General features: G+C 38.1%; 3 protein-coding genes across 4 annotated transcripts; 2 read left to right on the plus strand and 1 right to left on the minus strand.

Annotated features, from left to right (window-relative positions):
* The first annotated feature begins 4,700 nt into the window (after positions 1-4,700).
* Positions 4,701-26,035, plus strand: LOC149029290 (uncharacterized). The gene is made up of 4 exons (XM_089141407.1): positions 4,701-5,092; positions 6,478-6,612; positions 8,163-8,249; positions 25,173-26,035. Exons 1-4 carry the CDS (start codon positions 4,964-4,966, stop codon positions 25,398-25,400), a joined length of 579 nt encoding a protein of 192 aa, XP_088997533.1. The 5' UTR covers positions 4,701-4,963; the 3' UTR covers positions 25,401-26,035.
* Positions 26,036-27,007: 972 nt separating this feature from the next.
* Positions 27,008-32,654, minus strand: LOC149029291 (GroES-like zinc-binding alcohol dehydrogenase family protein). 2 transcript variants are annotated; one of them, XM_089141415.1, is made up of 7 exons: positions 32,181-32,650; positions 30,648-30,875; positions 30,202-30,275; positions 29,218-29,374; positions 28,953-29,072; positions 28,743-28,851; positions 27,008-27,462 (listed from the first exon to the last, which is right to left on the minus strand). In XM_089141415.1, the coding sequence occupies exons 1-7, from the start codon at positions 32,409-32,411 to the stop codon at positions 27,281-27,283; spliced, it is 1,101 nt and encodes a 366-aa protein (XP_088997541.1). In that variant the 5' UTR covers positions 32,412-32,650; the 3' UTR covers positions 27,008-27,280. The 2 variants fall into 2 exon arrangements, with proteins under 2 accessions (XP_088997541.1, XP_088997546.1); XM_089141420.1 differs by lacking the exon at positions 27,008-27,462 and adding an exon at positions 27,471-27,905 and having other exon boundaries at positions 32,181-32,654.
* Positions 32,655-47,083: 14,429 nt separating this feature from the next.
* LOC149029292 (uncharacterized) lies at positions 47,084-47,911 on the plus strand. Its single transcript, XM_089142776.1, has one exon. It carries the CDS (start codon positions 47,084-47,086, stop codon positions 47,909-47,911), a length of 828 nt encoding a protein of 275 aa, XP_088998902.1.
* Positions 47,912-72,089: the final 24,178 nt, after the last annotated feature.

The following is a 72,089-nucleotide window of genomic DNA, read 5'->3' on the forward strand; positions in this document are numbered from 1 at the left end:
TATTGGTAGGGTTGCAAATGGATAGACTTGGGCTCACGTGCGCTCAAGACCGGTAACCAACCCGTAAGAGGACGTGAGAGCTTTCCATTTACTATTTGTGGATGACCAATAGGGTTGATGAGTCAGTAATCCGGGATTACGCTGACTCTAGTGTGAAGGATACCGGAAAGGATCGCCCGGGGCGAGGAATGGACGTATCTGGATCTGAGTTGATATGACTGAGTAGATGACTTGCATTGGGCTAGGCTTTGCCGTGACATGCGCCAATACTTAGACCAAATGGTGATGTTAGAGAGTGGTGACCGAATCCCATACCATGGTTTGAGAGGACTCTACCCAAATACCACGGCAGTTCCAAGATACGGAATGGGTTGAGGGCGAGTGACTGACGACCCAAAGAAGTATGGTGCTATGACTTAAAGCATGTCTACCTTAGAGACTAGCATTCATAGAGTTAGAATCATACTTGCATCATGTGTTTCATATCATGTTGCATCATGTTATGGTTTGTATCATATGGCTTATGTTTTATGGAATAATTGCCTTGTTGAGTTCTTTTGAACTCACTCCTTTTTGCAACATCTTTGTTAGACTCTATTGCAGGTATTACTACTGTTGACTTTGACAGTCAACACTCTGAAGACCGAGTTGATGACCCGTACCCCACTGGTCACGATGTACAAGTTGATAAAAACTAGTAGTCCGAGATTGGGACTTATCTGGAGCAGTTCAGTTTTGTACTTATGTGTTAGGGATGGGATATCGCCTCATCCCTTTTTAACCTTTTTATTTGAATTGTCGAGACTGTAGTTTAGTTTGTTCCCTTGTTATTTTGGGAACCAGTTGTAATCCTTACTTTTAGTCGATCTACCTTCCGCTCTTATTATAGGGTGGGTTTTCCTCCCTCCTTTTCACACATGACTGTTTATCCTATTTGAATCATTTCCGTACTCTAATGTTATTTGTGAATCCTTCTGAGATCCTTTATTGACTTTTATTATTAAATTATTTGAATACAAAGAATTGTTCTTGCTTTTGATTATATTATTGTGCCAAGTGACTATGATCGTTCCTAAACTTGATCGGCGGGACCGTAATTCATTCCCCCGGGTAATCCAGATAGGGTACCCCCTTGGTGGATTTAGGGCGGCATGTGACACTGGGTTTTTGGACTTACGATATGGATTTTGGGGTTAGGGTTTTGAGGGATCTCACACAAAGAATCGAGAATCCTTCTCGAGTTTAAGTGTTATGGAATCAGCTCCCTCAGATGCATGAACCAAGAAGACGCGTTCATGAAGTCAATTCTTACATGTAAGGTGAAGGACAAGGCCAGAGTATCCATCCTGGTCAGAAGGAGGCATACACCAAGAAGAGGTAGAAGATCAAATTTCAATCCAAAAAATAGGGAAATTAGTTTAGAGCAGGGGAACACAATTAGCTGCCCCTAGAGGCAAGAGAGATCGAGCAAAGAAGAGTGGTCTTATAGATCATTCATTCTAGTGTCTATCATGGAACATAGATCAACTGAAGATTTAGAATTCTGGATGATGGAATCAAAAGGCTAGTCAAGAAGGAGGATAGTGATGCCAACAGGTCTGTCACATCCACCCGAATACCCAAGGGACTGATCCACAGTCACAAGATCAGGTTCATCATACAATCACAAACCAATCCACAAAATAATATAATCATGAGAAAAAGAACAATAATCCAATAATCAAATAATGTCAAATCCCCAAAAATCTCAAAAGAATCTTAGAAGCATGAATAAAACCGAAAGATAGCATTAGTTCCAAACGTCTTATACATATTTTATCATGGTACAAGTTTCTATTTCATAATCCCAATGGCGAACTAAGTGAGTCTTGTCACTATTGATCGTCATCGTAAGGGTATTCCAAATAGGCACACGAAACATTGCACATATCAAAGTCAATTCCCACAAGCGCCTCATATACACCCTCAGGGGCAAAAGCTCCAACGTCGAGTCTTCTCGATACCGCACAGGCCATCTAAAAGAAATTCCATGAGGGATGAGTTCCACAAAACTCAGTGAGAAACTCAACAACATATATCCACATATTTAAGGCACAAGAAATGAATGAACGATGAAATGATATGTAAGTGCAATGCAATGTAGTGATGCACTTAAACTCTAACCAATATAAGTCTCTAACTAGGTAGACAAATATTAAGGCACGCCACCAGCCTCCTCTGGGTAGTCTCACACAGACACCAAGAGCTCCGACCGAACTAGGAGTCACAACCCAATTATAGGGATATCAGTCATCTGATCGACCATGTCAAGGGATTAGGGCCACACTCTCTCACCACAACCATTGGCATGAGACTAGCATATGTTAATGAAATACCTAGTGCAATGCAAAGTCATCTACTTAATCACATCATTCTAGGTTCAGCTACCTTCCCCCATAGCACCAACCATCTTAGTTCAATATTCTTCCTTATCTAAGGTTAATGTATTCTATGGCATTGACCAACTCATACTACGCCTCCCCTTAACTCTATTTGTCATCTACATATGATGGGGGGATGCTCATTTCCTCTCATGGGTTGCTTACTAGTCTTGAGCGCCCATGAGACCAACCATATTGTTAATGCAACCTAGAGGGGGGGGGGGAGTGAATAGGTTGCAACTAGTGGGTTAGCCTAATTTTTCAGTTTAATTGCAAATACAAGATTAAGCATGCAAAGTTAAATATAATTGAGCAAATTAAATTGAACTTAAGTAAACTTGCAAACACACAAGCCACAACATAAGGATTTTATAGTGGTTCGACTATCCAAAGTCTACATCCACTTCTATCTTGGCCTCAAGAGAGATTTTCACTAGTGATTTTCTTTCAATATAGTGGATAGAGAATCAAATCCTTATAACCTTTGTGAGTGGCCAAGAACACCCTTTTACAATATTTATTCACGAGCAAGAGCGACCTCTACAATCTTTGTTCACGGGAAAGAGCATGCTAAACCAATTCTGATATACTTAGACTTAGAATTGAAAACAATCAAATACAATAGTATGGTTAGAGATTACCTAACAAAGGGTGTAACACTTTACCCCTTGTGTGAGAGTGATGTAAATGGAGTGAATGCACAAAGTAAATGATTTGCTACACCAATGACCTTACAACAACCTTCTATCACCTCACGCTTTGCTCTAATGGGCTTGCTTAAATGCCTTGGTATGTTCTTCTAAGGTGGAGTAAGGGTGAGAAGAAAAACACAATTGTCTTTTGTAATTTGAAAGCTTGAGAGTATATATAATGTGTGTAGTCAATGGACAAGGTTGAAGCTCTCAAATAGGGTGAATAGGGCTTAGCCCAAAACCCGAATAGAAAACAATCAAATTTTAGCCCAGATGGTGCGCTTTCTAGTTAGTGGTGCACCATCACTTGATAAATAGTCGTTGGGCTTTAGTAGTTTAGACGACGCGCCTTCTACGTGGATGGCGTGTAAAATCCACTAGAATTCTACCCCGATAACCCTTTTATTTCATGTCCAAGAGTGCTAGTAGAAAACAGTTGTAGAGAAGCGGATGGAAAAGTTTTTCAGAGAGAAAGTAGTCTTTTGTTTTGGATAGCCAAAAATTCTACTAACAAATAATGGAAGACAGTTTGACAATGATTCAGTCAGAGAATTCTTAGCACATTATTTTATAGAGTTTAGAAATTCCTTTGTAACTTATTCCCATGCTCCAATGCAATGGACAAGTGGAGGTAAGAAATCAAATAATTCTTGATGGGATCAAGAAAAAGCTGGAGGAGGCTAAATCTCAGTGGGTTCAAGAGTTACCTAGTGTATTGTGGTCACACAGAACACTAGGTAATTTATTAGTGAAGTTTAGTCTTAATTTAATACACCTTCGTATAAGTACATAAGTACATATAATATATATTTTTTTGGGTAACCATTATACATAAAATTTTGATGTAATACAATAGAGTAACCCTAATCTTAAAAAATATAAGACTATCTCTAATTCAAGTCATAATATTGACCTCAAGGAGATAACAACCTTTAACCTCATACTATGAGATGCTGGAATCTGTTTGCCAATTTTTTTTTAAAGTAAAATCTTAATTTTATCAACTAAGAATTATAAAGAATCAATTGAGGTTAAAATGAATACTAGGGGCATAAACGGATAATCGAAATTTACTTTTGAATTTGCATCCATATCCATTTAGGGGTATCCAAATCTGTCCGATTACTAATAGGATGCGAATATGACAATAACCTTTACTGACTGATTATTATTCGTCCGATAAAATCATTCAATTAGACTTGTTTTCTTATTTTTATAAATTTTTTACTTGAGATATGTGAATATTTTCTTAAATTTTCTACTAAAGTAAATGACAAAATTGCTAAATTCTTAAATTTCAAGCCTAACTCTCATAAATAATATAATAAAGATGCCAGTAGTTGGTTACTTATATTCAATATGTTTTCGCATTCATTTAGAAGAATCTATTTAGAAAAATGACCATTCGAATGTTATCTAAATCTGATTGAAAACATATATGATATTACTACTATTTGATCTGAATCTGATCCGTTTTGCATAAAGCAATTGTGGCCCACCAAACTAGGAATAGTTTTTTTTGCCACGTGTTAATCGTTGATATGTAAAAGAAGCAATACGGGGAACCATCCACGCCTCCACACGGAGTGACAGACTAAGACCCTTTCTCAACTCTAGTTGTAATCGTGGTCAATGATAGTTACCCCAAAGCAGCCTCAGCAGATGTGATGCCGTGATCCTCTCTTCTATACTTTTCTAGTTTTCTTCTGTATCAAGAAATTCAGCTTTCAAATGGGGCGCATAACGGTTGCTTATTCTATTCTCTTCTCAGTTTAATGCTGTTGTTTCTTTGAGCCCGACGATCGTACAGTTGGTGTGCCTTTGGTTCTACAGCGCGCAAACACAACAGGTATGGTGCTTCCTCTAGTGAAGCTCGGAACCCTTACCCTGAGGACAGTCTGCAAACCAATCGCCAATAGGCTTAAAAAAGAGGCCGGATTGCATCCCAGGTTCCGCCAATTGATTATCAACTTCGCTCAGGTCCTTTCCCCCCCTCATTTTCAGTTCTTAGCGTACCAATTTTTTTTGTGTCATTTTCAAATTATTAAGGCGATTTTTATTAATATACTATCTGGGTAGAGGTTGATTTTAAGCCTTCGGTAATGATTATGCAGCTATATACGATCGCAGATTTTTTTTTGGTATTCACCTTACCCTCTTATTTGTTAACTTTAATTGGAATGGATCAGATGTTGCTAGTTCTAGTGGTTCATCGATCAAGTTCTTATATACAATATATTTTTTGAGTTTCGTGTACTACAGTGAATGTCGGGACTCTAAATGACAACCCGTCTATGACTTTCCGGCTGTAGATTTTACCATGTGAACGGTTGTTCATCTGCGAAACCTCTTGTCCCTCTCTCTTAATTTGCTTCCAACATTTCCTCAATATCAAACTCAAGCACGACTTCTTTATGCCATTGCCCTACATGCTTCCCTGGAAATTTTGGTTGTAATTAGCAAATGTGTAAAATCACAGATGAAGATTTGTTTAACTTAGAAAAGAATGCAGGCATCAAATGTTGGAAAACTCAAATATGTGATAAGAATTGGGTTTTGAAAAGATGCGAGTTCCCCCTCATTCTGCTGTGCTCAGTGAGGGAACTGCTTAGGCATACTTTTTCCGATCCAAACATTTTCTAAGCCTTTTTCTTGCATTGAAGAATGCAACTGGTGCGGAAACTGGGATTTCAGTCGATATGTAGATATTTATGATGATCTCTTTCTTAATATTTTTTTTGGGGGGGGGGGGTTGTTAGGGGCATGGAAGAGGCATATCTGAAACAAGCAAGCAACAATTTGGGTCCTCTGCACCAAATCAACTTGGTTCAACAAAATCTTATTCGAATTACTTTCGTTGCAACAAGATTTTTTCGCCAAGTAGATGGACGTGATTCATGTGAATAATTCAAAAATTTTTCTTCCTTTTTCCCCCCCCCCCTGTTGGGTACCGGTAATTGAGTAATAGTAGAACACGTGATATGACCATTGGTCCTAGATTGGGTGAAACAGAGAACAGCATTCATTTTCAATCCCATATAATTGGAACAAGGTGTCTTCAGCATTTATTACCGTAATATGAAAACAAGAAACATATTCTTGCAAGTTTTGACTAGGGGTAAGCATTTGTCTTGTCCTAAAACTGATTAAACACCAGAGTGTGTAATCCATCAGATTTCAGAAAAGGGTTTTCTCTTGTTATGGTTGTCCTTTCTTCTCTACTTGTGTCTTTTACTAATTTTGATAAAAAATCACCGACACCTCTAACACATGCTCTGGCTACTCCTATGAAATTTATTCATTATTATAATAAGTATAAATATTGTAGTTATAATATTTTTCCTTCCTACATCTGCTGGGATCAGGCAAACCATCGATTCCAAACAAATGTCCAGAGGCGCATCTATGGTCATGCGACTGATGTTGCTATCCGCCCTTTGAATGAGGAGAAAGCTGTTCAAGCTGCTGCTGATCTTCTTGGGGAGCTATTTGTGTTTTCGGTAGGCTTCCTTCTCCATATTCTTTGTAGGTTACCTGTAAAAGAAACTAATTATGTAAACTAAAATATGTTTATTGTTATTTTGATTCCTAATTGTTAGTGCCTTAATGCCTTTACTTTTGTGTATAAAATTGTGTTAGTTCATAAGTGCATTTGATTTTGTGTATAAAATGGTGTAGCTTTGATTATCCTAAGTATCTGACCACCACCAATGATGCACTTGATGGAGGATACGGGGCATATATGGATTACAAATAAACACATATACAATGAGTATCCTTGGAAAATATTTTAGAACGCTGGACCCGTAGTGCCTAACTGCGGCAGGTCAAAATAACTACACCAAGATGAGTTCCAAGGCCCAAAGAAGGTCCTAGGCTTGCTGCCTAGCAGCATAAGAAGCAGAGTTTGACATTAGGGTATTTTGGTAATTTTGACAGTGTTACTTGATCCCAGATGGGAATAATTATAATTAGGAGTTTGTTAGGAGTCCAAATCTGTTTTTAAATTATTATTTGAGTCACTTTAGGTTGAGATAGGTAAGAGTCCTATTTGAAGTAAGAAACATATCCAAGATAGAAGTCCTAATTAAATTCTGTTTTAATGAACTGTTAGGAGTCTCTAATAAAGGCTTTAAATATGCCTGATGCTTGTAACAAAATACAGTTTGTTGAATAAAGTTATTTCAGAGGAGTTACAGCAGAGATCAAGGTTCGATTGAGGTTTCTAGGGTTTCGAATTTAGGAGATTTCCTGTGGCAGCACTGTTGGACTGTTTTCTTTCAAATAAACTTCACTTTCTAAAGTGGCTAGCAAACATCCATGGCCTTCTCTCACCTTCCCCTCCATTGCACCTAGGTGTTTTCCTCCCCTACCCCATTTGCTCCTTCTTCTCTAAACCCTACTTTCTCTTGTCTCCTAATTCCCTCCATAGAATCCCCTCCCCTTAAAAAATCACAACACTTCCACTCCCTCTAGCACTCAACCGCCTCAGCCTCAGTTACCATCAAGAAACCCTAAAATTTGTAACCCTGAACTCCCAAAACCCTAAAACCCTAGGAACTTGAATCTGAAACTGACAATAAGGTTTAGATTTAAGTTTCAAGCACCTTAACCAGATACCCTCTAGCCAAACCCTGTGTACCCACCCTATAAACCCTAAAAATCCCTAAAACCCTAGAATTCCTTAATTGCAGTGTAGACAAACCCTAATTTGACTGCTCTATTTTGATCTTGGATTTTAGCCTTCAACCTGTTGAGGTTACATCACTAACCCACTTGTGCATGCCTGCCATAGGTGAAAAATACCTAGGGGTGATTATTGAGAAGTCTAGCCAGGTGTAGGGTGGAGGATACATGTATGGTAGACCCAATTGTATGTTCTTAATAAACATCTAATCTCCTTTTGATTAATGAAGAATATCATATGTATCTTGCTTTCCCACAGTGATGACTTCTTATTGTCCATAGGTCAATTTTCACTTTTATCTCTGTTTCTTAAACAGCATGATTCTAATTTCCATTACTCACGTTTGAGTGGTTATTTCATTAGGTTGCAGGAGCCGCTGTGATCTTTGAGGTGCAAAGAAGTTCAAGATCAGAAGCTAGAAAGGAGGAACTACGCAAGCAGGAACTAGAGGTATACAGGATATTTTTTTTATTCTTATCATTTTATGTGAAACATCTTACAGATATTCTCTTTTAAGCTTACCTGCATGAAACTGAAGTTTGGCTCTTGCAATCTCATGTATCTACAGGAAAAATAATCTTTAACTTCCTAAATTGTGTAGTCAACAGATAAATGAATAAAAGCACAATCTGAAGAATTTCAACTTTGGAAGTTGTTGAGTAAATTCTTGAGTTTACAGCACTGTGTTGCCCTGAAGTGGTTACTTTTTGCATCGTTGCTTTTTAGGAGGCTTTTCTTGTAGTCACACCTAGTATATCTTTTACACGAAAGGGTAGTGTTACTAGTAGGGACTAGAACTCTTTTTTCCTATTGGGAAGCTATTCTTTTCTCACTTTTCCATCTTCTTCTCCTATCAGATACTGCCTGTTCTATCTTTTCTTTTCATGTCTTCTCTTTTCCCCCTTTGTCTTGCTTACTGTGCAATCATTTTAAAGCAGTGTGGTTGACATATTCCTTAAAGCTTCAAGGAAAGTAACGTAGAACTATTCCACAACCTGCCATAATGTATGGTGCAGAATGTTGGACTCTTGGGAAGTGTCATATTGAAAAGCTATGTGGATAAGGGATGGAGATTTTAAGATGGATGTGCAGAAAATTAGGAAGGATAAGTGAGGTGTAATAGTATTAAATCTTAACCACTGACAAGACCCTGCAAATACCAAAATTGATCGAACACCAACCCAGCTCTTGCAGCACCCTAATTAAGTCAAACACACAGATGCACACACAGCATTTGAATGGTATAAACGAGATTTGTAAAAGAAATCCAAATGGCTAGGACACTAAACTCATTAACAGAACTTCATTATCTGAATTCACCCTTCAAAATGCCCCACCTAAGGGTCTTTCCCTTCTCGCCAGGAAGCTTGCACCTAAAACATTAATTCGATCCCCCTCTCCCCTCCCACACAAAAAAAAAAAAAAAAAAAAAAAAAATCCCTCCTACCTCTTAATATAACGTCAAGAATTCTAACAAACCTACTTTCCATATAGGCCAACCAAGAGAATGGCTCCTCCCCAATGGGATGCTGCCACTTGTCTTTGTTTTTGTCCCCCCGCCCCATATGGATATTTTGATAACCTACAACTACCCTGCCCCTGCACCCTCAACATGTTGTCTTAACAATACTCCCTTCCTTTAGTGTCACCTAGCCCTCAAGGTGAACTCGATCCTCCATCTACGACCATCGTCTCCACACTACTCCCATCTCCTATAGCTACTGTTGAGCTGTCTTCCTCTTCATGTAACAGCAGAACTTTAAGTTGCTTGTAGGGACCTTGGAACAGGTTGTGTCACAGCAGAAACACAATCCTTTGTCCATTCTTGCCTTCATTTCCTTCAGTGTCAGCGAACGTGAACGCTTGTTCCTTCCAGTGGTGGTGGTCATAGCCAGAGATGATGAGGGAGTGACTGGTGGGTTAGATGTCGTTAGGTTCAAAATGGTCTGGCCCAAATTGGTCGGATCTGCAGAGCGAAACCTAATTCCATTCATTTGAGAACCTGTCGTTGGGCTGGGCTTTCGGATTGGAAGTGGAAATACTCAGCTGTCGCTAGACCTCGCCTAATGCAAGTGGGTTAGATGTCATTAGGTTCAAAAGGGTCTGGCCCAAATTGGTCGGACCCAAAGAGCTAGACCCGGTTCCATTCATTTGGGAACCTGTCGCTGGATAGGCTTCAGCCAATTCGGATTAGAAGGGGAAATACTCAGTTGTTGCTAGACCCCACCTAAAGCAAGTGGGCTGGACTGGCAGTTAGGGAGACTTTACGAGCCTGATTTCTTGCTTCTATAGTTTCGGCTGGGTCCATCACTTGGGCCAAACCAGTTGGGTCGAAAACCTGAACCTCAGCCCTGATCTTGGCGACTAAACCTGCCATAAAAGTCCCCTGTAATCATGCTTTGTCTTTCTCTTTGGGGATTACGACCTAGGCTTCGAACTCTCCCCTATACTCTGCAACTATACTGCCTCGCCAGAGTGCGATCAAAGCCTCCTGCGGTGTTTCTTGCTTGCGGCAATCAAAATCAATGTCGCATCGCCTCCTTCAATTCATCCCAAGTGCCAATCGGTTGCTGCAACTCTCAGGATTGAAGCCTTCCCTAATGCTGCTCCTTTAAAATTGATCATTGCCGCCTTTATGTTCTCCTCTCAAGTGAGGCTATGCAATTCAAAGAATCGCTTAGCCCTTGCTGTCCACCCAATAGGATCTTTGCCTAAGAACAGGGGAATTTCCAGGTACTTAGGGAAGAGCCCCTTCAATAATCTGTTGCATCCACTCGCATCGGTTCATTTCCTCTTCCTTCTTGCAAATTTTCAGTGCATGAAACCTGCAGTAGTCTCACTGGCCTCTCCTCTGTCACCTCTGGAGCTGGCGAATCAAGCTTGATGGCTTTTCCGCGTTGCTGGGAAACCCTTATTTCTTTTCTTAATGCTCGACTGCTTTGTTCTTGTCTCTCCATTTGTTGGTCCATTGATCCCAGTTTGGAATCAAGGGCGGACATCGGCCCTTACATTTTTTTGTTCATGGGGGTCTCCAGCTTGTCGATTCTACCCTCAATTCTACCCCTTACCATTCCTTGGGATTAGAGCTGTTCTGATACCACATTGATAAGGCCCTGCAAATACCAATTGATTGAACACCAACCCAGATCTTGGCAGCACCCTATGATGTGCAATCCAATTTTATGGTTAGGGTTTTTTAATGATTTTCCTAAAATTAAGGGCTTCCTTCAATCTTCCAGCAAATAAGGCTAATCTTAGGGGATGTTTGGGAATGGTTTTAGGGTTCACAAGGGTTAGGTAAGGCCTCAAAGAATTTTGCTAGGCCTAGGGTTAAGGGGCTGACGGTTTTAAACTTGAAACCTTGCTGTAATGACAATTTCAGATAAGGATTTAACAGATAGGGTTCAGAAACTAGGGCTCAGGGTTTTGGTTAGGTTAGGAATGGGACTGTTGTTATTTTGTAATTATGGTTTAATCCTACTGATTGTTGGAGGTTTTGTATTTGGAGGGGGACTCTTAGGGAAGTGAACTAGGGTTAGGATTTGGAAGGGGAAGTAGAGTAGATATAGGAGATGCTAATCCCAAGTGGATTTGGAGTGTGATTGAGCTAGGGTTTAGGCCTAGAGGTTGAAGATGAATTTCAGAATTTTGTTGAGGAAGATGTAAGTGCAGGAATTCTACAAGTGTTAGGGTTTTAGGATTTAGACGGAACTAAGGGTGGGGATTGGATGAGGGGTGATATGTGGTCCAAGCTCGGAGGGAAAGGGAAGATAAGGAGGTGGGGATTAGGGAACAGTCCTGCTGCTGCCATGGGGAAGAAGAGATAGATAGAAAGCTGAAAGTGTTGGAGGGGGGCATCATAGGGTCGGGGAGGGGGAGGGGAGGGCCTAGGGAAGATCTTAGGGGGTGGGGGAAGGGGTTGGGGTGTTGTGCGGCTTGGGGAATGATGTTGCCAGAGTATGGCAGCAAGGGGAGTGTGAAATTAGGGGTGCACAAGGATGGGGAATGGGCTGGGGGTGGCTGCAATTGAAGGGCAAGGGGTGGGAGTGCTTCACTTGGAGAATTGTTGAACACTTGATGGAATTTTCTGAAGAAGAGTGCTAGACGGAGTTGCTGATCTTTGAAAAAAACTTGACTCAAAATCCGCCGTGGCCCCTCAAATAAGAACTATGGTTCTCAAACCCAATATTCTTATTCAAATAATCAGGCTTAAGATTATAGGGAAAGAATGGGCTTATTTATAGCCTAGTAAAAGACTCTAAATGTAAATGGGACTTCTTTATAGATTAGGATCTCATTACGTTGAATCACAACTGACCAAATAAATAATAAAAGATCTAATTGACTCTAATTGACACATGCTGAAATAAAATCCTAATTAGCTGAAGACTCTAATTGACTCATGCAGAATTCTGTTTGAAGACTTACATCTTGAAACTAAAACTTAGTTGACTGAAAACACATGCTGAAATTCGAGGATTAATTAGTCCAAGTGGGAAAAGGGCAAAATTTCCCCCATATGGTTTGGCCAGCCTAGGGAGGCTTCCCCCTATATGTGGGTTTTGGCCAAGGGGTTCAACCCTGTTCACATCACCTTGATTAACTCAAACACAGACACACACATCATTCGAATGTTATAAGCGAGATCTTTAGAAGAATGGCCAATACAGTAAATTCACTAAAAAACTCTATTATTGGACTCTCCCAGATCTGAATTCACCCTTCAAAATGCCCCACCTAAGGGTCTTCTCCTTCTTGGAAGCAACCTTGCACTGAAGACACTAATTTAATAACCCCCTGCCTCCCCAATCTATTCCCTCCCTTTTAATATAACGCCAAGAATCTTAACAAACCTACTTTCCACGTAGGCCAACCAAGAGAGTGGCTGCTCCCCAATATGGATGTTGCCACTTGTCTTTGTCGTCTTTGTCTCCCTCCCCCCCCCCCCCCAAAAAAAAAAAAAAGAAGGGGGGGGGGATGATAGTGTTAAAGCTAACTTTGTAGTCGCCCCAAGTTAAATGATGAGCTCTGACAGAGTGGTTTAAGGCAGTATGGGAATGTTCAACGAAGGCCCGGGGATGCCTTAGTAAGGAGAATTGATGTGATCCTGATTGAAGGAGATAAAAATTGGGGGAACACTAGGGGCGGCAGGCCTGACCATCATGGTTATCAAAGCGTCCGCCTAGGCGTGCCTAAGCGGCAAAGCGGTTTTTGAACCGCTTAAATTGTTGCCGCTTAACTAACGGGCTGATTTCTTGCCGCTTTTTTGCTTAGGAACTACTGCTTTGCCGCCTTTTGCCTCATATTATCGCCTAGATGCTAAAGTAACCGTTTTTTTTTTTTACATTTTGTAATTTGTGCATATTATTATTATTTTTAATCATAATTTATTCTACAATGCCGTATATAAATTTAAATATGTGAGCCATTTTGAAATCGAGGCCCAATTTGCAAATGAACTCTGAGGCCCAAAGTGCCTGTCGGCAACAGAATATGAAGCATGAGCCATATTCAACATTGATAATCAATGAATCATTAAATAGACAATGACTTGGAAATCGGAATAATGAGATCTGTTAATTTATTATGTCGGCACTGTTTGGTTAAAAAAAGGGAAAAATGAATACATCAATTTTGATTACTGATCTATGCACAAGAGTACAAGACACTTATTTAGCGTCACACTATCATAGAGGTAAGTAAGAATGTAAATTACTACTTTCATTTTCATTTTTCACATTGATTAATGATGTAGTACATACTACATAATTATTGTTATGAATCTTATGATGCTTGATGAGATGAAGTTATGTTTTTAATCTTTTTTTGGATGATTTTTCATAATTGTGATTCTTGAATGTTTTTTTATTTTATTTTTATGAATGTGATTGTTGAATGTTTGTTTAGTACTTTAGTTTATTATAAAAAGTATTTGTATTAAAAAGTAGTTATATTAAAAATATTGTCTAAACCGCTTTGGTCGCTTTATTGCCGCCTAAGCGCCGCTTAGTTGCTTAATCGCCAAGACGGAGCCCCAATCACTTTGGACGCTTTGCCGCTTTAATAACCTTGCTGACCATGACACAAGTTGCAAGAAAGGAAATGCATAATCTAGATCTTGTAACAGTTATGACCTCAAAAGGGCCAATTGGAGGGTAAGATCCAGATAGCAGACCCTATTTAGCTGAGTTTCTCCTGATTTGCTGGGCTGGGCTCCTTTCCTCTTAACTTGCTTCATTAATTATATTTCTTCCCCATCATTATTTCTTGTCATTCTCCTTTCTTTTAGTTCTCATCTCACTCCCCATTTCCCTACTTTGGTTTTGCTGGATCCATGGAACGAACCCCATTAAATTGGGATAGGGCTAATACTGTTGCTGTATGCAAGGCATTTTGAGTGTTGTGCCCCTTGGTTCCGTGTAATACTGTTATGGTGCAGGGCTGCTCCCCCGCCCCTTTCTTTTTTGGGGTGGGGAGAAGGGGGCTGAAGTGTGGGCCTGTACATGCAGGGGGCTTTGTTGTTTTTGTAACAAAAGATTATATATGCCAAGATCTGAAGGAGAAGAGAAAAGATGAGTCAATGGAGAATGGGAGAAGTGTGCAATAGACACTATGATCTATCACAGCTCTCTTATTTATATTAATCAAACTGAGGTGTACCTAAAATAGGAATAGAATTCCTAGTGTCCCTGTTTAACTCTAATTGTAATACGGGAATAGCTAAGGATAGGAGCCAACTATATCATGTTGGGATGAACCCCAACCATGACACTTATGTTAAAGAGTTCTGATATTCATTGTGTACTTCTCTTTTCCACAAACCTTTTCATGTCACCTTCTACCAAAGTTTTTCTGTTTTATTATTAAAACATCATGTTAACCGCTTGAAGCATGTTTTAATGCTTATATTGTTTAAGATGTATCTTCTGGGAGGAGGATATTGGAAGTAGAGGCCATCAGTAAAACATAAGGTGAATGATGATTGATGAACAACACTGGCAAAGCAACCTGCAATACATTGCAGTTTCAACATGGCTTGTTTGCTGGAGAGTGCTAAGTTTTTCCATAACAATATGTTACCTAGTGTCTTTCCCAATGCTGGTCCTGGTCTCAGGGCACATATTCAGAACAGTTATTGGCACCACAGAAACCAATGTGGTATCGTATTTGGTATTGGCGGTGTCAGATGAATTTTGCCTTAATATTCCCTAAAAATTTGATTTTCGGACTTCATCACCCCCTTGTTCATACTGGGAAAATGATATGATTGGTATCAGTATAGGTATCAGTCTTGGGAAGGTGTAAAACTGATACGTGCTACCCATAAAATACCGATACCTTGAACCATGCTTTGGGTATGCCCTTCTCTTTAAGTTTCATTTTCAAGATCGATTATCAAGACATAATGTGCAGGATTTAGAATTCCCTGGCACCCTGAATGCTAACAAGAATTGGGCATCCTGATTTAATGAGTCAATTTTCTATTTTAATTATTTTGCAGTTCTCTTAAGAAATTCAAGATCCCATAAATGTCTTGGACTAAAAGAAGCAAACAAAGATTGTTATATTTTATAACAAAGGCATCAGTTTGTCCATCATGTACTTCTAAATGTTGATTATATCCTGTGAGAAAACAAGCTTTAAACAATCAAAACAGTAGCTGAACTTGAAAAGAGAAAAGAGAGAAGAAGAAGAAAGAGAGGAGAAATGAAGAACCAGCAGAGAAGCCTGTGATTCTAGCTTAAGAGCCTAGAATCGCAGAGACCTTATATTTATAGTTTCCAATAGATCTAATACAACTTGAGAGACAAGTAATTGTCCTTTAGAAAAATAAATAAAATATTACAGCTTATACACAAAACTTGCTAATTTTCTAGCACCTAAAAACTGTCCTAAATAGAAAGCTCTAAATATAGAAACTACCATCAAAATAGAAACTACCACCAAAACAGAAACAAGTCAAAAATAGAAAGTAGAGTGAAGGAAGGCTGCTGGCAAGGCTTGCACACCAAGGCAGCAGCCCTTGGATTCTACACAGCTCTCAACACTCCCCCTCAAGCTAAAGCATACAAGTCTTTCATGCCTAGCTTGCAACAAATAGGCTGAAAATTAGGTCTAAACAGAGCTTTGGTGAACAAATCAGCTAGCTGGTTAGTAAAGCTTACAAAATGAGTTGCTGATAAGCCCCTAATAACCCACGTATACCAAAGGAAGAATAAGAAGAGAAGCAGGGGATTAGCAGCAGCAAGGAACAGAGTCAGACCTATCAGCAGGGGACAAGTGTCTTGATTCTATTGGGCAGCACCCATAACCGAAAGCAGGCAAAGGAGCTGCCAGGTGGCAGTGACAGATTGGGGGGGACAGTGGAAGTTTGTTAGAGGAGGAGGATTAATGGAAGGATGGGGGGCTGCTAATGTCACATCCCCCCAGCCGGTACCCTAATTGGCATACCCGGGAGTGTGATCCACAGCCCCGAAGATCAAGTATCGAGGAAATCATCCTCCCACATATACAATAACATAATCATAAACAGGAAATAATCAAGGTTTAAATATTATAAACAAAGATTCAAATCAAGAAATGAATAAACAATATAATCAGAGTGCGGAAAACGATACCAGATATCCGAAGATATCAAAAGAAGTAGAGTGAGGCGGAAACTCACTCCACAAATACAGCGGAACGCAGTATGTAAGTCTAAAAGGAATTACAACTGAAACAAAAGAAATAAGCAAGATAAACTAAACTTAAGAGTCTTCTATCCTATAGATGACATCTTCAAAATATTGGACTTCGTCATCCAACGGAGATGCTCCAACACCACGTTGCCTCTAATCGTAGTACGCAACTTGATCACCTAAGGGATCATCAGAGTAATCTTGATTTTCGCCAACACCTTGCGTGTAGTACGCTTCATCGGCTTGCACTTCATCATACTGTCCGTTATAGTAGTCAGTACCTGTAGAATAGTCTAACACAAGATTGTACAAAAAGGAATGAGTTTCTTTCGAAACTCAGTAAGGCAAGTTAACTTATAACAACATAAATACATACGGCAAATCATAATAAGATGCAATGCAGTATGAAACAAATAATGAATGTATGCATCTAAACTCTATGTATGCTGGTCTCTATTGGCAGACATGCTTTAAGTCATAGCACCGTACTTCTTTGGGTAGGTCACACACACGGCTCCGGTTGGTAATGGGTCCTTCATCCCTCTCGGACAATCCATGGCTGGGGTTTAAGTCACCGCTCTCTCACATCACCATTTGGTCTAAGTACTGGCGTATGTCAGGGTAAAGCCTAGCCCAATGTAAGTCATCTACTCAGTTACATCAAGTCAGTTCCAGATACTTCCATTCCTCCCCTCTCGGGATCCTTTTTGGTATCCTTCACACTAGAGTTAGCGTATCCGACTCTCTCAAATACGGACTCATCAACCCTATTGGTTATCCACATATGGTAAACGGGAAGCTCTCATGTCCTCTCACGGATATAACTCACCGGTCTTGAGCGCCCATGAGCTCAAGTCTAGTCATATGCAACCCTCCAATAAATGGCCCCCACAATATGATTCCTGTCCTCTCACGGATATAACTCACCGGTCTTAAGCGCCCGTGAATCACATTGCTACCACGGGTTGTTCGGTCTCAATACCCTTCCGATTCGGGTCTGACATAACGGGGACATCCTAGCCAAACACTGCTAGACAACCCTAGGTATGACAATCAATGATTCGGGAAAGCGTCGATGGGCATCTTCGGAGAACATCCTATACTATTCCCTCCGATGTCCAAGGACAGAAGCGTCAAAAGGACACTTCCCAATCCCAAACCATACTTAATCAAACACATTCTCAGATCAGTCATGTCATACAAAATCAATTCATCGTATAAAAGAGAATATACAATCATGATCTAATCATTAAACAATATAGTAATAAGCAATTCATATAAGCTTGAATAATGAAAAAGAAAACATAAGTGAAGTGCTACTGTACTTACAGTAGTACATCAGAAGTATAAAGTATAAGAACAGTACATAAACTTAAAGTTTCATAAAGTAGAAACCAGAGAATATACGATCTATGCTATTATGAAATAACTGTCCTTACCTTGATTATCGCCGAAGATAATCCAAAGATCAAAGAGAGCAACTCTAAACTTAGCAAATAAACTCCTAACAATCATAGATACAACATTAGGAAAGATGCCTAAAAGATCAGAGAGCAAACGAATCAAATCGGGCAAAAAACGAAGCTACTGACTCCTTTGGTTGAGTGCTTGGTAGACTGGCCCAGTCGACCAAGCAGTCGACCAAGCAAGTCAGTACGGAATTGTACAGACTACTTTGGCCATAACTTCTTCGTTTGAAGTCGGATTGATCCGAAATTCGAAGGGGAACTTCCTAGGATGTATTAGAATCATATAGGAAGATAAAAACATCAAATCATGGTCAAAATATGGGTTCTTGATTTGACCCAAGAAACTAGGGTTTTAACCTTATGGTTCCCATAAAAAGGTTATGATCACAGAATGAAAGGGGAATAAATTGTTTAGTCAAAAACAACAAGAAAATCATTGAAATATTAAATTTAGATTAACATAAATATTACCCATGAGGTTTCCCTCGCATGGGAGGTTACCAAGAGTTTCCAGAAAGATCACACAAGGGTTAGGGTTTCACGAAATTTATTTGGCTAGGGTTAAGATCATGATGATGATCATAGATCTTAAAGAAACGAAGGAGAGGTGTTCTCACGTTCAAATCAGAGAAGAGAGGCTTCAGATCTGCAGAGGAATCTTCGAAATTACCAGAGAGTTTCGGAGAGGTGTTCTCACATTCAAAAAGTGTTTAGGAGGCAGCCGTAACAAAGAAACACGAAGTAGGGTTTACATAAAAGTGAAAAACCCTAAAATTACAATTTCTCGAATTTCACACTCCTTTGGTCGAGTGCTTGGTCGAGTGGCCCACTCGACCAAGGAGTTGACCAAGGCAGACAGTAAGGCCAAAATAGGGAAATGGAGGATCAAATGGGCTCTAAATCTTATGGGCTTTTGCACACACATCAAGTGACATGTTTAGTGTATAGAAATACCTTCAAACCAAGTCAGATAATACTCCAAGTCCTTTAACTAATCTCATCTTCAGACTGGTGCAGCTTCCTTTCCAAATCTGCACAGACATCCAAGTATGGAACTCCATCACCAACATCCATGGGTTCAGAGTCAAACACAATGTCTTCTACTGAGATGGCCCATAGTTGGCTTCTTCCTTTACTCTGGGTCTTCGGACCTAAAAACAACCGGGTTTCCTAGTCAAGGTCAGGGTCAGGTTAGGGCTGGGTTTCACAGCTAAGGGGGAGGGAGAATAGAGCAGCAAAGGAGAGGGAAGCCTCTAGGGTATGGTTTTGATTATGTAGGGAGTCTGGGATTATGTAATGGGGAGTGAACTCTTTAGTTAAGCTATTTTTATTCCCAGAATTGAATCTCATTGATAGATAACTGAGTTGTATTTTGTTGATGGAGATTTTTCAGAATTCTTGAATGAATTGAGTTTCATCTGTTCTGTCTTCAGTTGTTCTGTTGTGTTGGATGATTTTAATTCTTGTCGTCAATAAGCTTTCAGTAGAATTCCAGGGTATTGATAAGAGGGTCTTATCAGTCGCTATAAGCTTTTTCTTGACTGCATCATGCACAAAGTGATAGTCTACCTCTATATGCTTCGTCCTCTCATGGAACATTTGATTACTAGCAATGTAACTGGCAGCATGATTATCACAAAACATTTTTATAGGGGCAGAAATTGGAAATCCCATTTCCTCTAACAAAGAATAAAGCCACATCAATTCAACAGTGGTGTGGGCCATGGCCCTATACTCAGCTTCAACACTAGATCGGGCAATGGTGGACTGCTTTTTACTCCTCCAAGTCACAAGATTTCCACCAAGAAAAGTACAATAACTTGTAGTAGACTGGTGTTCAGCGACGAATCTAGCCCAATCTGCATCAGAAAAGGCAACCAAGTCCATACTTCGATTTGGTCGATAGATGATCCCTCTTTCGGGTGCACTCTTGAGGTAATTGAAGTACTCTCATTGCCACATCCCAGTGGGCTTTCTTAGGAGATTGCATAAACTGACTCAACACACCAATAAAATAAGAAATATCAGGATGAGTAATAGTAATGTAAAAAAGATTCTTAATAAGACTCCTGTAATGATGAATATCATCAAACAAGTCACCATCATCCCGTCCTAACTTCAATTGATGATCTATGGGAATGTTGCTATGATTAGAAGCAAGCATGCTGGTCTTAGTCAAAAGATTTAACACATACTTCCTTTGTGACGAACTAACTCCTTGTTTACTGCAGATTACCTCAATCCCTAAGAAATACTGTAGATCATCTAAGTCTTTGGTTTGGAAAGATTCTGTAAGTGTGCCTTGACCATGTGGATTGCTCCAACATCACTGCTTGAAAGAATAATATGATTAACATAAACTGCCATAATGACAACATAATCACCCTGCCATCTAACAAAGATAGAGTGATCAAAATAACACTGTACAAGTCCAAAAGACTCCATAGTCTTGCTAGATTTCTCAAACCAAGCCCGTGGAGATTGTTTAAGTCCATAAATCACCTTCTGAAGCCTGCAAACACGGACACTGTCCTCCCTTTGAGTGACACATCTTGGAGGTTGCTTCATGTAAACTTCTCTATAAAGTTCATCGTATTAGAATGTAGTTTTGATGTCAAGTTGAAAAAGAGGCTAATCATAATTCACAACTAAAAAGATCAAAACACAGACAAAATTAAGTCTAGGCACAGGTGAAAAAGTCTCAAAATAGTCCACACCATATGTTTATGTATAGCCCTTAGCCACCAACCGGGCCTTGAGCCTTTCAACTGTACCATCATAATGGTACTTAATGGTAAACACCCACTGACAGCGGACCACATCTTTCTTAGGAGGTAAGTCTACCAAAGACCATGTATGAGAAGACTGTAAAGCATCCATTTTCACATCCATGGTGGCTTTCCTGCCAGGGTTTTTAGGGGCCTCGGTATGATGGGTTGGAATATGAATGACAGACAGAGAAAGCGCAAGGCAACGAAAGTTAGGAGCTAGATTAGAAACATAAACAAAATTTGAAATAGGATAAACAATGTTAGAGCATCAAGTAAAAGTACGAGAAGAATTTGCCGGTGGAGAGGATGAATAGGGAACATCTGTAGGACTAGCTTCAAGCTCCACTAAAGGAGAGCCGCTAATATCTTCAGGAGGAACTCTACGATCCACAATACGTTCTGCCAACTTATGTCTCCATTGATGAACCTATAAAGGGACACTGCTGGTGGAAGGAACTAAAGAGGGAATAGGAGGTGCATTATCCAAAGCACGATTTTCAATAGACACTGATGGACTAGGGTAATAAGAAGTGTCTTCCAAAAAGGTCACATTTGCACTTACAAATTGTTTGCGATGAATATGATCATAATAGAGAAAACCTTTTTGAGTATGTGAGTACCTAAGAAAAATACATTCAACAGAACGGGGGGGGGGGGGGGGAGTTTATCCAAAGGATGTAGTATGTGAACAAAACAAATACAACCAAAAATTTTGGGTGGAACTAAAACGGTGCTCCATTAGGAAAAACAACTGAAAAAGGAGATTTTTCAAAAAGCAAAGTCAAAAGCATTCAGTTAAGTAAATGATCAATAGTCGAAACTGCATTACACCAGTAACTTTTGGGAACATTCATTTGAATCAAAAGAGCTCGTGCAACCTCTAAGAGGTGGCGAATTTTGCGTTCAACCACTCCAATATGTTGGGGAGTGATTGAACAACTGGTTTGATGAATCATTCTAAGAGAGTCACAAATGTTAGATATATTATGTTGCACCTATTCTAAAGCATTATTAGATCAAAAAATTTTAACTAGAAGAGAAAATAAAGTCTGAATTTCATGAATAAAACTTTTGAAATGTAGTTAACAATTATGTCTGATCCTTTAAAAGATACAACCATGTAAGATGAGAGAAATCACCCACAAAAGTGACAAAATATTGAAAACCATGCCTATTACTAATTTTGCAAGGACCCTAAATATCGGAATAAACAAGAGAAAACAAAGACTCACTATGAGGGACATAGCATAGAGGGTAGGTGGCACGATGATGCTTCCCTAATTAACACACTTTACACTTTAATCTAGACACTGGCTTAAAAGAAGGAAATAAAATCTTTAATCTAGCTAAAGACAGATGGAAAAACCGACGGTGCCACTGGAGAACATCTACACCATCATCAAAGAGAGCCGTAATAGAAGCAACATAGTCCAGATAGTAGAGTTATTCCTTTCACACCCTCCACCAACCGTCTTCCTCATGTGAAGGTCCTGGAAAACACAAGAAGTGAGAGTAAATGTCACAGAGTAGTTTAATGCTTTAGTTAACTGACTAAAAGATAATAAATTAAAAGGAAAGTGAGCAACATGAAGTACGGATGATAAAGTAAAAGAAGGCATAGGAGAAACACTTCCAGAGCCTAGAATAGGTGTCGAAGTCCCATTAGCAATGACAATAGAATTATTAACGGTAGATTAAAAAAAAGAGCTAAAAAATGATGACTTACCGATCACGTGGGAGGAGGCCCCGAATCGATGATCCAAGGGGTGGGAAGAGAAGTGAAAAGTGTCGTGTTACCTGCATGAGAAAGTGTGGCAACGAAATACTAGTGGATGTGGAAGCGTCAGTCTCAATATTTTGCAATCGGGGAAGGATTTGGCTTATATTATCTTTTAAAGTCTTAGACAAGTCCCTTGAAGAAGAAACGACATGATTGGCAAGTTGCTTGGCCCACTCTGGCTTTCCATGTTTGGCCCAACAAGCTTCCACTAAGTGCCTTGTTTTTACCACAACGAGTACAAAGTCGAGATATCTTATTAGATAGCTGAACATCCAGAAGATCTACTGACTCCCCTTGAACCACGACCACCTCCCTTCGGCGAGAGGTAGTGAAGGCTAAATTTTCTCCTTTATATTTTTTTCCTGGAGAACTCCCTTCAAGTAAGGCAATACGTTGAAGTCTAGAATATGCTTCACTAAGGTTGGGGACATGCTCATGGGCAAGATGTCCTTTGACATATTTCAGCTTAGGTTTCAATCCTACAAGAAACTTGGATACAAAGAATTCATTCCTTTGTCCCTTAAGCTTCTTTATATCTATGGTTAGAGGTTGAAAGACATTCAACTCCTCCATCATGCCTTTAAAGGAGTTGTAATAATCCTGTATAGACTTGTCAAATTGCTAAAATTGAAATTGCTTTTCATAAATACTAAAAATTCGAGTCATATTTTTAGCTTGAGAATAGGTCTCTTGCAAGTCATTCCATATTCCCTTTGTAGTCTTATGAAACATAACATTGGCTGCAATATGAGGTTCTATACTATTCTACATCCAAATTTGATGATTATATCATCTTGGGTCCAACTAAAATAGGATTTATCAGTCTCAGCAGGAGGTTCACCCTCAATGAACTTAAGCTTACCTTTTGCAAGTATGTAAACTCGAACCGCTTGTGACCAAAGCGAGTAATTAGAACTACCTTTGAGTTTGATGGACGTAATTTGAACGTTTACATGATCTCCTTGAGATCCTTTAGATTCAACCATACTCATGGTTGAGTCACTTGTAATTGAAGATATTAAAAAACTGAGGTAGATATCACTTGAATAAGTTTTCTAGAACTTGAAGTAGAATTAGCAACAAAAATTCTGCAGACTTCAGGACCAAATAGGAGAAAAAGGATTTGCCAAGTGCAGAAACAAGGGCTAACGAAGGTAGGTAAGAAAATAGGATTTAATCCAAGTTCTGGAACTTGTAAAAGGAAGGTGATAAGTAGAAAAGATCAGTTCACATGAATACCTGATCTAATAGTACATTAGATACAACATAGGTGGCTGCACACCAAGGAAACTGAAAACAAAAGAGAACTTCAGAAGAGAATAGTGAGAGCAACACTGTTTTGATTCGAAAAATGCTCTGATACCATGTTAGTAAACAAGCCTTAAACAATCAAAACAGTAGCTGAACTTGAAAAGAGAAAAGAGAGAAGAAGAAGAAAGAGAAGAGAGATGAAGAACCAGCAGAGAAGCATACAATTCTAGCTTAAGATCCTAGAGTCGCAGAGACCATATATTTATAGTTTTCAATAGATCTAATACAACTTGAGAGACAAATAATGTCCTCTAGAAAAAGAAATAAAATATTACAGCTTAAACACAACCTAAATAGAAAGTTATAAAAATAGAAACTACCATCAAAATAGAAACTATCACCAAAATAGAAAGTAGAGTGAAGGAAGGCTGCTGCCAAGGCTTGCGTACCAAGGCAGCAGCCCTTGGATTCTGTGCAACTCTCAACATATCCTTTGCATCCCACTTCAGCCTATGCACCATATCTGATGGATACGCACCATATCTGATGGATGGGGATAACATGTGAAGATTCTGGGACTCTTCAAAGGCCAGACTGAGGTTGCTGTGTTGTCTATGTTGGAAGGCCATTGATGCTTTATATCTGATGCAAGTATTGCATTACACCAAGATTGTAGGTTTAACAGGAGAATCTGCACAGCCATGTTTAACTGAAACATTGCATATCTCATGAAGATATTTTGACCTTTAGATCAGCTCTGAAATTTAAATACAGTGTCCTGATTGACAGTTGGCAAAGTTCCTTAAAAAGAGCAGTGCCAAAGGCTTATGCACAAGCAAAGTCTAGGGGCAGTTTTCCTATGCAAGTCTTACCCTCAACAAACTTTGTTGGTAGGCTGTTTCGATGCCTTGACCTTGGCTGTTCCTTGTGAAAGTTAAATCTAGAGTTTTACTGACATGGCATTTGGTACAACAAAGCATCAGATATCTTGGATGACAGTGGTTTTAGCATACATCAGACATGACATTGGAATAAATCCTGTCACTAGTGGTGCCAAAATTGGTCGTTTTATTGCTTTATTTTGCAACTCATAATTGTAGTTGGTGGACTGGTTCACCACTTCAGCTTTTCCCTTTTTGCCTTCTTTCTTAGTAATTATTTTATTCCTGGGTTTCCATAGCTAACATAAGCCGTATTGATTTTCAGGGGACCAGTATTTGTTATGTTTTCTCCTTAAGAGTAACTTGCATTTCCTTTATATAAAGCACATGCAAACAGAGATCCTTTCACCTGTAACTCTTAGGGTTTGACGTTAAGCACACTGTATCCATTCATCTGAACACTCATAGGTTGAGGACAATTGTCTTTTCTTAAGATAGCAATCCATACGTCTTCTTTAGAGATGCTATTTAATTCTCTTTCAGGCATTGAGGCAGAAGGATGAAGAATTGGCTAGAGAAGTTGAACTTCTGAAGCATAGACTTGAAGAGCTTGAGCATCTTGCAAGAGGACGAGGATTGAGTAGTCTTTTCAACTTCAAGCATTCTCAGGCTTCTGAAGATGTAAAGTCTGCAACACCTCAGGCTTCTAAAGATGTAAAGTCTGCAACACCTCAGGCTTCTGAAGATATAAAGTCTGCAACACCTCACTAAGTATGCAGGTTACGAAATCTATTACATCTAGCCTGTTACAGGGAAGCCTGTAATTTTTTGCATCAGGTTCATGTGAGTAATTTGGGATATATTTCACTGTTCTCATTTGTATATGAAATTAATTGATGCTTAGAGGAGGCTCCGCCCTTTCCTCTTTACCACTTCATTCTTTGTCGACAGTCAACTAGCAAGTTTGAGAAACATTATGACCCAAAATCATCAATAGAAGATTGCCGTTGATGATTAACTAGCGTGTTCCTTACCCTGGTTTTTGGGATAATTTTCTTTCACTTATTCCATATTGAACACCATAGCAGAAGGGACAGATCAAATTTGCGAAACCTGAACAGTGGCATGTAGTACCTTAGAATCCTTAAACATATTTTGTTGTTCTATACTAAAATTAAAGAATGATTTAAGCTTCTTTTTCGTATTAGTTGATACCTAGTAATGCCAGTGGTATTTTGCTATATGTAGGGTACTCTTCCTGGTATCTCTCAGTTGAGTTCTAATTTCCTTGTGAACTTACAACTCTCCCTCAGGAAATGACAACTAAGTTTCTCCCTGTTAGCTTCTTTAGCTTCTTTGTCCACATGGCTATACCTTTAATCTACCTAAATTCAAGACCCTTTCTTGCTGCGATGATGATTCCCTAAATGTTCATTTTATTTGCCAGATAAACAAGTGAAACCTGAAATAGGAAATGAAAGAAACAGATTTTATAGAAAAGTTGAAAATGTGAGTTTCATTTTTGTAATTTCGTTATCTACATTTTAAAAGAGTCGTAGTGGGACTTTATAAAGAAGAGAAGTGATAAAAGTGGGACTTATATTGTTAACTATTTTTTATAAAACCCTTTTTTTTTCTTGTTCCCCAACCCCTCACTATCAGTGAGTATCACGTGTTTTATTTATTTTTATCTTGCAAACAAATGAAGCGTAAGTGTTTTAGAAGGAATGTTATCTTGCGTTATTTGAGAGACAGTCCAAGTCCTCAGTGCAGCTGGATTGTTATAGGTGCCCAGATGGGAAATAGAACTTGCACCAACAGGCGTGCAATTGAGAATTGCATATATTCTATCAACACCACTTCTTGATTGTTTGCATTGTCAATGTCAATTCTTGAGAAGAGACCACAAAAAAGCAATTGACCGAGTGGTCTCTTGAAAAGACGATCACTCCAGACTGTAAGATCTACCAAGGTTAGATTAAGTTGGCGTGTCCCTCCCTCCCTCCTCCCTATCCTTCTCTAAAAGGGATTATCTTGTTGAGGGCCCCTCTAATTTGGATTCAGATGGGTTCACTGCCGAGATTGCCGTGGCCGAATGGACGAGAATAGTGTCTGTAATATCTCCATCAAATGAAGATACAGAGGCCATGACTTAGGATCACAGAAAATGCGATCGGCACTTAGAAATGTCCTGCTTAGACCCAAAACCAAGAGAAAGATGTTAAAGCCCGCCAAGAAAACCAAACGACTGGGCAAAACCTGCCAGAAAATCAGCAGCGGTTCGCTTCATTACCTAGACGTTTGACCTCTGCACTTATAATCTGATCCGAAACCTCCTAAACTTCTTTTCTGTTGCAATGTTTGACAGAAATCGCCAGTAAAAGAAATTTCTAATGAAGTACTATTCAATGATATCCTCATGACACTATAAATTTGGGAGTTTTAGTGGAACCTAACCGAGATACATGGGTGGTATTTCTTGCCTTCAGACCCACAAAATATCGTATTTCTCTGTTAACTTTTATTGGGACAGAATTGTGTGTGCATGTGATGATTTCATTAATGATGAAACAGTTACTGTACAACAGCTGAAGATGACTCTGATTCAGACAATTGATTGCCGGTATCGCCAGAGCTTCTGAAGTTCATTTTCAGTCAACTTCAAGCACTACTTTACCAAGAATGAGCTTCTTGTCTTTTGCCTCATGAGCCTCTCTAACTTCAGTGATTGGAAATGTTTTGTCCACTGGTATCTTTAGTTTCCCAGCTTCTAATAACTTTCGAATCTCATGTAGTCCTTCAAAGTCGGCCCTCATATATGTCCACCAATACCCTGCAACACCAAAACAACAATATAATGATATTAATTGATAAACATAAGCATAAACTTAGAACCAGAATGAAGTGTAGTATGAGTAAGATGAATCTTGTTTTTCACTCTCCAACTTGCAATTCTGTATTGTGTCTATTCAAGGATCTTCAACAATGATCCTTCAATCAAGATAGAATGCAAAGGAAGTCCTCCATTGCAAAACTAATGGGTGAATAGGTGGCCAGGATAGCATATTTTATGATGCACCACATTATCAATATGCAACTCCAATCAGTGATCAGAGAACTAACGCAATTTACCAAGTAGAAATGGTGACAATCACTAAAAAAAGAAAAAAGAAAATAGGTATGTTGTTCCTTCTGAAAGGTACCAATGACTCACTTGGTCAAAACTCAGTATGTTTTGACAGGTTCTGTAGTAGGGCCAAACAGGTGACCTGGTACCTAATCACGAGCGAAAAGGATATTGCAACAACAATTAATACATACAATTTTTTATGTTAAAGAAACCATGGTGCAAAGACATAGTGCTTCAACGCATTATTATCCAAGAATAGGACAGTACCTGTAACATCTACAGTCATGTGGAAATCAGCCATAAAAAAGAATTAAATGAGCAGTCCATATCAGTAATTGAATAGGACACCTGGTGGATCAGCCATGTTTTATTGCTCCTTACCACCACATTAAGTTTCTAAAAGGGTAAGAGCATCATACTGGACATGCACCAAAATCATGACACCCATGGATTCCTAATTTTCTGATTCATGCTCCAGGTACACTAAATTCTCTTCGGCCTCTTCCAACAGTAGGATATACTACCGAAGTACCGCCTTTAATTTTTTCCCTACCAGGCAATGCAGGCACTTGAGCCAGTAAAAGGCTCACGAGGGGAGAAAGAGAACTAGATAACTTGAAACTTAGGTTTCTAAATCCCAGAATTAGAGTTATCCCTTTGGAATTCCAAAAACATGAAGTGCACTATAAATCAGGTTGTCTCCCAATATGGTAGAAGGATAGAAAGAAGACAGTCTAGATAGCCTCTCAGGGCAAAATCAAAACTCATCTATGAAAGTCTATGCTGGTGATTGCTAATTGAGTCCAGTCCTAGTCTCACAAAGAAAAACAAGTTGAATCATTGAGATAATTCTACCAGTTGATTATGACAGTGAGGCAAGTCACATGCAGCTAAAAAAACATTGTCATATTGAACATTTTAAAAAGAAGTTATAGGAGGAAAATTCTGGTTAATCAAATTTTATCTATTGCTTAGTTCTTTACCTATTCCATGGGAATAACGGTACTGAATTTGTTTTTTCAATAAAAAGGCAGTGGACGTAGGAATCCCCACAAATATTCCGTATCTATCAGCCATAGATCCTGCCTCTCCCTACAACCAAAACAAATATAGTTTTGAATATTTCACCATTCAGAGAGAACTATAAGATAATTCATCTGAAAAGAATCTAATAGAACACCTCCATCCCCTACCTGCAGTGTCATGTAGTTCCCACCTCGCTTTAGAAAGTTGATGCCTAATGTTTCAGTTACTGGTACACCAATAGTGTCCAGAACAGCATCGAACTGTCCTTTAATTGCCAGTTCAAAATTCTGCAAATCAGCCAAGACATTAGTAATTGCACTCCCAACTCCCCCACCCCACCCCACACCTTCAAGGCAATAGCATAACAAGAGTTAATATCCAAAGGAAACTAAAAGAATAATACATCCAATCCATAGCACATTAGTTCTTTACCTCTGTTGTATAGTCAACAGCCTGTTCAGCACCAGCTGCCAGAACTCCTTCTAAGCTTTGGCTTCCACATGTAACTGAAACATGGCACCCTGAAGCTACAGCAAGCTGAGTTGCAGCTAAACCTACTGCTCCTCCACCCAACACCAACAGCCTCTGTCTAGAGATATAAGATTGTGGTAATAATTAGGGGCTGTACACATTATTCAAAGTCCAAAAGCCACTTAGACATTAAGAGAAAACTCTACTAGTCCATCCTCTATATGAAAAAACTAGCTGCAAAAGATGAGCACAAAGGAAAAGCATGATTAAGGCTCTAATGAACTAATCAAAGACATTGTGATTTCAGCAGCTTATTTTATTGAAACACCAATAAGGAAACAGGTTTGAAGTCTGCTACTTTAAAGCTCATCTAGGAAAATGACATACTCTATAATTAGGAAACTTGAAGAAGGACAAGACAAAAAACAAACTGAGTTTAAATCAAGAGCATCCGGAGCACAAAACATGATTAAAATTTCAGCCCTTCCATTTTCTCTTCTAATGACTGGGAAAAATGTGTTTTCCTAGTGGGAGGTATAAGTTATGTAAGTAGCACAAAAGATTCTCACCAACCATAGATTGACTTCATAATTAGTACAAAAAATAGAGTAAACCTTGTTACCAGTTGCCAACAAGAATTCCAGAACTTGTTTAAGATCCCAGACAAAGAAGTCAATGGTCTAGTTGTACAACACCCCGCAAAAGATCATAATCATCCCAGCTAGAAAAACTTTTTAAGCAATTTCTTACCAGCTGCATAACTGTAACTGCAACCACTAACTAGTGTTTTGGCATGTTTTTCTACCCCCAAAAAGAAGAAAAAAAAAAAAAAGAGAGAGAGAAATAAAGAAAGAAAGAAAAGGTGATATGTTACAAATCTGGGCATATAAATGTTTCCATCAATCCTATATATAGATAACAGTCTGATTTGCCATGCACACTTACCCGCTCTCAATCCTTGCAGTACTTTTTATAGCACGCCATGCAGTCAGTGCAGCAAAAGGAATTGCGCTTGCCTCCTAGAAGATCAGACAAAAATTGGGCCACTATAAGTTTGCAAGATTAGCATACAAATGCAATTTAAAAAGAAAAGCTAGACATCTTGAAACAACATCCAGTGATATGCAGAAAAGTAAAGCTAAAAAACACAGGGAGGAATCCAAGTTAGAAAGCAAATTACTGATAGAAAGAAAAAAAAAAAAAATGGAAGTTATGGAGTATGTATCTAGCAATACTGATGGCAAACACAAACTAAATAAAGCCATGGCATTTAAAAGGAATTAACCTTGAAAAATAAACTTATTAAGAATGGAAGATGCAATGCAAAAAACAATGCCATTGTTGTATATGACAGGCATTTAAATAACTTCAAAAGATGATCAACAACTTACCACGTGTGTAACAGAAGGCGGTTTCATGGTAAGTTCCTCTTCTGAAAGAATGGCATAGTCAGCATAAGTGCCTCTCGCAGCAGTTGGATGGAGTGCACCAAAGACTTCTTGGCCAATGCGTAAGGATCTCACTGAACCTCCAACTGCTGCCACTTCACCACTGATATCTCGACCCAAGATTAGGGGAAGAAGTGGTTCAAATATTGAACGTCCATAGCCAGATCGCATCTGAAAATGAAATTGGAAAAGAGAAAAAAAAGGGTTCAAAGCGGATCACAAGACACAGGAAGGCAGAATGTATGTCTAGGTAAGTTTCTTGAAGAAATTAATATACTTCAAAAAGCAAATTTCAGAAGCCAAAAAGTTGCCCCCGTCCAAAATCATATCCAAGCAACTTAGACATATAAAGATAGTTACATGCTTCGAGTTTCTTTTCCTTCATTTTATTTCCATAATATTGGGTAGCAGCGATAGTTTGGAATTTTAAGCTTACAATTTTGTTAGTAGAGTTAAATCATTTTTGCCCCTTTTCAGCTGGGACAACTGATTCTAGTTATATTCTAAGTCATTCCACTGTCGTTCAAGTTAAACACCTGTTCTGATAACTTGAATCAGCAACATACCTCGAAAGATCAAATACTCAAGTCCTTAGTGACCCACTTTCAGAAAGGCAGGGAAAAATAGCCTTGTTCATCACCAAAGGATACGTACACTGGAACATCATTCTCCTGATTGGGAGAAAGCTCTGATAACCAACGATGCTTCTCAAGATTATTTCTCACTAGGTTTGTTTAATAGTTCTTTGGTCCATCATTGTTCTAAATTCTACACTCCTGAAAAATACTTCAGAAAAGTGCAAGAAGATCAAAAGCAACTAGCTCTGATGCCTCTGTCTAATGGTAATATGAACTCCTTAACTTCCCACATAGATGTAGGAAAGTGGAAGCTTACTACAGGTTTCTCAATTTTATGCAATCTCCAAGGTTCTTCCAAGAAAATGATTGAATCAAAACAAACCTTAAATCCAATACTACCTTTCAAAGACAATGTGAACTTTACTAACTCCCCTTCCAGGTATAAAACAGAGTATCAATTCATGCCTCATTAGAAAACAGAAACTAACTTCATCGATCACAAATATTCCAACTAAAGAGTTATTTATTGGCAAAACAAACATAATATATAATTTCTTTTCCGGAATGATAAACAATACAATTGAAAGATCTCATTCAAAAAAACAAGATGTGGTTCTGAAAAGCAAGAAAAACATTTTTCCAGTTCAGAAAAAAAAAGGGGGGAGGGGAGGGGGGGGGGGGGAAACAAAAGCTTATAAACTTATTCGGTTCTCCTCTCAACTCTTGGCTAGCTCCATATAAATTTCCCAAGAATAAAACGATAAATTTAAATTTGTGCCCATATATTCAAAGCTAAGGTTCTTGAAATGCAAGAACCAAGAGTTCTTCCAGAACATACAACTTTTTTTTATGAACATCAAAGTAGGACTCACATTAGAAACAGACATGCAAGACTTACGCGTGTATCGAGAGGATTGATCGAGACAGCGCGAGTACGAACAAGTACTTCGTGAGGCTTTAGATTCGGAACTTCCACATTGGGACGTACTTCAAGAACTTCAGGGCCGCCAAATCGCGGAACAACCACCGCTCTGCAACTGGTGACAATAAACCTAATATACCCCAGAGAGCGCTGCAATTCAGCATCCACAATCGATCTTCTGAAGCCAGAGAGATTCCACAGAGGCATTGTCCACGATTTCTAACTGATAAAAGATCTTCACTGTAGAGAACTCTATACCAAAACGTGCTGGGAGAAAAGGAAAAAATGGATCAAGGAAATGAAATGAAGAAGAAGACGAATATAAAGGTCGAAAGGAAGGAAAAATTTGAGCTCGAGCCTTGAAGAACGTGTATGTGTTTTCATCCACGGAGCTTCAGCCAAATTTAGCCTGCACTGGCGGCTGTTGGCAATAAAAAGGTCGTTATGCTTTGGTTTTCTCATAAATCTATGTTTTTTTTTTGGTAAGAATAAATCTATGTTTTCGATTAAGCTTAAGGAATGCTCTATAGACTACTCTATAGTTTATACCTTCACACATTCCACAAGGGTGTTACCCCCCCCCCCCCCCCCCAAAACAAAAAAAAAAAAAAAAAAAAAACAAAAAAAACAAAAAAATGGAAAATTGGTATTTATAGAACCTCAGTATAGGAAAATTTCCTTCATCCACTGTATTTAAAAAAATTTAAATATAAAATTTACGCATGAGTCCTCTTAGTGAAGCCAAAACTCTTATTGTTCAGGTGCCCCCATTCTGCTATTACTTAGGAGTTATCTCCAGTAAGATTAAATATTATGCTTTTTCATAGCAACGGTTTCAGGGATTGGCCTCATTTTATCAAGGATCAATTTAGAGGGAGGTAGGCTTGCAGGATATTGATCGTTTGTGGACTTCTATTATCGGGCAAATGTGGAAAACAAGGAATGGTTCCATCTTTAGGCATGAGATACCAAATCCCATGCGATTATAGTTGCTGCGAATCATATACAGGCAGAGAGTATTTTCTGTAACTCAAGTTTGGTGAGGGATCCTAAACCTCCACCTCAGTTTCTAGATGTCATGCACCCGCCACAGCCACACCATTTTGTTGTTCATATTGACAGGATGTGTAAAGAGTCCACAAGGTAGGGGGGGGGGTCAAGTGGTGGCTTTGAGGCTATCAGGTGCAAATTTGGGTCTTCTTTTTCAGCTTCATCCATGGAAGCCGAAGGTCGTCGTGATGCACCCCACTTTGTGTTGGCTATAAGGCTTAACTGAATTACAATACTTTGACTGCCTACCACTTGTCTCTTGGGTGAATGGATCGCAAGTGCAAATACATTGGGTGACTTCCTTGATTTTTGGAACATGGTTTTGAGTCCGTTCAGTTTCGCCACTTTGCTCATGGATTTCCTTGCATCTAGTTGTTCTAGGTTGAAGTTATCAAAGGTTTGGGGGGGGGGGGGTACTACACCACCTTTTATTCTTGATTGTGCTATTTGTAATACTTGGCTATTTAGGTCTGCTAGGTCTCCTGTAAAAAATTGCATCTAGGTTTCAAGTCATCGAACACCAATTTGAGACTTGTTAAGTTTGTCCGTGAAATGACAAAATATTCATAATTTTAGAGTTTTTTCGTACTAAAGTTTAATTACTATTCTTCATTTTTTTTTCAACTTCTTTAAAATTAATGAGTTTTTATTTATTTATTTATTTATTTATAGGTTGCACATTATAACAAATGTTAAACTCTAAGTACCTCACTATAGTGGCTTAAATTACAATTGCATACTTGCAAAATTTCAAGTTGCTCACAGTTAGACTTTCATCCAAGATTCTATTAAGTCACATGATAAATAACCATACTACCCTTGCCTCTCTTTGAATTGTAAGGTCACATTTCCCCCCTCCTACTGTGTGTCTTTCAAGAATGTAACGGGGAAGGAGATTAGACGTGGTAAACTAGACAATGGACTCTACTTGTTGGAATTGAATGGAGCCTCTTCTTCTGCTATGCTCGCTACTCCTCATCAGGTCAATTTGTCAGCTCTCCACCAGTGGCATTGTAGGCTAGGCCATCCCCCTATAGGAACTCTAAGAAAAAAATTTCCCAATTTAGTCTCATCTTGTCATAGGGAATTTTTTTGTGAACCTTGTGTTTTTGCTAAACAGACTCATCCAAGTTATTTGCCTTATAATAATAATATAAGTTCTATTCCTTTTATGTTAATTCATAGTGATGTGTGGGGGCCTTGTCGTCACATATCTATTACCGACCATCATTTTTTTGTTACTTCTATTGATTGTTATTCACGCTTTGCATGGATTTATCTTATAAAACAAAAAAAATGAAGTTTTCCGATGTTTTCAAGATTTTCATAATATGATTAAAACTCAATTCAATGCTATTGTGAAGGTCCTTCACAGTGACAATGGAACCGATTATAGTGAAAAAGAATTTTAGAGATACCTCTTTGATTGTGGCATAAAACATTAGACTAGTTGTGTTGATACTGTGGCCCAAAATGGAGTGGCCGAACGGAAGAACATGCATCTTTTAGAGATTGCTTGTTCTCTTCTAATGGCCATGAATGTTCCTGACCAATATTGGAGTGACGCAGTTCTCACTGCATCATACCTCATGAATAGGATGCCTAGTAGAATCCTTGCCTTCAAATGCCCCAATGAGGTCCTTCAAGGGACATCTTCCTTTATAGTTCCGCCAAGGATATTTGGTTTTGTGTGTTATGCCAGAACTTTGACCCACAAGAGTAAGTTAGAACCTCGTGGCCTCCACTGCATTTTTCTGGGGTATTTTGCTACTCAAAAGGGTTACAAATGTTACCATCCTCCTTCAAGGAAGACACTAGTGTCCATGGATGCCATCTCTAATGAGTGTACTCCTTATTATACACCTCTCCAGGGGGAGACTCCAAGAGTAGAGGTGTTTTTTTCCCACTTTGGATGTTCCTGTCACATATAGAGACCTACCAACCCTAATTCAACCTCAGTTAGAGGTTCAGGAAGAGATTCCTGAACAAGGGGAGCATTTAGCCAGCATACATGTAGACACCCAGTCTTCCCTTTTCCCATGTGAACCTTGTGAGGATCCTATCCAGGGGGAGACCACTCCTGTAAGGCACACTATTGAGGTCTTTCAAAGGCAAATTGACCAAAGCAAGGATGTGCAAACCTATAAGAGGAAGAAAACCAATTGGCAATAGCAGGTAGAGAAAGTTGACATGTTACCACTTCAATCTCCTAATCCAGATTTAGGTCCTATAAGTATCCTAGAGGTATCTTCTTCTGACCTCCCTATTGTTGTTAGAAAAGGAATCATATAACGTACTTAGCATCCTATAGCTAAATACATTTCCTATGATTCTTTGTCTAACTCCTACCAAGCTTTCATATCTATTGCATTTGTTCCAAAGACTTGACAGGAAACCTATGCTAATAAAAATTGGAAGGCAACAATGGTAGAGGAAATGTAGGTTATGAAGAAAAATGGTACTTGGGAGTTGGTTACTCTTCCTTTAGGGAAACAACCGGTAGGTTGTAAGTGGGTGTTCGTGGTAAAACTAAACATGGATGGTTCAGTCAACCGATTGAAGGCTAGATTGGTTGCAAAAGGGTTCACTCAGACTTATGGAATTGATTATCAAGAGACCTTTGCTCTTGTTGCAAAATTGAATATAGTCAGGGTCTTGTTATCGTAGGCTACGAATCAAGATAGGGATTTACATCAATTAGATGTAAAGAATGCATTTTTGCATGGAGAATTGAAAGAAGAGGTCTACATGGAAATCCCATATGGATTCTCTAACAGCAAAACAAAAGGGAAGGTTGGTCGGTTGAAGCGGTCAATTTATGGGTTGAAGCAATCTCCCCAGTGTTGGTTTGGATGCCTCCAAAAAGCTGTGACATCGATAGGTTACAAGAAAAGTAATGCTGATCATACTCTCTTTGTGAAAAGGTCAGGAACTCACATCACGCTTCTTATAGTCTATGTAGATGACATTGTCATCACTGGGAATGATGGGGGAGAAATACAAAAGCTGAAGAGCTTCCTCAGCAAGGAATTTGAGGTTAAAGATCTAGGGAAACTCAAGTATTTTTTGGGAATTGAGGTCGCTAGATTAGAAAAAGGCATCTATTTGTCCCAACGCAAGTATATCCTAGACTTACTTTCGGAAGTGTGAATGTTGGGATGTAAAACCATGGATACCCCCATTGAAGTAGGCATTAAGCTTAAAGAGAAAGAGGGAGTACCAGTAGATAAAGGGAGATATCAGAGGTTGGTTGGAAAACTAATTTATTTATCTCACACCAGACCTAACATTGCTTTCTCAATAAGTATAGTGAGCCACTTTATGCATGACCCATACTCGATTCATATGAATGTTGTTATTAGAATACTTCAGTATTTGAAATCCACACCAAGAAAGGGAATACTTTTGCCACCCTTAGATTTTTGAAAGTGGAAGCTTATACAGATGCTGATTGGGCTAGTTCACCTGACAGAAAATCAATATTAGGATACTGTACATTTGTTGGGGGCAATCTAGTAACCTGGAGAAGCAAGAAGCAAAATGTGGTGTCATTGTCTAGTACAGAGGCCGAGTATAGATCCATGGTTTGAGGAGTATGTGAACTTTTATGGCTGAAGGGTTTATTAGAAGATATTGGGTTTCGTGTTACAAGTCCCATGATGTTATATTGTGACAACAAGGCTGCCATCAGTATAGGCAATCATCCAGTGCAACATGATCGTACAAAACATATTGAGATAGATAGATTTTTTGTCATAGGAAAGTTGGAACAATGGCTAATATGCATGCCTTTTGTGAGATCTAGAGATCAAGTAGCTGACATCTTTACTAAAGGATTGAAGGAAGGAGATTTCTACCCTATTTTGAGCAAGTTGGGCATGATTAACATCTATGCCTCAACTTGAGGGGGAGTGTTGGTTGGTTCGGTTTATTTGTGGGTTGGTTTAATTATAAGTTGTGGTTCAAGTTATTATTATTCAGTTGGTTAGTGAGGGTAATTATGTAACTTTGTATATTTCACATTATTATAAATAGAAAGCTTAGGGGTCACATTGATTACCTAAGGATTCAATTATTTCCATAGTTATTATAGTAGTACCATCAAGATTCACATGTTGGAGGGGGATTTGATCAATGGCTTCTTCAAGGAGAGGGTCCAAATTGACCTCTGGATGAGGAATCTTGGGATCTAGAGTTGTAGGCGAAGTAGGATGAGGAACTTGATGTGAAAGAGATTGGGCTTCATCCTTTGGAGAAAGGGTAGGGGCTTCCTATGAAGACTGCATCTAGCTAAATACTGGGATGTTCAGCCTCTCACAGACATCTTCAGGCCTTCAGACATCTAGAGTTTAGCATTGAAAACAGAGCCCTTGTAGGCCTTCTCCAAGGCATCTTCAGGTAGCCTCTCAACCACGAGCTTGAAGGCTTCATCCAAGCCCATTCCGAAGCTTGGAAGAGCTGCCTCTAGCACTTCTTTCTTAAACTCATCAGATCTCCTGAAGTCTGTCATGGCCTCTTCCCAATAGCCACAGGCTTTGTCAGTCAACTTCTGCACTTCCTCTTGCATATGAGTCAGCTCGTTTTGCAAGGCCTGCTTCTCATAACCTAACTTTAAGCATGAAGCTGTTTGAGCATCCTTCTCTTGTTGGAGTGTGGCCAAGGTGCTCTCCAATTCTTTTACTTGGATGTAAAGTCTGAATTTCTCAGCATCCACTTCCAATTTCTCTCTCAAAGATCTTCTCTGGCCTTTGTTGCTGCCTTTCTCTCTCTCTCTCTCTCTCTCACAATCTCATCCCTACAATCCCTATAATGGGTGTAGTTCTTACTAAGCTTTTCATTTCTCTCCTCCAGAGAGTCCACCTCTTTATTAAACTTATTCATCTCTGGCAATGGCCTGTCAAGCTATGCCGGCAAGACCTCATTTTGATTATGGTGCTCCCCCAAGCTCTTGGTAAGCTTTGAGATTTCCGGAGGCTAGGTATCTACTCCTTCTAATCAATCCTTCAGTTAGATTAAAAGAATAGTACATATTCCTGAGGGACAGAAATAATTAGTCTTCAATGGATAGAGGAAGGAAAATACTCAAAACCATGCAAAGATGAAGATCTAGGGTACTTACTGGGCAACTTGAGAAGTCAAAGAGGCCAAGGCGAACCAGTCACATTGCTTTTTGTCCTTTAAAGGCATATAGTGCTCCATCCATTCTCTGGTCTTTGATGGTTTCCAATGAGTCCATCCCCCTCAGAGATTTTCCATTGGGGCACCCAGTAAGATGGAGGGGGCACTACTGGACTGTCAAAGGAATCCTCTCCCCCAGGCATGGTAGCTAAAGGAGACACTGGTGCCTCTAGTGCTTTTGGTACCTTTGTTGCTATTGTTGCTACAATTGTTGTTGTTGGTACTACTGTTGCTATTGCTGTTGTTTTTGCTGCTAATGGAGAGAAACTTCAGCAGCTGGAACTTTCATAGGGATCTTTGAAACCTTAGAAGTGGGGATCCTGGTTGATGAGCTTGCCCCAAGTGTTTTGGAAGCAGTGTCCTTTGGGGCCTTTTCCCCAATGGTGATCCCAGGAAGAGATTGCCTTGATACCATTAGAGGAACACCTTTTGGGCCTTTCCTTGATTCACTTGCCATAATCATTTTTTCCTTTCCTCTAGTAAGGGGAGGGGACGCAGGATGCTTACAGCTCTCCCTAACTGCCACATCACTACTCCGAGGAGTCTCCTGGAAAGTGAATCAACAGGGCTAATTTCAAGAGAAGTATCAACAGGGGTCTTGTCCTCTTCAACTACTAACCTGTCTGTTTCTTCTCTTACTTCCTTGGTAATCTCCTCAAGAGTCTTCAACTCAGAGTCTGGTGGAATCTTGGTAATAGGGCTAGGAAGTCCAGTAGGTGGGGCCAATGATCCGGCTCCAGTGCCTTTGATTTTCTCACACTCCACCCTAGCTGTGGTCTGTGCCTCCCTGTAGCACTGAAGAAGAGCTTCCCTATCCAGAGGCATGTTGGGAACTACAAAAGATAGAAAAAACTTTTTAGTTCAAGAAAACACAAAATGTACTGATTCCCTGATAAAGTTTAGGGAGTGGAAGAGGGTCAGGGGGCTCACCAGTCATGATTTCCTAGAGCAACAAAGAAGCTTCAAAGTCCATCTCTCGGCCATGAACTGTGACCCCCCTTCCCTTAGTTAAATTTCATAAGAGCACATTTCTTCTTCATTCAACGAAGGCTTGACATTCAACTTCTGGATGGAGCTTCTGGATAGGTATGGCCAGGCAGAAAGGGCACATTCCTAAGGAGCTTTGAAGGCAATATACTTGTCCCTCCACCTCTTGTAACTATTGGGGAGGGTTTTATCCTCTAGGACCTTGAGCTTAAGAGTGGAAGTACCTCTATTGCTGAAGCTGTACCATCCCACTCTCTCCAGGGCCCTAAGAGAAGAGACCCATCTAAAGAAGTTCATGTTATACTCTATGCCTAAACGCTTACAACATCCCATAAAGCCCACGAGATACCTCCAACCATTGGGAGCCAACATCCCTGGATTTAGACCATAATATTCAAGGGCTTGCATAACAAAAGCGCAAAGAGGAAGTCTCAGGTCCCCTTAGCATAGAATCCAAATAGAGAGGGATTTCTCCCTCTCCCAACAGATTAGCCCTCTCACTAGGACCAGGGAGTCTTACAGGAAAATTCACGGGGATCCTAACGGCTGCCTTCATTAATTGAACATGATGAGGATGAAGAAGACCGGGGTATCAAAGGGGCCCTGACTTGGGACCAAAGGTATAATGTTTGATGGTTGAAGTGCTTTGGGACAATACCTCATAGGCCATTTCCACTTCAGCAGAACTACCAGATGTAGCGTCTTCGCGCCGTGACACTTGTGGCTCACCAGCAGAACTAGTGGCCATGCCAAGTGAAGGAGAGGGGGCAGAGAACCTACCTTCCCTGTCTGAAGGGTCTCGTCTAACTCCTACCTCTTTCTGGGGGTTCGGAGAGTTTTTGGTGCTAGGCTTTGTAAGTGAAGTGGTCTTCTTTGCAAGTTTTCTACCCATTGTACTGTTTGAAAGTTAGACATACGAAAAGGAGAAGGATTGCGAGCTCTTGAGATGCATTGGTTTGAATAGGAAGTTGCAGAGTTTGCAAAAGCAGGAAGTACAGTGAGAAGAAAAAGTTAAGAATATGAAGTTCAATTTATAATGGTTTTGGGGCCAAATCAATGTCTCAGATTCTTTTCAATCAAAGGTCCTCAAGCTTTGACGCTTCAGTTTCACAAAGACGTTATGATGAATAGGACACATGGAGATAAAGTAAACACATTGAGCATCATGTGTCCCATTATGAGTAACGTGGTTAAATGACATAACCAGCAGATAATGTCAGGTAGGCACGAACTTATCCAGATCTTGAAACTCTCCAATAAGATATTTTGCCACCTTTTAAGAAGTTGCTTCGACTTCTTGGATAACCCTTGTCTTCGAAAACTTTGGAGCTTTGGCAGAGTACTCTTCATAGCAAGACTTGCTATAAAGACTAAGGGGCTAGTGTTATGGTCATTACGGTCCAAATCTCTGTACCAGGTTAGGCCACTTGAACAGAACCAAGGGCTCAAGCTTGGTCCAAGATAGTTCAATTAATGCTTCTCAGTTATGGGACTTCTCGGAGGAGATGTCAGCTGAGAACTCAAGAATCATACATCACAGTGACACATAGCTGTCATCATGTGACTTCTCGGTAAAAACAGTGCTGACAACAGGTTTGGCGTGTCTTCTATCCAGACATCAGTCACAACATTTAATTCAACATTGAATGCAGTGAGAGACATTAAATGCTCATTGTTGACAAGGAAGCTTCTCACTCAACCCAAGCTTACCTCGAGCCTTGCACCTGCACCTTTTTGTCTCCCCAACTGCTGGCTAGTGTCACATCAGTATCAATCTGAGACTGACTGCTTGACTCACCAACAAGATTTTCCATTGACGTAAAGATCACACGGTTTGACTTGTTGCACAAGCTTCTCTAAGAAGTCATCTCCACCCTCCATTCAAACATGTGAGGATCGAAGGGTTGTTAAGCATCCTTATCCTCCAAAGGTATGGACCAACTGCATATATAACCTCACTACACACGAGTAACGGATAGAGGACTTGAATACTCCAGCCATTATTCTCCTGCATTAACTCCTGAAGAACATTCTCTTCTTCAATCCCTTAGGCAGTTATGCCTCAAGGGGAGTCTCTAGTTTTCTTACTTGAATTGACCTTGTCACATCCACCCAGCCGGTACCCTTACCTGACATACCCTAGTGTGTGATCCATAGCCCCGAAGAACAAGTATCAAGGAAATCATCCTCCCACATACACAATAACATAATCATGAACAAGATATAATCAATGTAACATTATATAAGTAAAGAGATCAATATAAGAAGAGAGAATGACAATATAATCAGAATGCGGAAAGAATGATACCAATATAATAATCAAAATGTAGAGTGTGCGGAAAATAATTTCACATATCACAGTGGAAATGTAGCTCGAAAATTAAAAAGGAAAGATTACAACTGATTCCCAAAAAGAGAAAAAGAAAAGAAATAATCAAACTAAACTAAGGTCTCTTCTGACTTATAAAGTGTATCTTCATAAACATAAACTAGAGAAACTAAACAAGGCCACTTCCACTCCAAGGTAGGGATCTTGGTACGTAACATGATCACATAAGGGATCTTCACCATAATATTCATAACTGCTAGCACCTTGAGAGTAGTTTGCATCATCGGCTTGCGCTTCATAATACTGGCCATCATACTCGTCAGTATCTGTAGAATAATCTAATAAAGATATTTGTACAAAAAGGAGTGAGTTCAAAAGAACTCAGCAAGGCAAGTTATATCCATAGAAACATAAATAACATGATAGCAAAACATAGCAGATGCAATATGATATGAAACAAACAATGCATGTATAAGTCTAACTCTATGTATGCTGGTCTCTATAGGTAGACATGCTTTAAATCATAGCACCATACTTCTTTGGGTAGGTCTTAAATCACTCCCCCTCAACCATCTTGGTATCTTGGGTTTGCCGGTGGTAGTTGGGTCATGCATCCCTCGGGATATTCCATGGTTGGGTTTAGGTCACCGTTCTCTCACATCACCATTGGTCTAAGTATTGGCGATGTCAAGATAAAGCCTAGCCCAATGCGAGTCATCTACTTGGTTATATCAAGTCAGAGTTAGATACGTCCATTCCTCGCCCCGGGCGATCCTTTCCGGTATCCTTCTCACTAGAGTCAGCGTATCCTATGGCTACAACCAACTCAGACTACAGATTGGTCATCCATAAATAATAGATGGGAAGCTCTCATGTCCTCTCACAGGTTGGCTACCGGTCTTGAGCGCCCAGGAACCCAAGTCTACTATTTGCAACCCCTACCAATAAATGGCCCCCACAATGTGATTCATGTCCTTTCATGGGTTGGCTACCGATCTTGAGCGCCCACAAATCCCCATTGCTACCACGGGTTACCTAGTCTCAATACCCTTCCAAATCGGGTCTGATATAACGGGGACATCCTAGCCAAACACCGCTAGACAAGCCCTAGGTATGACAACCAATAATCCGGGAAAGCGTTAAAGGGTACCATCATAAATATCCCATACTATTCCCATTGATGTCTAAGGATAGAAATGTCAAAAGGACACTACCCAATCCCAAATCATACCTAATCAGTCACATTCCCAATTCAGTAATAACATACACAACTGATATCTCATCATATAGAAGAATACATATAAACATGATCAATCGAATATGTAAATGACAAGAATAAGTGTTCATAAATAATAAAGAAGTACTTGAACAAAGTACTATTGTACTTGAAGTACTTACAGCAGTGATATCATGCTAAGAAAATATAAGAATGGTAGTGAATCTAAGAAAATTCCCAAAATAGAAACTAAGATTCATGCAATCTATGTTAATATGGAAACAGCTGTCCTTACCTTCGATGAATATCCGAAGATCAAAGAGAATGGTTCCAAAGTTAGCAAATAAACCCTAAACAAGCATATATACATCATTAGGAAAGAGGCCTAGAAGATTATAGGTCAAATGGATCAAATCGAACGAAAAACACAGCTACTGTCAGCCTTGGTCTATTGGGTGGTAGCTTGGTCCAATCGACCAAGTAATCGACCACATGAACAATATGCAGTAGAAATCAGAATTTTGATCCGAAACTCATCTTCTTGAACTTGAAACACTCTGAAATTTCAGAGGAAATTAGGAACAGTAATCTAAGACTAACTAACATAGATTAAACACCAACAATGGTAAAAAACAATACTTACTAATTTGGAAACATGACTTTCTAATTTGGTAAAAATCATAGTTTTCAATGAAAAAAAGCTATGAACTCAAGAGAGGAACTAGAGATGATAAGATCTCATTCTAGTAGAACATAAACAGTAGATCATACATGAATCTAATATGAAAACAGATCTAACATGCTAGATAAATCAAATCGAAAGAATGATCATGGCTTTATGAAGAAATCAAAAGAATCATGGCTATGATCAAGTACGAAGATCATTGGAATGAATGGAGATTCATTCCCAACCTTGAATACTGTAAAAGAGGTGTTTGCAGGGATGCAATACCTTCTTCATAATCATAGTACAAAGATTAGATCATGCAAAAGTAAATCAGTAACAAGTATGAGAGATTACTAACCTTGGTTGAGGAGCAATCGATGAAAAACTTGAAAACTTGCGAGTAGATCTTCTTCAATCACAAGAGAGGTTTTGAGAGGGGTTCTCCACGTTCTCTAAGGGTTTTAGAAACAAAAGAGAATAAGAAACACGTACTTCTATTATATAGAGCACCAAAAGACCTAAACTGGAAATCTTGGCAGATTCTGTCCCTGTTGGTCGATTGGCTGGTCGACTGGCCCAGTCAACCAAGCATGTCAGCAAGGCCAAACTAGGGACATCAAGGCCCAAATCTCATCCAAATCCAATGGGCTTCTGCCAACACATCATATGACTTACCTGGTATAGAGAAATGCCTTCAAACCATGTCCAATAAGGCTTCAAGTTCGATCAACTAATCTCATCTTCATCAAGGTGCAGTTTCATCTCCAAATCTATCAAAGCTTCCAAGTATGGAATACCATCATCAAATTCCATGGGTTCTGGGTCAAACATCATGTCTTCCATTGAGATGGCCCATAATTGACTTCTTGCTTTCCTTCGGGTCTTCGGACCTACAAACAACAAGGTTTTTGGGTCAAGCTTAGGGCTGGATTTCATAGACCTAATCATTGGAGTGGCTTCCTGTTCCTAGAAGTGGCCCACTCTCACCATTTTTTTGGTCTCAGGAACCAGACTCGGACCAAGAGCGAACCAAGTAGTCCCAAGCACATTTTCACAACAATACTTCCTCAGTATAAAGACTTTTTCTAGATATTACTTAATGCAAGTCTACCTATGAAAAACATTCCTCTACTAAGTGGAATATGTTGGATGTTAAGTGCTCTTTCAGCCAACAAGAAGTTGAGACTTCATTTTCTTTTGCTTTGTTTTAAACATGTCAACAAATGTCATTGTTGTCTTGTTCAGTTGTTCCTAAAAATTGCTTAAAATAACGGTATAGAAAGGTTAAAAAAGCACATATATATGGAATTACCATATAATTGTGTCACCATCAAATGATGTTCTTGTCAAAATGACTACCAATAGAGCTAGCTTGAGGCCAATGCCAAAAAGCTAGCTTTCTTGTTTGGTTTAGGATTCTTTCACATCGCCCACCTCACCAAAAAAAAAAAAAAAAAAGAGGAAGGAGAAGAAGAAGAAGAAGAAGAAGAAGAAGAAGAAGAAGAAGAAGATATGTGATGCACAAAATCGAGTAAATACTAGAAATTAACAACCTTCTAAACTAACATAGGAGTTGGGCTTCTTTTTTTTTTTTTTTTTTTTTGGGGGGGGGGGGGGTGGTCATGTCTAATGCCAGCACAATGGCTGGGGGGCCCATAGGCCCAAGGGTAGGGGCAGAACCACAATGGGGCTGGGCCATGCCCCCCCCCCCCCGGATTTAAAAAAATTATATTATTATTTTTTAATTTTCTATTTTTTTATTTATTCCTTTAATTTTTCCAGTTTTTTCTCTTCTCACATGTGAAATGTCACTATTTGGCCCCCCAATATTGAGAATAATTTTTAAAAGTAAAATAATTGGCATATATGTCATTCTTAATTAAAACTAACTTCTCAATCCCTTTTTATTCTCCCTTCTCTTCTCTTCTCTTCTCTCTCATCTTTTCTTATTATTTATTCTCTTCTCTTTCTATAAACGTGGGTTAAAAGGAAACTTTTGAAAAAAAAATCTTATTGGATATTCAAAATGTAATTCCTAATTAGAAAGTATCTCCTCTCACCTCTTTTCTTCCTATTTATTCTTGATACAGGAGGTTTTGTACCCGACCAACGTTAGACCCGAGTGGGGCTAAACCCGATACCCAGTCGGGACCTTCACCGACTAACTTAGGAAGAGTGTCACTTACGCTTGACCTATATGGCAACAATGCCCCAGATAGAAGGTCAACTACAAGGATGATAAGCGGGATAGACAACAAGGGAGGGAAGTCAAGGGAGATATAACAGCTTTTGTCAGGGGAACCTGTCCAACCCTGAAAAGGTAGCACATACACTATTTAAACAAGGACTCACCCCTCCGATAAGCATCCAATACACTCTGAACATAATATTGTGTAGCTCTTGCACAGGATCTTAAGCTGTTCACTATCTAACTTAGCCATTGGAGGCGGCTGCCCAGCATACAAGCCAGCCCGCGTCTAACCTTTCTTGCAGGACTCATCGTCTTTGGAACCCAAGGGGGCTTAGTCGGCATCTGAATAATAACTGAGACTCATCAGTTTGTCGCCGTCTATGGGAACGACAATCTTTAGTCATGGCAAGGTAAGGAGCAAATAACGGGCATACTTGGCAAGAGACCGTCGGAGGTAGCCTGAATCTGGACGATCAAACACATTAGGACAATGTGGCCGAACACTCAACTCGAGTGGAAGAGGATCCTCCCGAGGAAAATCAAATACCTCAAAGTCCCCATGGAGAAGGCACGTCAGTAAGGCCCCAAGGGCATGCCACTGTTGCCGCTGTAGATGAAATCCAAAAAGGAATGCTCGAGATTCAGGGGGTCTTGAGGGGATTGGTCCATCAGATTGGAGTCCAACAAGGACCAAGGCCCAACACCCAAACGGGAAGGTTATTCAGAGCTTTCCAAAATGCAAGGAGAACCTGACCATAAGGTGGAATCCCAAGGGGAGGGCGAACCGAAGGCCAAAGATCAATGCAAATAGGTCCTGAGTGCGATCAGAGACAGCCAAATAATGCAAGGATCAGTGCCCTTGACCGCATCTCAGTACCTTCCCGAACTGGAACCCTTCCTCAAAGGAGCCGCCGAGTCAAGAATGAACAAGAAGGGGAGAGTCAACCTCGAGGAGCCCGATCAAGGGTTTCAGTCTCTCAAACATAGTCTAGAAGAGCAAGCACCATGGAGTAGGGTGGAAATGGAACGAGGCAGAATCGCCTCCGGAGAAGGATGGCCAAGGTAGAGCGAATATTAGAGGATTGGGACCATGACGAAGACTTGGATGTTGTGGATCGGGAGCCATTTTCTGATGAAATCATGAACATGCCCCTCCCTTAGAATTTCATCATGCCGACCTTCACTCCATTTGAAGGAAAAACAAATCCGAAGGAGCATATTAGCTACTTCAAGTCAGTAATGACTATGCTTGGTCGAGAGGATGAGTTGCCCTGTCGTACCTTCCCGGCTTCTGAAAGGCCCGACCATTAAGTGGTTCAGTAGCTTACAACCAAGATCAATTTATATTTTCAAGGAACTTGCCCGAAAGTTCATAGCTCGATTTAGGAGTGTGATCGGGAGCAAGAAAACGTTCGATAGCCTATTTGCTATCAGGCAGGGGCGAAGTGAATCAATTCGAGATTTTTTAAAGCATTTTGATGAGGTAGCCATCGAAATCGAGGAGCTAGACAACCAAGTTGCATACAACGCACTCTGGAGCAGCATAACCCATCAAAAACTTCTAGAAGTCTTATTAACGGACACGCCCAAAACTTATAGGACACTACTGCGTAAGTGTCAGAAGCAAGCAAGTGTGTACGAGGTGATAAATGCCCGGGTAAAAGCCGATCGGGAAAGAAGGCCCGAGAACGAAAAGAACCATTCCAGTGATCGGGATAGAGGATCAAAGAGCAAGTGGAAACGAGAGCAGGGACGAGTAAGTTTCACTCCACTCAATGCAAAGCCGTCAGAAATCCTAATGCATATCCATGACAAGAAATCTTTAAAATGGCGCGGGAAATTACATTCTCGACTTGAAGACCAGGATATGAGCAAATACTGCCGCTTTCACAAGGATTATGGCCACCACATTGACAACTGTCGAATTCTCAAGTCAAAGATTGAGAAACTAATCCAAGACAGAAAGCTTGGACAATATGTCAGGGGGATAGGTAAACCTCGGGACAAATCACCAGAACCTAAGAAAAGATCCCAATCCAAAAGCCTAGGAGGAGCCACCAAAAAGGCTGACATAGGAAAAGAAAAATAGGGTTGAGAGGAATCGCCCGTATACGTAATATTGGGCGGCTCGACTGTCGAGTCGATCAAAAAGGCAAAGCGAAAGGATCGATTTGTAGGAGCAGTACATTTTCCAAAAAAGAGAAAAAATCCCGCATGTCTTGGGCCTATAACATTCAAAGATGATGACTTGAGTGGGATAGTGGCACCTCAGAATGATGCTATCATCATCAAGGTATGGATAGCCAATTGGGAAGTCCACCGAGTCTAGGTTGACATGGGATCCTCAGTTGATTTGCTGTCATATGAGGATTTCAGAAGGTTAAAATTAGTGGATGATCTACTGACCCCCTGTGCAACACCACTCTACGGTTTTGCGGGATCTTCAGCAATTGCAGAAGGAACAATCCACCTAGATCTAAAGATCGGGACAGCACCTCAGATAGTCCCAAGTACTATCCCTCATGAAGCAATCATCGCAAGGGATAGGGGGCTAGTGATACGGGAGGTTTTGTACCTAACTAAGGTTTTGTACCCGACCAACATTAGACCCGAGTGGGGCTAAACCCGATACCCAGTCGGGACTTTCACCGACTAACTTAGGAAAAGCGTCACTTACGCTGGACCTATATGGTAACAACACCCCAGATAGAAGGTCAACTACAAGGATGATAAAGCAGGATGGACAACAAGGGAGCGTAGTCTAGGGAGATATAACAGCTTTCGTCGGGGGAACCTGTCCAACCCTGAAAAGGTAATACATACACTATTTAAACAAGGACTCACCCCTCCGATGAGCATCCAATACACTCTGAACATAATCTTGTGTAGCTCTTGCACGGTATCTTAAGCTGTTCACTATCACTTAGCCATCGGAGGCGGATGCCAGGCACACGAGCTGGCCCGCGTCTAACCTTTCTTACATGACTCATTGTCTCTGGAACCCGAAGGGGCTTAGTCGGCATCTGAATAATAACTGAGACGCATCAATTCTATTCTCTTTCTTTTTTCCTATTTATTCTCTTCCCTTTCTAGGTTAAGGAAAATTTGGAAAAAAAAAATCTTCTCAATTAGGTACTTTTTTTTTTTTTTTTTGTTATTGTTTTTATTTGATTTTATATTCTCTATTTCTTTATTTCTTTTGCAATTTTTGTTATTTGATTTTATATTGTGAATAAAATGTCTATGATTAGAAAGGTAAATAACTACCATTGATATGCATCTCTTACCTAAAAAAAAAGTTAGTTTGCATCTCCTACCAAAGAAAATTTTGGTTTGCATCTAACCTTTTAGGGTTGAAGTCATGTGTATTTCTTTTGTATTGTTGCTTTAATTTACCTATATTTTGTTGGAAAAAAAATCATTATCAATAATTTACATTTTTTTTCAAATATGTGTCGGCCCCACAAAATATATGTGCGCCTTTTCTTTAATATAATAAGATAATTGAGAGGTGAGACCCCAATGGGTCTTATAAGGGCCCACATAATATGTGTGGCGAAAAAACATTAGTGCTTCCTCAACGGGAATGTTATCTGGACTTTCATTCTTTGCCCTCCATGTTGAATCCTGGTTTTGCCTCTGCCTAAGGGAGATAGGATATGGAAAAGGGAAGGTGTAGATGGAATACCCAATGTGCTAAACATAGGAATTGGGCCTATTGATGAAAACACAAACATCTAATTAGGTCAAGATGTAACTAAGTCAAGCATGATTAAATAATCAGGTCAGGAGGTAATGAGCTACAACCCTAAGACTGCCAAGTTAGTAAACTTTTTTCTTTTTTGGGTGAACCAATTTAGTAAACTTGTTGTGATTAAGAGTAAAATAGGGTTTTGTTTGATGGGCTTGGTTGGTTTTTCGGGGTCAAACCTAGAATTAGTTATCCCTCCCCTAAACTCTGCATATGGCTTTGAGTTGGAAATTGTCTATTGCTCAAGTAAAGCAAAGTGTAATTGTTTGCAAAATAAAATAACCACAAGTGTATTTTTTGTTAACTAATTACTTAAATTAAACCAACGATTCTAATCCATACATCTAATGCAATCGAATTGAAACGAAAAATAAAGCAAACATAAGCAATGCATAAATAAAAGACAGGAAAAAAATGCGAACAATAAAAAAAAAAGGAAAAAAAAAAAGTAAAACCAGTTAGTATGTTAAAGCAGTCAGTAAAATTTAGTTCATAGCTAAAATGCAGACGCAACACCACCTGTCACCAGAAGCAGAGGCACGACTGTAGGCTTGCTCCGGTTATGTGGTCCGAGATGATGAATGACTAGGCAGAAAGTAAATAACAAAGCAATAAACAAAGCAATAAAAGGAAAAGAAAGCTTTAACCAAAGAGAGGCACGACTGTAGGCATCTCTGATCAAGGATCCAGGGAAGGGAGAACAATAAATAATGCTTTGAAAGTAAATCATAAATTAAGAATATGGAGGGGTAGATAGAAGCGGGAATGGAGGGAGGAGAGAAGACTATTGAAGAATCTTACTTACTTGCATCTTCCAAACAAAACTTGAATAAATGATTCGAATCTCAACCAACCCTAACAACCAGACCTAGAATAAACTAGATTTGCAATTGCTAGACCCAGAGAGAAAGCGAATCCTCAAACTTGAAACTTGAATTTGAACTTGAACTTGAAATTGCATTGATAAAACTAAAGGAATTACACTTGCATAAAAGAAAAATTACACAACTTCAATCTTCCTAAACATTCAATCTAAAAACTAAAACTAGAGCCCACAAATTAATCAAAGAACTAGAGAAAACTAGAGCAAACTAAAGAGAATAGAAAGTGCAAAACTGATGTAAAACTAAAGAGAAAGTAAAATGTGAAACTAGACCTAAGAGGGATGTAATATTTATAGAAGAAGGAGAATAATTTACAAACAAGGAAAATAATAATAATAATAATAATAATAATAATAATAATAATAATAATAATAATAATAATAATAATAATAATAATAATAATAATAATAATAATAATAATAATAATAATAATAATAATAATAATAATAATAATAATAATAATAATAACAATAATAATAAGAATAATAATAATAAGAATAATAATAATAATAATAATAATAATAATAATAATAATAATAATAATAATAATAATAATAATAATAATAATAATAATAATAATAATAATAATAATAATAATAAGAATAATAATAATAATAATAATAATAATAATAATAATAATAATAATAATAATAATAATAATAATAATAATAATAAAAATAATAATAATAATAATAATAATAATAATAAAAATAATAATAATAATAATAATAATAATAATAATAATAATAATAATAATAATAATAATAATAATAATAATAATAATAATAATAATAATAATAATAATAATAATAATAATAATAATAATAATAATAATAATAATAATAATAATAATAATAATAATAATAATAATAATAATAATAATAATAATAATAATAATAATAATAATAATAATAATAATAATAATAATAATAATAATAATAATAATAATAATAATAATAATAATAATAATAATAATAATAATAATAATAATAATAATAATAATAATAATAATAATAATAATAATAATAATAATAATAATAATAATAATAATAATAATAATAATAATAATAATAATAATAATAATAATAATAATAATAATAATAATAATAATAATAATAATAATAATAATAATAATAATAATAATAATAATAATAATAATAATAATAATAATAATAATAATAATAATAATAATAATAATAATAATAATAATAATAATAATAATAATAATAATAATAATAATAATAATAATAATAATAATAATAATAATAATAATAATAATAATAATAATAATAATAATAATAATAATAATAATAATAATAATAATAATAATAATAATAATAATAATAATAATAATAATAATAATAATAATAATAATAATAATAATAATAATAATAATAATAATAATAATAATAATAATAATAATAATAATAATAATAATAATAATAATAATAATAATAATAATAATAATAATAATAATAATAATAATAATAATAATAATAATAATAATAATAATAATAATAATAATAATAATAATAATAATAATAATAATAATAATAATAATAATAATAATAATAATAATAATAATAATAATAATAATAATAATAATAAGGAGTAAAATAAAAGAAGAAGAAATAAATAAATAAAGAAAGAGCTAAAATTCGTTAGAAATTCAAGGGGAGAGAGAGAGAGAGAGAGAGAGAGAGAGAGAGAGAATGTGGGGAGAAATAAAATAAAATAGAAATACGTTAATAGGGAAAGTGGAGAAAAAGAATAAATTAAAAAAATAAAACTTAAGATTGAATTACACGTAGAGAAGGTGAAGAAGAAAGAGAAAGAGTGGAAGAACGAAAAAAAATATATGCTTTTACAAAAACGATTTTGTGTTAATTAAGGAAAAAGAATAAAATAAAATAGTGAAAATAATAGAAAGTGGGAAGAGAGAGAAATAAACTAATTAGAGAAATAAATAAAATCTTCTAAAAAAAATAGAAAATCCTAGTCTTTGACTACTTGTGGGCCCCATACAATTCTCAATTACAATAAAGAAAAAAATAAAATAAAAATCCTAATCTAATTTTACAAGATATTTTGGAGTTGGCCCATAATTGTATCTCTAGCCCATCATGCTCCAAATTAGGCTCACTTTCGCATTTCAGAATTTGAACGGACCTCTTGACGTGTAAAATTCGCATGTTTAATACCCAAAACTCCAGATATTCGCTCAAGTCCTAAAAATTCATAAAATCTGCAAAAACAACATAAAACCCAAGGTAACTCCACTCTAAGTGTGTGAAATGCATGCTTTATGCCCTAAGATTTCACACATAAATGTGCTCATTAGATTCCCCCACACTTAGACTAAGCTTGTCCTCAAGCAAAAAGAAAAATACAAATGAAGGAAAAAATTCCCCACCCTAACCCTACCTCCCTTTCCCTCTCATCCCCCCTTCCCTTCTTTATACCACCCACCCTTTCCCCCCCCCCCCCCCCCCCCCTCCCCGGCCTTTTTCTTTTCTGTGGTGTTTGTGGGGATGATCTTTTCCAATTTTCCATTTCCCTTCAATTCCAACTTTACTCTTTTCCTCCTTCTCCTTTCCCTATCTTTTTTTCTCTACTCCCCTCTCTCTCTCTTTCCTCTCTCCTCTTTTTTTTTTCCTCCCCCCCCCCTTCTCTTTTTTTCCCCCCCTTTTTTTTTTGTGTGAGTGTGCCCCCCCCCCCCCCCCCGGGCCCGCTCCCCCCCCCCCCCCCCGCGGGGGGGGCCCCTCCCGGGATCCATGGTTTTAGTCTATCAATAATAATAAATACAAATACGAGATAATCAAGAGCAAGAATAGTGCAATAATTAATAAACCAGGTTACAGGAGTCCAAATACTCCGATAAATATCCAAGAAATAATCAAAGGAAAGAATCAAGAATCAAATGTAATATCGAGTTCAGCGGAAGCAAAAAGAATAACTAAATAATCTTCATCTTCGGAGGCTTCATGCTCTGCAAGTCCATGTATCACTTGTCTGTGCCACATCAGTTTCAAACGAGAAGGCTCTTTCATACGAATCATCTCCAACTTCCGACGTTGTGCAACCATCTGTATAGTTTATATAATACATACAATGAAAGGAATGAGTTCCAACGAACTCGAAGGAACAAGCAATTCTCATATATATGTCAATACAATCCACGAATGCACATATGAAATGATATGGATGATATGCGAGAAATATGAATGCTACTAAGATCTAACTATGCAAGTCTCTAATGGCTGACATGCTTTAAGATATACACCAGCCCTCCTTTGGGTAAGTCTCATCACTCGATCCGGCAAGGACTGGTTACCTCCGTAGGGATCCTGGGCAAAGGGGTAAGTCCACACCGGCTCTCAAAACCGTGGCTGGGGGTTAAGTCAACACTCTCTCACCACTACCATTGGCAATGAGTACTGGCGCATGTCGGGGTTTCTAATCCAATGCAAGGTCATAATGGTAACATACTATATGAAGTCCAGATACTTCCCCTATGGCACCAACCAACTCGGTTCAGTATCCTTCGCAACCTAGGAGTGAGAATCCTCACGGATCGGGCTACCTCTGTTGGACTCCACTCCTTAACCCTATGGTCATCCACATATTATTGGGGCGGATACTCTCATGACTCCTCGCGACACCCGGTCCGCTCCTTGGACGTCCATGAGCCCAACCCTAACATATGCAACCCTACCATTACATGACCAATAGTGGACCACTGAGTCTCCGCACGGACTGGTTACCGCTGTTGGATGAAACATAGTCACGTCACCATTGTCACGGGTCACCCGGCTTCAATTCCCCTGCCGAAAGGGTAATAGCATGTGGGGTACCTAGCCATGCAATTCTAGACTCCCTAAGTATGTCATCAAGTAATCATGATAGTGCTGGAGACATCAGCAGGCATGTGTCCCATTCCACAGCCTTCTGATATCCCAAGCCAAGATATCCCAATGGAATACCCTTCCATCACAATCACACTACATCACTCTTTATCATATCATGAACAACTGTGCAATATCATAAAAGATGAAGTACATCAAGGAATACCACAAACAGCAAGTATACAATAAGATTCACATGCTTTATACAATTACAGCAAGATACATGATCAAAGAATAGTAAATAGAACAACGAAACATCATGTATATGTAATTGCATATAAATAAGAATGCATGTCCTTACTTGTAATTTAGTAAAAGTCCTCTAACTTGCAATCCAAAAACTATTATAAGACTTTTATTTGAAACAGAGAACACCTAGGCATAGGGCTACAAGAATGTATAAGAGTCAAGAGTCAAAACAATTCAAAAATCAAACCTACACAGTTCTTGGAAACCAGCCGGTTGCTTGTGGCGGTTGCTTAAGTTAAGCGACCTCCACAAGCGACCGCCCCTGTTTCAGACAGTTTCCAACTCCGAAAATCAGACTTTTTATCATCCGATTTCAATCCGTTTTGGGATGATCTTAGTCCGAAATTCAAGCTTAATAAGTCTAGAACAAGGGGGTAACAAGAAACCCTAAAATTAACAAAGATTTATTACCCAAATCATTCCCCTTGATGGGATCCATCCATTAAACAAATGCGGGGATTCGTTTCTGGACAGGATCTCATCAAGAACATTGGAAAGGGAGTACAACAAATCAATTGGGTAACCACCAACAAAAAGGGGATGGGTTCAAATCAATTAGAGGTTAAAAGAAGAGAATTGCAGATGGAGATTCATTACCTTAATCAGAATCACCAAGAATAGAAGAGAAAAGGTTTCATATCATTAAACAGCACTTCAGACCTGAATCCCGCACGTTTCCACAGCCGCCTAATTGCCCAAAATAGCAATCCCGAACATAATAATGCGTTAATAGGGCGAGGGATGCTATTTATAACGAACAGGGGGCTAAATAGGGCATTTTCCCGCAAGCAGAACCGGGCGGTCGCTTAAGGCGGTCGCTTGGTTTAATCAACCGCCACTAGTAACCGCCCCCAAGTATATTGCTATACAAGGGTGCTTTGCTCATGGGGTTGAAGACCAAGTACAACCAAACCCAAATGAAGACATGGGGGAGATCATAGTCCGAAAAATCAATCATAACAGGTTTGTAACAAAGAGGTTAGGGTTTCATCATAACATATGGCTCATGAAAAGGTTATGATCACGGAAGAGAGAGGGAATGATTGTTATCAAGAAAATAACAAGAAATCATAGGAAATCTAGTTTATGTTAACAGAAACATTACTCATGAGGTTTCCCGCACATGGAAGGTTACAAGAGGTTTCCAGAAAGATCATAAAAGGATTAGGGTTTCAAGGAATTTATTTGGCTAGGGTTAAGATCATGATGATGATCATAGATCTCAAAGAATAGGATGAGATCATGGAATAGATGGTTGCAAGAATGCATCATCTTCTTCCTGATCTCAAACAAGAACAAGAACGAAGAAAGAATAATTAGAAATCCTAATTAGGTTAAACATGGATCATGAAGAAAATATAGTGTGATCAAGGATAAACAATTAGAGAATGATAGGTTACAATTTTAGTAAAGAAAACACATTGATTGGCTGTTAACAAGATCAAACTAAGGGTTCTTGGTTTGATCCAAGAGGTTAGGATTTCACCCTTTTTTTGGCTCCCAATGAAAAGGTTGAGAGCACCGGATGAAGGGAAATAAATTGATAGCCAATAAAACAAGAAAACATAGATGATCAAGTTTAGGTTAACACAAATATCACCCAAGGGAAAGAGAAACAAAGAATCAAGATTCACCCATGGGAAAGAGAAACAAAGAATGCACAATCTGGAAAAGTGTTGGGAAGTTTCCAATAGATACAAGAACAATAGGTTTTTAGATATGGTTACCTCTCATAAGAGTTGGTTACCTCTCATGAGAGTTACCCATAATTAATTCTCACAAAAACAACCTAAGATAGATAAAGGAACATCTCATTAGTATTTCAAAATAAAGAATGGAATTAGAAAGGGTCTACTAATGAGAGAAAATAAGGTTCTCAATTAAAGTGAAGGGAAACAAATTCAAATCATACAATTAGGGATTTACTAACAAGAATCCGTGTATCCCACGAAAAGACTAAGGAGAATAAAGATTCACCCTTAGGGCAAGGAATTTACAATCAAGAAAGGTTTTGGGGAGGGTCCAATGAATTAATAGAAAATAAAAGGGTTGCCAATTGTTCCAAAGAAAAACAAGGATCAACTCCTCAATCATGAGGACACAAGGGAAGGTCATGGTAATAATATGAGACCTTCCCCACAATAGTAAAGATAGGTAGGAAATTAGGGAAAGTATCATTAAGAGCTTTGGTGGAATCAAAATCAAGGATCATCGCCATATGGCTTCAAGATCATAGAGTGAATTGGGGGATTCAGTCTAGGGTTAAAAGAATTAAAGAAGAGGTCATTACAGTAGTGTAACACCCTTCTCATGATCAGAAAATCAGAAGTAGAGAAGAAAGAATGAATTAAAGAAGAAGCGAATTGAATACCAACATTTTAGAAGAGAAACCGATGAAGAAATCTGAAGAGATGCTTGAGGATCTTTCTTGGCTTCGAAGGAGAGGTTATAGGAATCTTCCCACGTTCTCCCAAGGCTTAGAAACAGATTGAGAGTGAAACACATGGAGTTCCCCCTTTTAAATAGCACAAAGAGTTCAAGAGTTACTAGGGTTTCACCAAACTGACCAAACTGACCCCGGTGGTTGATTGGTTGCCAAAGAGGAAGTTCAAAGGTCGATCCCACACTATCTAGAGGTTTAGAAACATGGTGGGAATAGTTTACCACGAAATTAAAAGAAATAAAGCTTTTGAAAACCTTCAAAACAGATATTTACCAAAATGCCACTGCTCGGACAGCTTATTCAAAAATAGGGATTTAATGGGCTAAACTTCAATATTTTTGGATGGGCTTCTTTCAACACATCATACTACTTACCTAGTATGGAGGGAAGTCTTCAAACCAGGTCCAACTAAGCTTTAGGTCCATCAACCAAGTTCTTCTTCACAAATAAATAGTTCAACACCAAATCAAATAAGGTTTCCATAAGGAAACACCATCATCAATATCCATGGGTTTTGGGTCAAACACCATATCTTCTACTGAGATGGCTCACAAAGACATCTTCCTAAGATTTTAAAAGATAGTAAAACTTAAATCACGGTCAAACTTCAAAGTCAACATTAAACAAACCCAAAAAAAAAGAAAAAAGAGGGGGGGGGGAGTTTAGGTGGGGGGGGGAAAAAAAAAAAATATATAAAAAAAAAAATTAAATTATATTTTTAAAAAACACCTTTTTTAAAAAAAAAAAAAAAAAAAAAAAAGGAGGAGGGAGAGGGGTTTTGTGGTTTTTTTGACCAAACATTGCTACCAAGGCATTGATGATGCTTGGAAAAAAAAAATAAACAAAAACACCAAAAAAGGGAAGGGACCAAGGGCAAAGGGTTTGGGGAATTTTGGCCCAAACATGCCCAGGCTTGGAGCGCATTTATTTCTCTTTTTTTTTTTTTTTTTCTTCTTCTTTCTTTTGAGTAGTGAACTCTACTTTACTCCACTACGGTTGGCTTGAATGACATGGTGGAGCAAACACCAGAAACCCAAGTTACTTTGTAGCTTTGCTTTGCATATGCCCACATAGACAGTGATACGAGAATTCTTTTCAATAATATCATTCCTAAGAGTTTCGATCAAGTCACCTCTATTCCTCAGTCGGAGTGCCCTGTCTAGTTCCAAGAAATTCAACTTTTACTTTCTACTCTTTTTTTTTTTTTTTTTTCACTTCTTTTTGAACTCTTGTCATGCCATACAAAAGATTGATCTCAACTCCTAGCTAAAGAACAAGGACCTACAAAACCCATAATGGTCCAATGCCTTAAGTTAAGGGCCTCTTATTTTTCTAAGGAAATTCTCATCTCAACATACATACAAGTTACCTTCCTCTCAACAGGGTTTTTATGTGTTCACGATGGGTACCAAAATCACTCTCATTTCACACATCATAGCAATTGAAAGAGTATGTACACTAACCAAAAGCCAAAGTTAAAATAAACAAAGAAGCTAAAGGTATTCCCCCCACACTTAAGTAATGCAATGTCCTCAATGCATGCATGAAAAGAAAGACAATGACAAGGCAAAAAGAGGGCATTACCTTGAAGTTTCTCAATCATCAGTGTAAAAAGGCTCATAGAGATCTATGACCTCTACACTATCAACACTTGGCATTTCAAGGAAAGGCTTTAGACGTTGACCATTCACTGTGAAAATTTGATTAGAATGAGGATCAATTATTTCCACAGCACCATGGTTAAAAACATGGTGAATAATAAATGGACCTTCCCATCTAGATCGCAATTTTCCTGGAAACAAATGCAGCCGAGTGTTGTACAACAAAACCTTATCACCAACAGAAAATGATTTCCTAACAATATGCTTATCATGAAAGGTTTTAGTTTTTGCCTTGTAAATCTTTGAGTTTTCATAGGCTTCATTTCTAAGTTCCTCCAACTCAGATAGTTGGAGGCGACGGTGGATACCCACATCGTCAAGATCAAAATTCAATTTCTTGATTGCCTAGAAAGCCCGATGCTCCAATTCAACCGGTAGGTGACAAGCCTTACCATACACTAAGCGGTATGGAAATTGACCCAAATCCGTCTTATATGTAGTTCTGTGGGCCCATAAGGCATCAATCAAACGGTTCGACCAATCCTTACGAGTGGGGTTGACTGTCTTTTCTAAAATCTGCTTAATCTGCCTATTGGAAACCTCTATCTGACCACTCGTTTGTGGATGGTATGCAGTAGCAAGCTTATGGGTGATTCCGTATTTTTTCATCAAGGCCTCAAAAGGTCGATTACAAAAATGCTTGCCCCTATCACTAATCAAAGCACGAGGAGTGCCAAAACGAGAAAAGATATTTTCCCTTAAGAACTTGACTACCACTTTGTGATCATTTGATTTACAAGCTATGGCCTCTATCCATTTGCTCCCATAATCGACAGCCAACAGAATATATAGATTCCCATAAGAATTAGGGAATGGTCCCATAAAATCAATACCCCAGACATAAAAAATTTCAACAATTAAAATTGGATTTAGGGGCATCATGTTCCTTTTGGTCACTCGACCAAGGGATTGACAAGCCTTGCAAGCTCTGCAAAAAGAAAAGGAATCCTTAAATATGGTAGGCCAATGAAATCCACATTGAAGCACTTTTTCTGCAGTTTTCCTAGGCCCAAAATGACCCCCACAGGCATGATCATGGCAAAATGAAAGAACAGACATTTGTTCATGCTCAGGTACGCAACACCTAATGATTCGATTTGCACCCATTTTAAACAAGTATGGATCATCCCAGAAAAAATATTTCACTTGTGAATGGAATCGATATTTATCTTGGGAGGACCAATGGGATGGAGTTTCATCAGTCACAAGATAATTGACAATATCTGCATACCAAGGTATCGTATTCACTGACAACAATTGATCATCTGGAAATGTCTCTAGAATTGGATGCTCTTCCTTCCTAGAATTAGAAAGGCGGGATAGATGGTCTGCAACTAAATTTTCAGTTCCCTTTTTCTCCCTAATTTCTAAGTCAAACTCTTGTAGCAACAAGACCCAACGAATGAGTTGGGATTTTGCATCCTTCTTCTTTAGCAAATATTTGATGGCGGAATGATCGGTGTAAACAATTACATGACTACCTATCAAATATGAGCGGGACTTCTCTAATGCAAACACAACAGCCAAAAATTCCTTTTCAGTTGTCGTATAGTTAAGTTGTGCATCATTGAGGGTTCGACTTGCATAAGAAATCACAATGGGCATCGTATTTAGCCTTTGACCTAGAACTGCCCCTAAAGCATAGTCAGAAGCATCACACATTAACTCAAAGGGTTCTAACCAATTTGGTGCTTGTAGTATAGGAGCGGTGGAGAGCTTCGATTTCAATAATTCAAAACTTAGTAAGCACTCAGAAGTGAAATGAAAGGGGACACCTTTAGCAAGTAATGAAGTTAACGGTCTAGCTATCTTGCTAAAGTCTTTTATGAAGCGGCGGTAAAAACTAGCATGTCCTAGAAATGATCTAACATCCTTGACACTTTTAGGTGATGGTAAATTAGAGATGAGATCAACCTTAGCCTTATCAACCATAATTCCCTCCTTAGAAACAATATGACCTAAGACTATTCCACTCTTCACCATGAAGTGACATTTCTCCCAATTAAGAACTAAATTTTTGGCTCTACTACGTTCAAGAACTAAGCGGAGATGGTGAAGGCAAGCAGAAAAAGTAGACCCATGAACAGAGAAATCATCCATAAATACTTCCAAATAATCCTCTACCATATCTGAGAATATGCTCATCATGCATCGTTGGAATGTGGCAGGAGCATTGCATAACCCAAAGGGCATGCATTGATAGGCATATGTTCCATACGGGTAGGTGAATGTGGTTTTGTCTTGGTCTTCCGGTGCTATAGGAATTTGATTATAGCCAGAGTAACCATCAAGGAAACAGTAATAAGCATGGCTAGCTAGACGTTCTAACATTTGATCAATGAAGGGCAAAGGAAAATGATCCTTATGAGTAGCTGCATTAAGCTTCCAGTAATCAATACAAACATGCTAACCAGTTTGAATACGAGTTGGGATGAGCTCGTTGTTAGCGGATGTAACTACTGTGACTCCGGACTTTTTAGGAACAACTTGGACTGGGCTAACCCACTGGCTATCTGAAATGGGATAGATAATCCCATTATCCATGCATTTCAACACTTCTTTGTGAATTGCTTCTTTCATCACAGGATTAGCCCTTCTTTGGGGTTCCCTAGAGGGTTTGGATCCATCAATCAAATTTATATGATGTTGAACTACGGAGGGACTGATTCCTTTAATGTCGGCCATTTGCCAACCTATGGCCTCTTGATTATCTCTAAGCAAACTAAGAAGCTCATCTTCTTGGTCTTTGGCAAGATCATAGGCAATGATTACAGGAAGTGTTGCATTGGGGCCTAGAAAAGCATATCGAAGAGTCGAAGGCAAAGGTTTCAATTCAAGTTGGGGAGCCTCAACCACAGATGGGACAGGAAGATTTCTAGACAACTTACCAAGTGGTTCATTAAATTGTTGCAAGCTCATCATATCAGCAAAAAATTCACTCCCGATATCCTCTAGTTCTTCCAAACAAGTGTAAAAATCATCCTCAAAACCTTTCGTAAGGGAGAAATCAATATCATCAGAATGCTTTGCAACGTACTAATATTCTCAGAAAAGTTTGGTTGTTTTCCCAGCCTAAAAACATTGAACTCAACGGATGTATTCCCGAATGATAATCTCAAAAGACCATTTCTACAATTAATAAGGGCATTGCTTGTAGCTAAAAATGGTCTCCCAAATATCACAGGAATTTGGACCTTAAGATTTGTAACTGGATGTGTGTCTAAGACAATGAAATCAACAGGAAAAATAAATTCTCCTACTCGAATTAACACATCTTCAATTACTCCATGGGGTATTTTAACAGATCTATCAGCCAATTGGAGAGTAACCGAGGTTGGTTTGAGTTCCCCAAGACCCAATTGTTTATAAACGGTATATGGCAATAAATTAACACTAGCGCCCAAGTCTAGTAGAGCATGCTCGATTTTTCTATCACCAATAATACATGGAATTGTTGGACATCCTGGATCGCTATACTTAACTGGGACTTGTTCTGAGAGGATTGAACTCACATTTTCCGTTAGAAAGGCTTTCTTTGGGACATTCGTGGTTCTCTTTTGAATACACAAGTCTTTAAGCACCTTAGCATAAGAAGGGACTTGAGAAATAACATCCAAAAGTGGAATGTTGACATTCACATTTTTGAAAACTTCTAGAACTTTGTCAACATTTGCATTCTTTTTGTTACACGCTAATCGGCTAGGAAAAGGGGCCTTAGGTACATAAGATCTCTCATTTGAAGTTTGCTCTTTTCTCAAGGTTTCAGATAATGACTCATCAAATTTAGGTATCTCTAAAGCAATTGGTTCATCCTCAACTTCTATGGGTTCCTCAGACAAACCCTCATTATGTGACACTTGAATATCCTCCTCAGCATGATGGTCACTAATTTTTCTCTGGTCAGAAATATGCGATTCACCTGTTAAGTACCCTTTTCCATTTCTCAATGCATACACAGAAGTAATTGGCTCTAAAGAAGAAGAGGTGGTTTCAATTTGGTTGATTTGATATGGCAAATTTGGTGGTCTTGGCTGAATTTGAGTCCTAGGATTTAACTCAGGCTGACTAGGCAATTTACCTTTTTCTCGCTCAGACAATGCACTTGCAAGAGTAGAAATTTGTTTTTCCATATTGTGCATAGAAGTCATGAATGTACTAGAAAGTACTTCCATATTCTTCTCTAAGGTAGAGAGACGAGAAAACTTAGGATTATTACCTCTATTGAAACCAGGTGGTGATTGGTTTTGTGCAATGTGAGGCATACGAGGCACAACAGGTGGATTGACAGGCCTGGCTAAATTGACATTTTGAAAATTTGGGGCTTGAGGGAACTGGACATTTTGATTATGAAAAAATTGTGCACTTTGTTTTTGAGGAGCACCAAATTGATTTTGTGTGGAATAATTGCTTAATCCATTTTAGTTTTGCCCTTGAGACCATGAAAAGTTAGGATGACTCTTCCACCCAGGATTGTACGTGTTACTGTACGGGTTTGGGAACATCGCACTGACATTTTCATGTTCGCCTCTAGAATAGCTAGGGCATTCCTCAATTACATGTGTAGGAGACTGAAACCATGCACATATAGCAACAGATTTGTCAACAAAAAGTGATTGATTTGGTTGTGGTGCAACTTTTACTACCAAAGTCTCTAGCTTTTTCAAAAGACTATCTATTTGTGCATCCTTATGAACTTGGCTATCAACAAAATATCCTCTACTAGTCCTTTCAGATTCTTGAGTTGACTCCCATTCTCTAGTTCTATCTGCTAGGTCTAAAAGAAATTCCCAAGCTTTGGAATCATCAGTGAATGATGTAAATCCTGTGGGGCACATAGATTCCAAAAGTTGCTTAGTTTGATAATCAATACCCTCATAAATTATTTGGCATAAATGCCACAATTCTAAACCATGGTGAGGGCATTCTTGGAGGAGGCTTTGGAACCTCTCCATTACCTTAGCAAAAGACTCATTGGGTTTTTGACGAAATTGAAGAATGTCATTTCTTATCTTATTCGTCTTGGAGAAAGGAAAGAATTTCTTCAAGAATAGGACAGTGAATTGTTCCCATGTGGTAATGCTATCCAAAGGTATGCTATAAAGCCACTTTTTTGCTTGGTCCTTTAATGCAAAGGTAATAAACCGTAGTCTTACGACATCATCAGTGAGTTGGTGTACCTTCATAAGGACACAAACCTCCTCAAACTCCCTAAGGAACAAATATGCATCCTGATCAGGCAACCCATGAAATTGGGGTAACATAGACAGATAATTAGGTTTAAGTTCAAAGTTGTTACCCCATACGTCAGGTAAACGTATACAGGAGGGTTTTGCAGACCGAGTTGGGTAAAATCTATCCCTAAGACTTATAGGTGGAGGTATGTCACCCATGGTCAATGTAGATACTCGAACAAGTCGATTGGTGGAATCACGAGTCCAGACATGCATGCACTAACCTCTTAATGCAATTAAAGGCTCTTACGGAAGATGAGTTTTTTTTTTTTTTTTTTTTTTTTTTTTTTTTTTTTAAGAAATAAACTAAAGAAGAAAATAAAATAAAATAAAACGAAAAACAAAAGGGAAAGTAATGGATTTCCCCACCACAAAGATTGAAACAATGATTCCAAAGCCGTAAAGTTGCCGTATAGCTGAGCGTTGTATATGTTTGACAGCAAGGGAATCCGTATAGTCTTTGGAGCCACCTACAATCGAATCCTGGGGATTCTGCAGTAGAGTGGGGACTACTATACGTTTTTGTTTCTACTCAAGTTAAGAGTAATATCTTTGAATTTTTTTTTTTTAAAACACTTCGATTTACCTAAGAATGAGAAAAATAAGATGAACAAATATCTCCCCGGCAACGGCACCAAAAACTTGTTTGCAAAATAAAATAACCGCAAGCGTACAGTATCGTGTATCTAACGGGTCGATCTCAAGGAGATATACCACCTAGAATTCAACTTCTTAATAGTAATGCGAGCGTGGAATGATTCAATTTTTGTTAACTAATTACTTAAATTAAACCAACGATTCTAATCCATACATCTAATGCAATCGAATTGAAACGAAAAATAAAGCAAACATAAGCAATGCATAAATAAAAGACAGGAAAAAAAATGCGAACAATAAAAATAAAAAGGAAAAAAAAAAGTAAAACTAGTTAGTATGTTAAAGCGCAATAAAATTTAGTTCATAGCTAAAATGCAGATGCAACACCACCTGTCACCAGAAGCAGGCACGACTGTAGGCTTGCTCCGGTTATGTGGTCTGAGATGATGAATGACTAGGCAGAAAGTAAATAACAAAGCAATAAACAAAGCAATAAAAGGAAAAGAAAGCTTTAACCAAAGAGAGGCACGACTGTAGGCATCTCTGATAAAGGATCCAGGGGAAGGGAGGACAATAAATAATGCTGAAAGTAAATCATAAATTAAGAATATGGAGGGGTAGATAGAAGCGGGAATGGAGGGAGGAGAGAAGACTATTGAAGAATCTTACTTACTTGCATCTTCCAAACAAAATTTGAATAAATGATTCGAATCTCAACCAACCCTAACAACCAGATCTAGAATAAACTAGATCTGCAATTGCTAGACCCAGAGAGAAAGCGAATCCTCAAACTTGAAACTTGAATTTGAACTTGAACTTGAAATTGCATTGATAAAACTAAGGAATTACACTTGCATAAAAGAAAAATTACACAACTTCAATCTTCCTAAACATTCAATCTAAATAGAACTAGAGCCCACAAATTAATCAAAAAACTAGAGAAAACTAGAGCAAACTAAAGAGAATAGAAAGTGCAAGACTAAAGTAAAACTAAAGAGAAAGTAAAGTGTGAAACTAGACCTAAGAGGGATGTAATATTTATATAAGAAGGAGAATAATTTACAAACAAGGAAAATAATAATAATAATAATAATAATAATAATAATAATAATAATAATAATAATAATAATAATAATAATAATAATAATAATAATAATAATAATAATAGTAATAATAAGGAGTAAAATAAAAGAAGAAGAAATAAATAAAGAAAGAGCTAAAATTCGTTAGAAATTCAAGCGAGAGAGAGAGAGAGAGAGAGAGAGAGAGAGAGAGAGAGAGAGAGAGAGAGAGAGAGAGAGAGAGAGAATGTGGGGAGAAATAAAATAAAATAAAATAAAATAGAAATACGTTAAGAGGGAAGGTGGAGAAAGAGAATAAATTAAAAAATAAAACTTAAGATTGAGTTACATGTAGAGAAGGTGGAGAAGAAAGAGAAAGAGTGGAAGAAGGAAAGAAGGAAAGAAGGAAAAAAAATATATGCTTTTACAAAAATGATTTTGTGTTAATTAAGGAAAAAGAATAAAATAAAATAGTGAAAATAATAGAAAGTGGGAAGAGAGAGAAAAAAACTAATTAGAGAAATAAATAAAATCTAACAAAGTAAAATCTACTAAAAAAAATAGAAAATCCTAGTCTTTGATTACTCGTGGGCCCATACAATTCTCAATTACAATAAAGAAAAAAATAAAATAAAAATCCTAATCTAATTTTACAAGATATTTTGGAGTTGGCCCATAATTGTATCTCTAGCCCATCATGCTCCAAATTAGGCCCACTTTCTCACTTCAGAATTTGAACAGACCTCTTGACGTGTAAAATTCGCATGTTTAATACCCAAAACTCCAGATATTCGCTCAAGTCCTAAAATTCATAAAATTTGCAAAAAAAAAACATAAACCCAAGGTAGCTCCACTCTAAGTGTGTAAAATGCATGCTTTACGCCTTAAGATTTCATACATAAATGTGCTCATCAATAATGAATAGTCAATCCCTGAGATTTCCTAAGTTGAGCTTTAATCATTAAAGAATAGTATGTTGAATTTCATGATGTTGGATTCCAACCTAAGTGTTTCAGTGTACTTCGAAGGCCTTTATGAGTTCCACATTACAAGTTAACTTATCTTTATCCTAGATTTTTGTTTTTGGTATCACTACAAAAAAATCACTATTAGTGGCAGTTTGGCGGTTTTTTCCGCCACTAAAAGTGCCAAAAACTACCACCATTTAATTGGTGGCGATTTTTTAAAACGCCACAAATCTGCCACCAAATGCACCACAACCATTTAATGGTGACGGTTTTCGGTACCGTGCGTGTAACGTGTAAATAATGACAGTTTAACAAAACCGCCACTAATCATATGAATATACGCCGGCGGATAATACAACCACTAATTGTATTTGTACAAAATGGGTGAGAGTATAAACTAAGCCTATTTAGTGGCGGTATGTTCAAAAACCGCACTAAATATGACACATTTAGTGGCGGTTCACACTAAAACCGCCACTATTTACGTCTTGTTTAGTGGTGGTTTTTATGGAACCGCCACGAATTATCCTATTTAGTGACGGTTCATATAGAACCACCACTAATTGTGTTCAAATTCAGTAGCATTTTTTGTAAATCCACTTGTGATTTCCACCCAAATAGTGGTGGTTTTTTGCTTACCGCCACCAATTAGGTTAATTTTTTTTTTTAAATTTCCCCTATATTTGCTATTATTACATTTATTCCTGAAAGACATGTCAAATACATGAATATGAAGAAAATTCAAGAAAGCTAAAAGTATTCAAAGAACACAATTTAAGAAAAATAAATATAATACATATTAATCAAGTCAACGTGTATACAAATATCCAAAAGCTATACGTAGTACTCTACTTGATATTACATTGTTAATCGAAACACCAATAAGAGAAGAAGAAAAAAATAACACAAATTTGGCACTTAGGCGATCTAAATGTCGCACTCCTTTCTTCCTAACCTGCAAATAAGAACACACGTTATATATATGTAGAGATGATTTATAAATAAAAAGAAGAAAATCATATTATGAATAAATATTTAAGCCCCTTTGATAAATATTATGAATAAATTATGTAAAAAATATTGGCAATCAATAAGTGGTTTCCCATCTAAGAAACTGAAAGTTTATCAGATTAAGAATGCAACAAATATAAGCAGTTTAGTATGTTGAGAGATAAGGACCTCTCCATAAATAATTTAGGCTTGTGACAAGGCTCCTAGAGGTTGCAAAATCCTTTGCTCAGTGCTTTTTAGACCTAAACATAAAATTTTTAGGACAACTACAAGCATTGATGAATTCAAATTCACATCTCATACTTTGTATCAATCTCACCTTCATGAAATCAAATTTTTTGAAGATACAAACCTAAAGGTTAGAATTCACCAGGGCCCAGAGAAAACAGAGGAATTCTGAGAATGGTCAAAAGAGATTGCTCTAAAAGCTATTATCCTCAAGTTCACCTTTGAGTTACACAAAATCGTTTAGAATTTGAAATTTGGCACCAAGATGAGTAGAAAAGTAAGACCATCAGGTATGCAGCATGGAAATCCCAGGTATCCTGAACTTCAAATCCTTAATTTGAAAAATCAATAGTTCAGAAAAGGACTGCAAAGAAATAAAGAAAGAACCCAACAAACAAAGTAAGTAATCAATGGAGATGGGAAGCAATATACCACCAAAATACCACATGGAAGGGAAATTGTGATGAAGAAGCTTTGTTGACATTGGCTGTCATCATCATCACCAGATTCTTTTCTCTGAAAACATCCACAATGGCTCAAGCGAAAAACTCTCTCAGCTTGAGGAACATAGAACTCTAAGATCATTGCGAAATCGTAGATGTGGCAAATAAAGAATATCTACATTTCTATATTAATAAAATATACACTACAAATCAGAGTTGCTTAGAAGCAGGAAAATGGATCAAGGATTGAAAATAAAGAAGAAAAATAATATTTTAGATCAGGTTGAACTGATCAACTTGAAATCTCCCCAAATAAGTGTATAGATTCTCCAATATCTTGAACCTCAAACACCTAAAATAAACTAAAGACTAAAACAACAAATCCATAAATGAACAGAAATGGGAAGAAATGTAGACAAAAAACATGGCAAATAACGAGATCTACATCTTTATAATAAAATGTATAGACTGCACATCAGAGTTGCTTAGAAGCAGGCAAATCGACCAAGGATTGAAAATAAAGAAGAAAACTAATATGTTACAGTCGGCTCACCTGATCAACTTGAAATCTCCACAATTGTTGAATCCTGCATTTTGTTGCATAAAAAAAAGCAGACTTCAAGTTTTGATTGATTTATAAATGTGAAAACAAAAATACTTTAGCATAGAAACAATGTATAACTATTACCATGTGCGTGGAAGAACAAAAAACATATAACCAAAGTCCAATCCTAGTACATATTGGATATCACAAACAAACAATCACACTGATGCATATAAGGATTTACGTGGTTCAACATGGTTCAACAAGATTGTCAAACATGAAAATAAATGAGATCTTCTTCATTATCAATGGTGAGTAAGGTTGTAGTTGCTCATACGTTGGATCCTTATTTGGGTTTCTGCACTTGAAGATTAGGAGATGAACGCCATTCTCACACCTCTCTTTTGGGATCCTTACAGCCTATTTCAGGACTTGATAAAGTGGGAGGATCTGACCTTAGATTTAAGTTTCTTGGGGGGTGGGGGGTGGGGTGGAGTTCAAATATTGAAGAAAATAAGATGAAGAGGTGAGAGAAAAGGGGGATTGGGTGTAGGCTGCATGATGCGTGGAGGAGCATTAGAAGGTTGAGGCAGTATTCATTAAAAGAGCTTTTGCCAATGCCTTAAACCAAGGAACGAAATGTCGGCGGATTTCGCTGGTTCGCTACCTGGCAAACCAGGCGAACCGACGAAATCTCGCCGAGATTTCGCCGATCTCCTCACCTCATTAATTCCCAAATTTCGATTCTTACAAAATTACAAACTGACAATGCCATGAGTCTATGACACGGATTCTCACTCTCATCCATTTTAATAGAGTTTAATACTTACCAAACCATTTCATCATCACGCAAACCAAGACACAAACCCATTTTCATCTCACGCAGCCCCAAACCCCCAGCCCATTTCCATCAGCACAAAACCCAAGAGAAGATATTTCTTCTTTTCCATTTTACAAAGCTGGGTTGCGTGTGCTCTTGGATAAACAAATTTCCCATTCCCAAGTCTTAGTTTTTATTTTTCTTTTCAGCCATTTGTGCATCTGAATAAACGAAACAGAGCGTCGCCGGAGTTTGAGAACCAGAGGTTGAGCAAATAGAGAGCTCCGATGGGACAACGGAGGAGATTTTGCTGACATTTTCCGGAGGTGCAGACTTAAAATCCAAGCAACTTGGCCGACGCCGGTCATCTTTGTTGAAGTATTTCAGACAAAATATTTTAGGCAGCATCTTTAGTCTCAGCGATTCTTCACCATTGTGGTACTGCAAAGTATTTCAGGCAACATCGGTATGGATTCCGGCGATTTTTGGTGAAGAATCGTCGCTTTTCACCTAAATTTCGTCAGTTCGCCGGAAAATCGGCGATTTTCTGGCGATAAATGGCAAATCTCGTTTAGCCCCCTGGTTTCATTTCGCCAGGGGGCGAAACTGGTGAATTTTGCCGATATTTCGGAAATCGGCAAAATTCGCCGAAATAACTTTCCATGCCTTAAACTACAAGCTAAGTTATTACTGATTTTTCTCCCTGAGAGGAAACCATTGATTTTAGTATTAGTAAACAAGTTGATGAGTTAAAATACCTCAGTATTGGTTGGGAGGCTCTCAATGACAAATAATATTGTTTGTGAATTCTCTTCCTTAGTTTCATGATTTTACTAAATTGAAGTATGTAGCTTCTCTCTTTAGAGGGAAACTGCCAATGAGTGCCTAATGAGTTATAAAATTCAACTACGTGTAATATTTTAGTCCAAGGACACTCATTGGATTTACTATAGCCGTTGTTTTAATGCAACTAGAAGGGGGTAAATAGATTGCAACTAGTGGATCATCCAAATTTTTTGATTAATTGCAATTCAATATTAAATTGACAAATTTAAATAAAAATAAGAATATCAATCAACCTACAACACGAGAGTTTTATAGTGGTTTGACTTTCCAAGTCTACGTCCACTCTTTTCTTGGTCTCAAGAGAGTATTCCACTAGTGATTCTTTTTCAGTATGGTGGGTAGGGAATCAAACTCTCACAATCTATGTATAATATGTAGGACAAGAGCGCCATTTCTACAATCTTTGTTTTGATAAGGCAAGGGCACTCTTTATACAATTTTTATTACCTAGGGCAATAACACCCGATAACAATTTCAATCAAACATAGACTAGCATTAAAAACCAGAAAACCAATTACAAGAACTAAGAAGTGATATTACCTAACAAGGGTGTGATGCTTTACCCATGGTACAAAATTCGGTCGAAATTTCGCTGGTTTCGACCGAAATTTCACATTTTGGAAAAACCGAAACGAAACTAGTGAGGACTGAAAAAAGTCCTCAGTTTCGTCAAAACTTGTCGAAACCTCGAAATTTGTCGAAACTTGGTTCAACTCAGTTGGACCAACTAGTTCATGAGAAAAAAAATTCCCGAATTTCGTGGAAACCCGGGAAATTTATTGGAAACTTGGGACTTTTCTTGTAAATTTTGTAGCTTTCCCAAATTTTTTTTTTTTTTTTTGTTTATTTCATGTTTTCCCAAAAACCACAACAAATACCCCCTCCATCAGGACTTCCCTATCCAAAGTGCGTATTCCCTTAAGCTGGTTATCTTATGCATGTTGATGACCAGACTCATAAAGTTACAGTTGTTGATTACCTTGACGACTATAAGCATAAAATGTCATGGGATGTCTATGTTCGTTGGTTGGAGGAGAGGATGTTACAGGCATAGTACTGCTCAGCTCACAGGATGAATCCACTATTGGCACTCCTTTTAGTACTAAGTTGTATTTTTCTTTTATTGTCAATTATTTTGAAGTTAGAAATTATATATTGAATATTATGTGCTTAAGTAGCTAAGTTTATAATATACTTTTTGGACAACTTTACATTGATGTTATGTTCATTGAATGATATATCTACATTGATTTTTTTAGCAAAATACAACCAATGTGTTCTTTATACATTAATTAGCTTAAATACAAAATTCCACCCGAAAATACTCTCTAAAACCTATTGAAACTTGTACGGAAAAGTCTTCGGTTTCCTCGAAATTTCCTAAGTTTCCACTAAAGTTTTCCATTTTTACCCGGTCGAAACTTGAGTTTCCCTCAAATCTTTTACCATGGCTTTACCCCTTGTGTGAGAGTAATGCAACATGAATTGAATGCTCTAAGTTGGATGTATGCACCACAAATGGATTGCCCAAATACCTTCTATCACTACAAACTTGATTCTAATGCTTGTTTTCCTTCCTTGGAATGATCATCAATAAGTGGGTAAGGGTGAGAGGCAATGATACA

The sequence above is a fragment of the Hakea prostrata genome, chromosome 1, assembly GCF_041222555.1.
Source record: "Hakea prostrata isolate BN-2017 chromosome 1, UWA_Hpros_2, whole genome shotgun sequence".
Classification (NCBI taxonomy): domain Eukaryota; kingdom Viridiplantae; phylum Streptophyta; class Magnoliopsida; order Proteales; family Proteaceae; genus Hakea; species Hakea prostrata.

Coding starts and splice junctions, on each gene's coding strand:
- LOC149029290 (XM_089141407.1), top strand. CDS start 4,964: ATGGTGCTTCCTCTAGTGAAGCTCGGAACCCTTACCCTGAGGACAGTC. Junction 5,093..6,477: donor TGATTATCAACTTCGCTCAG/GTCCTTTCCCCC, acceptor TGCTGGGATCAG/GCAAACCATCGATTCCAAAC. Junction 8,250..25,172: donor TACGCAAGCAGGAACTAGAG/GTATACAGGATA, acceptor ATTCTCTTTCAG/GCATTGAGGCAGAAGGATGA.
- LOC149029291 (XM_089141415.1), bottom strand. CDS start 32,411: ATGCCTCTGTGGAATCTCTCTGGCTTCAGAAGATCGATTGTGGATGCT. Junction 30,876..32,180: donor TCAATCCTCTCGATACACGC/GTAAGTCTTGCA, acceptor TTTCATTTTCAG/ATGCGATCTGGCTATGGACG. Junction 29,375..30,201: donor ACTGCAAGGATTGAGAGCGG/GTAAGTGTGCAT, acceptor TTATATCTCTAG/ACAGAGGCTGTTGGTGTTGG.
- LOC149029292 (XM_089142776.1), top strand. CDS start 47,084: ATGAGTTGCCCTGTCGTACCTTCCCGGCTTCTGAAAGGCCCGACCATT.